This window comes from Porites lutea, chromosome 4 (genome assembly GCF_958299795.1).
Source record: "Porites lutea chromosome 4, jaPorLute2.1, whole genome shotgun sequence".
In the NCBI taxonomy this organism is placed as follows: Eukaryota; Metazoa; Cnidaria; class Anthozoa; order Scleractinia; family Poritidae; genus Porites; species Porites lutea.
Genome location: NC_133204.1, coordinates 49163864 through 49226715, shown reverse-complemented (window position 1 = coordinate 49226715; position 62852 = coordinate 49163864). Strand labels below are relative to the sequence as shown.

General features: G+C 37.3%; 6 protein-coding genes across 7 annotated transcripts; 2 read left to right on the top strand and 4 right to left on the bottom strand.

Moving 5' to 3' along the window:
* Positions 1-2173: 2173 nt before the first annotated feature.
* Positions 2174-3994, top strand: LOC140936029 (tachykinin-like peptides receptor 99D). Its single transcript, XM_073385608.1, has one exon. It carries the CDS (start codon positions 2283-2285, stop codon positions 3231-3233), a length of 951 nt encoding a protein of 316 aa, XP_073241709.1. The 5' UTR covers positions 2174-2282; the 3' UTR covers positions 3234-3994.
* A 52-nt stretch (positions 3995-4046) lies between these two features.
* On the bottom strand, positions 4047-14371 carry LOC140936030 (DNA polymerase nu-like). Its single transcript, XM_073385609.1, has 26 exons — positions 14121-14371; positions 13429-13467; positions 13122-13264; positions 12682-12791; positions 12338-12453; positions 11950-12030; positions 11807-11867; positions 11417-11481; positions 11264-11299; positions 10919-10966; positions 10680-10772; positions 9685-9741; positions 9295-9348; positions 9154-9173; positions 8974-9019; positions 8533-8596; positions 7994-8071; positions 7625-7739; positions 7073-7155; positions 6808-6879; positions 6451-6510; positions 6109-6219; positions 5718-5796; positions 5523-5590; positions 4369-4430; positions 4047-4244 (listed from the first exon to the last, which is right to left on the bottom strand). The coding sequence occupies exons 1-26, from the start codon at positions 14244-14246 to the stop codon at positions 4179-4181; spliced, it is 1953 nt and encodes a 650-aa protein (XP_073241710.1). The 5' UTR covers positions 14247-14371; the 3' UTR covers positions 4047-4178.
* Positions 14372-21933: 7562 nt separating this feature from the next.
* Positions 21934-25887, top strand: LOC140933936 (stabilizer of axonemal microtubules 1-like). The gene is made up of 2 exons (XM_073383609.1): positions 21934-22096; positions 22287-25887. Exons 1-2 carry the CDS (start codon positions 22056-22058, stop codon positions 23638-23640), a joined length of 1395 nt encoding a protein of 464 aa, XP_073239710.1. The 5' UTR covers positions 21934-22055; the 3' UTR covers positions 23641-25887.
* Positions 25888-26553: 666 nt separating this feature from the next.
* On the bottom strand, positions 26554-44861 carry LOC140933935 (transcription elongation regulator 1-like). Of its 2 annotated transcripts, none has more exons than XM_073383607.1 (18): positions 44746-44861; positions 42058-42321; positions 41436-41717; positions 39853-39983; positions 39026-39327; positions 38522-38725; positions 37617-37874; positions 36035-36101; positions 35412-35631; positions 34707-34915; positions 34164-34314; positions 31567-31731; positions 30923-31105; positions 30186-30365; positions 29582-29665; positions 29026-29126; positions 28463-28523; positions 26554-27860 (listed from the first exon to the last, which is right to left on the bottom strand). In XM_073383607.1, exons 2-18 carry the CDS (start codon positions 42295-42297, stop codon positions 27717-27719), a joined length of 2982 nt encoding a protein of 993 aa, XP_073239708.1. In that variant the 5' UTR covers positions 42298-42321; positions 44746-44861; the 3' UTR covers positions 26554-27716. The 2 variants fall into 2 exon arrangements, with proteins under 2 accessions (XP_073239708.1, XP_073239709.1); XM_073383608.1 differs by having other exon boundaries at positions 39853-39980.
* A 632-nt stretch (positions 44862-45493) lies between these two features.
* LOC140933934 (uncharacterized) lies at positions 45494-52341 on the bottom strand. The gene is made up of 2 exons (XM_073383606.1): positions 51911-52341; positions 45494-48985 (listed from the first exon to the last, which is right to left on the bottom strand). The coding sequence occupies exons 1-2, from the start codon at positions 52128-52130 to the stop codon at positions 48552-48554; spliced, it is 654 nt and encodes a 217-aa protein (XP_073239707.1). The 5' UTR covers positions 52131-52341; the 3' UTR covers positions 45494-48551.
* Positions 52342-61755: 9414 nt separating this feature from the next.
* LOC140934815 (uncharacterized skeletal organic matrix protein 8-like) lies at positions 61756-62286 on the bottom strand. The gene has a single exon (XM_073384378.1). The coding sequence runs from the start codon at positions 62284-62286 to the stop codon at positions 61756-61758; it is 531 nt and encodes a 176-aa protein (XP_073240479.1).
* Between the last annotated feature and the right edge of the window lie 566 nt (positions 62287-62852).

Below are 62852 nucleotides of genomic sequence, written 5' to 3'. Positions count from 1 at the left end.
ACTGACTCAGGATGGTACGAAAACAATGCTCGCGGCGCAGGCTAAGTACAAGGTTCTTTCTACCATTTGCTATGAAGTAAAATATTTCTCTGCACTTGTTTCATTCTGAATGCTTTATCACAGAAAACAAACTCTTTTTACAATAGAGAGATTACGATTCACGCTTACGCCAAACGGCAAAGGTGAATTTGTACCACGTGACCAAGTTTTTCTCTCTATTGTCGTTAACTTTTTATTACTTCAACTAAAAAATAAGTAGTTTCACGCCAGTTTTATACATAAGAATTGTTCTGGACTGTTTTTATCTGCTTATTTTCTATTCTGAGAAATTCTCAACTTGAATGTGACGTTTGCCGTTTGGCGTGAACGTGAATCTTAATCTCTCTAATGACATGAGGTGACTACACAAAATGCAATGTCAGATTTGGGCCGCAGGAACCTTAATAATGTTGGGTTCTGTTGAGATCTTCGAAATCACCATAAAATTTGATGAACAGGAACATTGACAGTGGAAAACAAATGAAACTCCAAAATCCTTACACCCTGGTTTTCTTTGTATCTGATTTTAAAACTTGGCAGAAATTGAACTCTTCACCTGAGGATCCATGCGGGAAAAAGAGAAACTATGAGGCGTATCTGACTTGAAACAATCTAAAAGCGCTAGACCGTAAAAACAAGCCAAGAGTATCGGCTATAGTTACCTTCGCTGTAAGATCAGCTGTTCTGAGATCAGCTGAAAGATTGTGCTCATATTACTTCTTATGTGTGTTCAGTGATCACTGCTTAAATACCTATTTGTTTCGCAAAGGTTAGGTCCATCGAATTTCTTGCAAGGTTTATCTCTGTTATCTTAGCTGTGTTAGCCAATAGCAGCGTGTTTACATCCATCACACCATTGAACGCTGAAAAGACCTCACTGGTTACCAAGTTTCGATATCGTGTTTATTTTAGTTAAATTGTTCATAATTTAAATTATATATTTTTGTATAGCTGAACCGCGAGGGCGCAAGTTGAAGAGAATCCTGTGCTCTGACTGATTGAATGAATACCCTAGCAGTAGCTGAGCGGGCAAGATGTGCCCAATCTTTCCCGCTCGGGATAATCCGGTTTATATGTCAGTTTGGTCCCTCAAGGAAAAAGCCTCCTCTTCTCTTCATGTATAGCTCTCAAGGAAAAAGCCTCCTCTTCTCTTCATGTATAGCTTGACAACTAAATATTTAATGGACTTACAGGTTAAATCTCTGTTCAAGAACTTAAGTTACTAACTAAAAGCATTCACAAAACTAGTTGTTGCCTACCCTAGGAGGTACAAACCTACTCTGCACACAACAGTGGCGATATTATATTAAACGTTTGGTCATCTTTGAAAACACATTTCCACGATACATTAGGCTACTTAAATTAGTCACTAGAACAGTTTCGAGTTAACCTAGACGGCTGGAAAACTGACTTTATGATAGGTTTTCGTACTCAGCGGTTCTTAAACTTGAAAGAGGATCCTCTTGTGTATACAGGCGCATGAAGTGTCACCCCTTTTCGGGGACCATGACAACTGACCAGAAAAAATTACCAAGTTAGATCGTTAGCTTAAGATCACTTGAGATCGTTACTTAAAACAATCGTTATATTTTGAGCTAAGGAATGGTAGGCAAACATTGTTAAGGCAGGAAGAGATTTTGTCTCCTCTGATAGGCTCATTTGCATTATAAACTTTAACAAATGAAAACGCTTAGGTCCATGCAAAGTAAGTTTGTAATAATCAACACAATATGTCCACCAAACGCAAAGATTATAAACAATCGACAGAGCTAATTATCATTAAATTTGGTTTATAATAGACAGATTCAGAATCATATTTCCATAAAACTTGTCCAGTGTCACATGGCCAAGGTTTCTCTTTACTTTTCGTTTACTTTTCATTCGGTCAACACAAAATTATAAATATACAGTAAATCTTTGATAGTTGTATGTCAGTTTTATCCGATAGAATTAAGATTTTGAACATTTTTTAATGTGCTAATTTCCTAATTTGAAAAGACTGTTAATCTGAAATTGACGCTTGCCGTTTTCTTTAAACACCAATCTTATCTCTCTATTGGTGGAATTGATCTCAATTTTATTTCTTAAATAAATTTCTGGGAAGGACAGTGTAAAGAAATCCTACAGCTGAAAACACACTGTTTCTAATAACTCTGCCATAGCATCGGCTTTATTCACAGGGACTCCGTCACAAAAGAGCTCGCTTGGAAAAGGACTTTTCCACTGTTTTTTCCTAGACAGGTATGGAAGCTTTAAATTCTGTAATAAACGCATTGCTTTACAGTATTCTCATTGTAGCAGCCTTCTTGGGAAACTTCCTTGTGCTATTGGTAGTAGTAAGGAATCGGTTTATGCACACCACTACAAATTTTCTACTGGCTAACCTCGCCGTTGCTGGTCTGTGGACTGCAACATGGAGCATTCCTTTCGTTGTGGCTACTTTACTCCCCCATCATCTGGGAAAGGTAGCAGATTTCATGTGCAAATTTATCTCCATGAACAACCTAAGCGGGGTATCCATTCTTGTTTCAGCGTCTACGATGGCAATTCTAGCTCTGGAAAGATACTTTGCTTTACTCAAACCAATGGATACACAGATGAGATTAACGAAAGGCGATGTAAAAAGAGTTGTCGCTGGTTTGTGGTTGTTTAGTATACTGTTAAATACGCCGACGATAATTTACGCGGAATATGACGGACAACAGTGCGTATACGTTTTGGATAAAAAAGCATATGGTCTGCTTGTAATTCTCTTCACTACGCTGGCTACTTGTATTATCACATTCTGTTATTTTAGAATCATCAAAGAGCTGTATTTCAGTAAAACCGTTTGTAGAGAAGACGTAGATCCGTTGAATGACCTTAAATCCAAACGCAGGATTGTCAAACTTCTTCTAATCCAAGTTACTGGTTTCTTTGTGTGTTACATACCATTTGTAATCGTTGAATTTGTCATTCCTCGTAAAATGCCCAAACTACTTTATATTTGTACTTATTTGTTGTACTGCAGTGCAGCGGTCAATCCGATTATCTATGCATTCCGAAGCTCCAATTATCGCAAAGCTTACAGGGAAATTGTATTGCACTTGAAGGAATGGATATGTGTTTGCTGTTTTAAAAAGGAGGAACTTCCAGATCATCTATCTTCAACTGATAAATGTAAAGTGGGACGTTTTGAAATTACCTACTGCTAAACTCTGCATGCCGTGAACATGTAGAACGCTAATTCAAAACTGAATCTGACCCGATTTTTAAGATTTTTTTCCGTTTGTGCAGAGAGAAAAAATATTTCAAGAAAAGCCATGAATCACTTCTGCAATCGCCGGTTGAGCTGTTTTGTGTTGCTCGAAGTTGGCCATGTTAGTATCTCAGTAATTTTATCAACAAAATTCTCTCATTTAACAGCGGACACTTACGTGGTAGTGGAAAACAAGCAAATGGAAATCTTTTACTTCCACTTAATGATTATTTGGAACATGCATTATAAACGACTATAAAATTATTTATCCAAAAATTTAGCACATTTAATTAGATGAGGATATTAAGTGAACAACGTCCAGCCTTCCAATAGAAAGTATTAATGCATTTTGTACAAAAAAATACTCGATGGGCGTAAAAATTGAATTTCAAACAAACTTAACTGTAATAATTGTTATGGCAAGATTGTTCTTGTTCTATGTAATCAGCAACTGTATCAAGTGGCAAATAAAATAACCTCAAATTAAATCATCCTTGTGTTACCATCGAAATCAATAGTGTTAACTTAAATAAGAAATAGAGCGACATTATAGGGCCTTAAAAAGACTACTTTTTAAAGCCTGATTACTCAAGAAAAACATATTGGAGATGTTACAGTAGTGCAGTGCCTTTAGTTATATCGTAAGGCATGCTTACGCTCGAAACGTGAGCTCGAAAATCCCCTCTTGTAATATAGCAGTCAATCCACCCGCCGCAAATTAACTCTGATTTGCTGCTGAAATAAAAAATGGCTTTTGCTGAAAAAGCAAACAAACAGGAACAAGAACAACTAGATTGAGAAGCATTTTCCGTTGTCCCCGGAAATGTTGAACATTATACTTTGGCACTGTTCATTAGGCAAGCCTGTTTGATCTCACTGTGTATGAGTGGAAAGATCAGTGTCAGCCAGAGAAGGAATCCATGTGGCCCCATGTTTTCCCAATACTGATCGATACTGGCAGTGGTACCTACGGGGATAATCAACCAACCAACAAGTAGTTTTAATAGATGTTGGCCATGCAAAATGATGATATTACATTATTATGAATTATTTTAGTAATACATTCGGTAAGATAAACTACGACGTGTTACCTTTAGCTTGACTTTTCCACCACATAATTTCTCAGTGGACTCCATGATTGATTTCACGCTTGCTAAAATCACAGAAACGAATGTCAAGTTTTAAAAAAGATCTAACCATCAGTTCACATGAGTAATTTGGTGAACGTTCGTTTCTAAATGCAAAGTCATTTGTACAGCCGATCTCAGCCAGGACGAAAAAAGTCATCGGAATTAATACAACTACGAAGAAAGTAAACTCCCGGAAAAAATTTATGTGTTTTTGGATAATCATTTGAACTTTGGCCGAATTCATTTTAGAAGACGGGAAACTCGTCACAGACGGAATTCCGAAGGAGAAAATACCGACTGATATGAACCTACTTTTGCAAGGCATGGTTTTACAGCTGATACAGCCGAAAGCGATCTAGACTGTCAGTATTACAAAGAACATCAGGGTAAATTAATTACAAAGGGCGGATCCAGAAAATTGAGAAAGGGCGGCGGGGACACTTGCCAGCTATGTAAATACTATTTATTTTATTATAATTCTTTAAAAATAATACAAATTTTTACAGAAAAAGAAGTGGCCGCGGTCTACCTGGCCGCCCCCTAAATCCGCCCATGAGCGCATGTGTTCGTTCCTCTTTTCATCCAGACTTTGATGTTTCTCTCGTCTGCTTCTTGTGACCTTCTCCTTGGGCGCCATTTTTTACCCAGAAACAGTTGCTGACTTCATTCCATGCTGATGAGCGCCAATAAGGACGAAACAGCTGTCCATGGCTGCCAGTGCCCGGGTGACATGGCTGTGCGCATGCGTGAGGTACTGGCCAGGCCATGGGTTGGTGTATTTGTGCCCCTTGCTTTAAGTTTGTGTTTCTAGTTCCAGTCTTTTCCTTGGGTGCAAGTGCAAAACCGTCGTCTTGACTTTCACGTCTAATTTGAATTTAAGACGATCTTCCGTCAAAGACGAATTTCCCCTCTTATGGTCCCGTCGGTTTAGAGGGAAATATAGACGGATAAATTTGAGACCGGAGGCTCGACTCGTCTTTAACCGGATTTTTTCGTCTATAGACGAATTTCCCGTCCAAGACGGTTTTCTGTCTTTAATATGAATTCGACCAATGAAATTAACACTATGTACAATCCTAGATCTCTTCGAGTTCTAAAAGCACCATTCACTGTACCTGTCACTGTGTTGATTTCATCTTCAGGAACCTCTAATAAGAGTTCATCGTGTATCTGTAGAAGCAGCCTGTCAGGAAATAAGAATATCGCTTACATTGTCACCTTGTCAAATCTGCTGCGCAATCAAAAATTTACTTGAAATGCAGCATAACTGGCCGTGTCACTCTCGATGTCACAAATTATTGAGACTTTACCTGGCGTGAACAGAGGCATCCGCGCTTATAGAGGATATGACCTGGATCATGGCTGCTTTACATATGTCTGCTGCCGACCCTTGGAATTTAAGGTTGATATTTTAGTGATATTTTAGGAAGGAAAGAAAAAAGGAAGGAATGAAGCAAAGAGGGAAGGAGGGAAGGAAGGAAGTGAAGGTACAATATTAGTTCTCTTGTTTATTCGTTCTGAATGAAACCGTTTTAAAATGAAAGGGTCTGGTAAACACCTTTTCTGCATATTGAATTTTTTCACCAGTATCTTCCGTAGAGTCACTTGAAAAATATTTTCGCTGGGAATAACTTTTAACAAGCTCCATCAATACTCGAGGTTTGACGAAACAAAAATTTGTTTCTGAAGTATTTTACCAACCCTGAACAATGAAGTTGACAGCCTGTCGTTCAGCCTGTGATCGCTGGGCAAAATCAACAGAGTTAATATGTGGCAGCCATCTTCTTCTGTTAAAAATAGTTGTGACGTATCCTGTAAAAAGAACACTTAAAGTTGATAAGCGTTCGGGAAAAGTATCATATCTCTCTCACGTACAAATGAAGAATGTGTGCACACATACTGGGCTTTCATTCGAGCACCAATAGATATAATTAGCGCGCTAGAAGTGAATTCCGTTTGCCACTATGGGGGTCACTAAGGCGGCTATTGACAGTTTCAGTGCTTTCAGTATTAAGATTCTATAATCAGGGGCTTTACACTCACCGTTCTTCCGGCAACCATCAATACTGCGACGTGTAAATTCTTTTATTCGGGGAAATCGCCCTGAAATGGATTGACGCATAATAATAGGTGATTGACGCATAATAATAAAAGGTACGAGTGAAGTACCCAGGGGCGGATCCAGTAAATTCAGAAGGGAATGGCAGGGACAATTGCCAGCTATGTAGATGTTATTTATTTTTAATGCAAATTCTTTGAAAATAATAGTAAATACAAAATTTCACTAAAAAGAGGGGTGGCCGCAGTCCACACTGCCAATTCCTTTATCTGCCCAGGGTACCTTATTAAGAATCTAACGAACTGAAGACTGTCATTCATTTATTTCGATTGTTGGTATACCTAAAAAACTGTCCATGAATCCCTTTGCTTCATCTGAAGTCACTTTAAGAGTTTGACCAAGTTTTTCACTTCCTGTTAATCAGACGAACATGCAAATGCTATTATGACGCACTTTGTTTTACTGATAATAAGATGTACTTTCCAACTAAAATCAAACAGCATATATAAAAGAAAAAACTCCAGCAGAAGCTAGCGGAAGTGCACGGAAAGCGCAGCTTCAGTAAACTATATAGATCTCAGTTGAAAACTGAATTATCTTCCTTACCGACACCGTAGATTACAGAATAAACAATTCGTTTGGTTCTTTCTCTTTCTTGAAACTGGACATCATCACAACTTTTTCCCAACCTAAAATGCACGAAAAAACTGCCAGATACATCTTAAAAGAGGACGATAATGTATTATGCTTGTAGACTCCGTGAAATAAATCGAGTGGAATAAATCTTATAAATGACCAAACTCTCGGAATGCCCTTTATGGAGTGCACGTAACCACTACTAGTGAAATCTCCTTCTAAGAGCTTTAGTCAAATGCTGCAATATATTTTGAAAGCGACTAACAGTAAATATAGCTTTCAAGAAGCTTTAAGAGAAACATTCCACATCTAATTAAAAGGTTAGGGGCTGAGCAGCTGAAAAAATCAGGGCTTCAACGGGATTCGAACCCGTTGAAAGCTCAGTTGGTAGAGCAACGCACCGGTAACGCGGAGGTCACGGGTTCGAATCCCGTTGAAGCCCTGATTTTTTCAGGCTTCTTCTTTCCAATTACTTAAATTGGAAAATTTACTGCGATGATCATTCTTCACTTTCACAATTACCATTGTGAAGTAAGGGTTGTAAATACATCTGCATTGTCCTTGTCGTTGAATATATGTAAAAGAGATGGATCTTCGGACACATGAGACAGCAAACGAAGCTCGATGGACTGAAAATCTATGGAGAGCAAAAAGAGTTAGAGCCGTATTTAAACGCATGCAAAGGCTTCCAATAAGTGTAGAGTAGTAAAGGAAAATCGATACTGCATTTGTTTTATGGGCCCGATTTCTGGCTAGGTGCTTCTCATTACGTCAGGCAAAGAAAACGAATCATATGTTCAGATGAACGGTTTTCATTGTTTCAGAGCTAGTTCTAGTTATGTAACTACAAGAAGCATAACCAGACAACTAAGATACATTCATAGGAAATACCTGCCGCAAGTAAAAACCAACCCAGACGACTCCTGTAAGCTGCTCGAGGATTAATGGTTATCACTTCTTCTGGTTTTCCTTGAATATAAAAACAATTTGGCATTGTGAACTCCTTTTCCGGCTCTTAGGCAGTACATACCGATTGCTAAACTTTAACCATTTCGATTCGTGGACGTAACATTAACCTGTACCCAAAAATCATATGGATGCTTATTGCAATATTATTTTTATAGTACATTTATATAATGGTCCCTTACGGCATGTCGTCGTTTGCCACCAAACGTTCACTTATGCTTATAACACTATTAATATTAACATTAACAAAAGTACGAGATTGCCAAATCAAAGCCTCAGTAAAGTAGTAAAAAAGATAGCATTTTCCTCGTTGTTAAGTTGTTCGATTAACACTTTTTACTTGTACTTCATACCTATTTATGGCGCCTTGTTTTTGTTATTGACCCGAAGTTTACTAGTTTATGTAACTTTTTCGCCCTACTCTTCTTAAATTAAGTGTATTTTTATTAAAATTTGTAACTTGCCTACAATGAGTTGTTTCTTTATTCCAGTAACTTCGATCACTTGTTTTGGTATAGCCTGGAGATTCTGTTTTTTATTTTCCGAAAAGAGAAAAAAATGATCACATCAAAATCCTCTTTATAGTATTGTAATCGAGAGTATTGTAATCGAAAGTGAATGGGTACGGTAAAAACTGTATTTGCGTCTGGAGAACTTTCAGTTCCTTCCGGCCTTTAATGGGGGCGGATTATATTCCTGCTAAATCAATGGCGAGTGAATATAATGGGATGGGAGGGGCTTATTTCAAGTCACTATGATTCAAAGACAGACACCGGGCTTTAATACACCTCTAAGCACTTGGACGAGATTTTCATTTTATATAGGGAGGTGAGGAGGGTCAAACTGGTCCAGGGCATAAAGCCCTAGGGACCGGGTTAAAGGGATAGCAATGAAGCACCACGTACCGGATTAGCTGAGGTAAGTCGTCCTGTGGCAGCAGCTGTTTGGTCCCTGCAATTAAAATTGTGTCATTTCAGAACAGACTTTGTTGCATTGTTTTGTTTGTTGCATGCCTGGAACCTTTTTTAAAAGCTGTACACTAGGTGGCAAGCAATAAATTGAAATTCACAAACGGCCTCACTTACCAGCTAGTAAAGAGAACGCTCTGAGATAAAAACAAACAATGATAAACATTTAGGAAACGATCACGAAAAAACAATGCAGTACCGGGGCACAGGTTCAGGTATTAAACTGATGTTAGCTAGTGAAGGTAGTTATATAGTTACCTTACTGACATGAGAAAGAATTCCGTCGAAATATGTTGACTTTAATTTCACCAACTGTTGATAAAACACAAAAATGCAAACAAAAAAAAAACATATAAATGACGATAAATGGTTAACAGTGCTTTGCCAAACACGTTCGAATGAACTGTAAAGTTTTCTTAAAAAAAGGCCAATTTGAGATCTTACACTGAGCGTTGTCGTAAGCTCGAGTATGAGACTCGTTAGTTGCCAGCATCATGCAAGATAGCCTGATCACAGACAAGCTTGGTGCAGATTTTTTTTTCGAATGGTCAATGATCGCTGACATATTCTCATAGGACTGGGAGTTTTTGAAATATATTTACGTATTGGTTAATTTAGTAAGGTCTAGTAAGAAGAACTCATACACACATGTCTGTATTGTAGGACAAGTCTTGGCAAAGGGTGAAGATCTTGTAAGTGAAGCAACTGTTAAGATTAGAAAAGAAATAGATAAAATGCTTAACGACTAAAAATGAGTTGGAAGGCGGTTTTACTTGCAAGATAAGATAAATTTAAGCAGCTTATAAAACTTGTGAATTCTTGGTACCGTAAAAATTCCCTTTTGATTAACCCGGATAAAATATATTTTGTAACGTTTTGTTAGTTTCACAAGAGTATGTATATTAGGTTGCATAATACTACTGAAGTATTTAAGGAGTGCTTGTATGGTGTCTCAAGGGGCTAGTACAATATTTAAGGTTTGTTAAGCTATGCAAGAGCCATTCGAGGCATCTCTTTCAACCCTAGTTTTTTTATTTTATTTACTGTTGTAATTTTCTCTGAGTTTGTAAAACTGTAATGCTGTTTTTTGTAACGCTTTACGCTCGCTTCATCAATAAACGAGATGCCCGCTCCTATTCTGTGTTTTACGACTATTTAGATTAGCTACAAAATATTTTATAATCGTTTCAGTGTGATTAGAATATAAACCAAAGTTCTGGCAGTTGAAGTGTCACAAGTCCCGCAGAGACTGCCATCATTCAGAACAACATTCCTTGACAAAGAAATATCAGTCGTGCCAGTTGTTAAAGACTTAGGCATTCAGCTCAATGGAAGCCTCTATCACAATGAGCATATCACGAAGACTGTTTCTGTCTATTTAAACCCAAACAAAAGAATCTTTCGGACAGGAAAATGCTCTTGTTACTAAAAGTATGTATGTGTGTGATGTTTGTATGTTATAGGTATGATTGATAGAGCGGCCAAACTTTATGTTTCCTTTATTTTTCTGTTCGACCAGGTGAGCTGAGTTGTATAGATCGACGTAGCGAAAGGTTGAAAGCAGAGTTAAACTGGTTGGTGTATTTAAGCTAAGAAGAACACATAGGAATTTTAGTGGAGTTTACTCAGTGTAATTTACATACTACAGCTTCTGAGGTAGACTTCTGATTCTTAATTGATGTCCTTGCCAACTTTTTCTTGCACTGTTGGTCAAGTTTCAACTCTTCAAACAGCACCTGAGTAACAACAAGAGAAAAATGCAAAGATTTAGTACATATTCTTTATAACTGACTGAAAATTAGATGAAGTTAAATAGGCGTTAAGTATATATAAATATACGAAATTCGTAATAATAATAAGAACGAATTCAGATTTGATTTACCTCTCTTAATTGCTGTGGACTGTTAATGAGAAAAGGATGTCCTGCAGCCTGCCAATAGAACATTTGAATTCATTTTCACTGACATCACATTCCCATTCTGAAACTATGATAGTTAAATTTATAAAAAAGATGACAGTAGTTTAGTTGAGATAATTTGTTGGCAGGCAGAAGCTCTTTCGACCTTCAACTTATTCTCTTTCATTCTATCCCGCTTTTTTACTCTCTCGGTTTAAAGAGATTTTCTTAGTGTAGAGGGAGTACCTATTTACAGCGTGGAGCACGCCATTTTACGATACGTTAGAAAATAAAACTTTGTTAGTTTAATTTACCACACTTTTACCTTACCTTATGGGCCTCTCCTTCGACCTTTTGTATTTTTATCTGAAAAAAAAAAGGAAAAAAAAAAAACTTTCGCGCGATCAACTTCAAAAGTTCTTAAAATAATTGAGATTCATAATAACGAATTGTTCTATTAAAGGTGGAAAAAAAGTCATTTACCTTAAGGGTGTTGCTCGCATCAATTAAGACTTGCGAATCGACGCTAATTCCTTGAATCTCCATAACTTGAATCATAGAGGAGTAAAATTCAGTTGAACGCATAAATACTAGTTGAGAAACCCTCTTGAGTAAGAGAGCTCTTGTTCAAGGAAAAAAACCCTCAGCCGTTGCAAGTATTATAAAGGAAATTAACTCGATTGACATTTCAAACGATCTCCAGTTAGACTGTTCCAGGCGTTAGTAGGCACGGCGCTTTTTTTCCTCCGCTCTCCATTTCATGCAACTCTCCGCTATCTTAAACAGGCTAATCTCCTCGAAGCCCCCAATGTCACTCTGATTGGCACAACAGAAGGCTGTACATGAACTGATAATTAACCAACCATTACGTACCTGCTAGCATCGAGCAAAGCGGACTCTCGACATTGATAAACAAGTCCCAAAGCGACAGCATCTACAAGAACAAATAAGTCGTGCTTAAAAAATTTCCGCTTGTTTGTATAATTTGCGCACGTAGTTTATTCCCTAATTTTTACCTTAAGCTTGTTAAATTGTTTCAACATAAGAGGACCAAGCATTGCAATGTCCTCGCAAATCATATTATCCTCATGTGCACCCTGTGAAAGAAAAAACGTATGAATGTTTATCGTCGCTTTTCATTAAACCTGTAACGTAGCTTTAGAAAATATGTATGGGTGTAATACAAGTAATTAGACCTGAAAAGAGGGAAAAATAGTGAAACCTGCACACTGATTTGGGTGGGAGAAAAACTTTATGAGAGTTCTAAATGATTACCATCCATGGAATGTTATAAGTGATTTTTCATATCCAGAGTTATGTTTTTCTAAAAGCTTTGCACCTTATCACAAGGTTTATTCAATGTTTTTATTAGCTTCTTGAATTGTGGCTTACATGAGCATGTACCTCTGGAGAATGGAGTTGAACAAATGTGAGTGCTTCAGCAAAGGACTGAGGAGGATGATCCGGATTGAGTAACCAAGCAGCCAGTTTTGTATCAAGAAGTCGCCAATGAAGACAAACTTAAAACAATGGGATTAAAGTTATCATTATATTGTTGACAGAAAAAAAGCTAATGTAGAAATGCAAGTTACATAGACAGCTATATATATGAACTGGCAGTAGCATTCGGTCCCCGAGCGATCTCGCCATAGTTTGAAGAGTTGATTTTAGCTTTTCTTCCTTTGGCTATGATAGTATGAGAAGTAAATGACTTAAGTAATCGTCAACTTCTTAGTTTGTCAAATCACCTTTTCTGACATCGTAATCTTGCGTCTCTATTAAATGTCGAGCTATCTTTTGCGCATCGTAGCAGATTTTTCGTGTTGTTGAAGATGCCATTAGATCATCCACTAGTTTCCTAAAATTGACAAGATCGAAAAAAGGGTTGCCTTAAATATGTGACCAAAGTGCAAGAAAAAGCTAACAATAAACTTACGATATTTATCACGACTGCCGATACACTGTATTTGGGAGAGAGACTAGTTACGAGTAAATACTGACTAAACATGGACAGCCCTGAGTAGTAGAGAACGATGTTATAAACTGCTCTGTAAATTGTGTCGGTAAGCAGAATATTAAAGCCCCGACATGCAAAGCCTATACAAACGTAACAATATCTTCGTATGGTTTAAATGGTAGCCTATATGTGGATATTAAACCTGTCATCATTCTGTTTCAAACTATCTACCTGCACCACTTTGCTAACGCTTCCTCATTTGAATCTAGTGGTATCTCCACGACCGTTAGACGACTTTTGCGGTGTTGCGCAGAATCAGTAGTTGTTGTGGCTGCTTTTAAAGACCATGGTAGTGCAATAACCAGCCCAGTAATCTGAGAAAAGAAACATGATCTATATCACTCATAATTACGTTTCTAAATCAGGTACGCAAACTTTACCACCACCCCATGGGATGCTTATTTAATTGTTTGTAAAAACTCCGAATGCTTTTATGTTATGTGCCACCTAATTTAAATGATTATCTCTGAAATTTTACCTTTTCCTGTGCAACAGCTCCTGATTGTTTCTTTGTTTTCTACAAGAGTTGATTAACATGAATTTTAGCAACGGGAGATGCTGAAGAGCCAGCTGAACAGCGTAAGGCGGAGAGGGGCTTACACAAACCAAGTGACTGTCCGAGGAAATGTATGGATATATTGAAGGGGTTTATATTATCATAATATAATGAGATGAATATTTACCCATCCCTGCATAAGATCAAAAGAAACCATTTTTTTGCCTGAAATGTCGTCAAGAGCCATAATGGCTCTTGATGTCGTGTATTATCATTCTTGTCACTGCGAACGGCGAATTTTGAGGGATATTGCCGGTTACGAAGGTTTCTAAACAGTCACGTCCAGCTCAAAACAAACACAAAATTGATCTGGCCTTCATTTTGGATCGCCCCATCTTTAGAGACCTTTACCCACCCATTGCCTCTGTCACACATCATCTTAACTTGGCTTTCGATCATTAATGACTGTAAGTGATCGCTGAATGGAATATGGCCTTAGCAGCAACACTGTTTGTTCTTGTCATCTTGATTACTCCAATTCATGATTGTTGAATTTATTTTACATCTAGACTATGTAGAATCTGCCGGTACTGGATAACCCTTAAGAGAAGGGAAAGTGTAATTACTCATGGTTTGTAAGACACCCGTGAGTAAGCACAGAGTTATTAGTATACCTGAGGTTTAGGTCTCAGCAGTGACCATCCACCCTCATAAACAAGGGTGCAAGCGATCTCATGAGCAGACTGTAGGTTGTGTTGAAATTCCTCTCTTTCACTTTGGTTCATGGTATAGAGTTTCATTGGGCAGGTTTCAACAGAGGACGATTTTTTCTGATGCTCTGTCTCAGTGTCACGATTTCCTTTTTCTAGTGCTAAGGAGACGATACCCGAAAACAGAACAATCTGTTACCACAAAGAATATTAGAGATACTGTCCATGTTTTCATTTTGGCTCCCCTTTCCCCGTGTACCTGCCTATTTTAAGTAAAACATTTGAAGACTGATACATAAAAGAATCAGTGAGTAGAAGAATCATGAATTGAATTACAAAAAAGAAACACACACATGCATACATGTTCAGGACGTTTACGTGGATCAAAGCGAATTATGTCTTTTTACCCCTAGTACAAACTAAGGCCCGGTTCAGACGCCGATCTTTCTATGAGCCGAACGTAATTCGAATTAAGGCCGACCCAAATTATTTAGACCGGCTGAATTGATTCAGACGCCGATCATAATTGCAGCTGAACTAAGTTCAAAAGGAGAAAGTTGTTCATTTCGGTCAAACGGCTTCCAAAAGACGTTATAACAATTTATGCATTAGGTTCTGTTCATGAAAAGTTCGGCATCTGAATCAAAGCCGTTCCAAAGGCGAAATTCTTGGCCAGGCTAGGCGAAAAGAACGGCTGAGTCGTTCCAGAAACAGGCGTTTCTAATTGATTCAGACGCCGAACGTTTCATCTACTATATTCAATGTGTTAGGTTCGGCTCATGAAAAGTTCGGCGTATGAACCGGACATAACAAAGGTAAAGGTAAAGATCCCTATTTTACGACGTGTGTCTTTTGTAAAAAATATACATGAGGCCAACGGTGCCTTCATCTTACCATCCTGAGTGCTCCTTTTACGGTGCAGATGTCATACCTGCAAATCGAAGTCGCAACTTTCCAATCCTTCCCGCACAAAAGACTCGCGATAACGGACCGTGCTAATCCCAAGGGCTCTGAGCCCTTTTGTATTTTTTCTTCAAAATCCTGGACACTGAATAAACATAAATTGAAGAATTTATATGACTTATATTAGTACTTATAATCGGTTTTACCTGCGTTTGGCGATTTCGCCTTCTTTGCTTCACTTGGGGTCTGAACAATTTTCCGTTCTTTGAAGTAGGTGGTGATTGGACTTTGTTGCGTTTTCCTCTTTGCTGGTGTTAGTTTTTTTCTGGTTGTTGATTCGGCAGTTTCCTTACCGGACTCATCTTCAAAACATCAAAAGATTTAACTATATAACCAGTAGATCCAAAAAAGACGAGCTAATATTTACCTGTTTTACTAAAGTAAATTGATTCTCCTTCGTTCGGGTCTGAAGGCAAATATCTAAATGGTAAAGAAAGAAAGTTGACCTTTAGTTTAAGAAAAAACAATTAAAAGTGAGCGGCTCAGTACATAAGTAGATTTAGCGCGAAACAGACCCAGCGTTAGGGAACTTTAAGAAGGCTCAGTACATTCTCCACTGAGCTATTGACTATTGAAAGGTTCAATATAAAGTGATCGTAAATTGAACAATACTGAGAGACTTCGACCATGCATTTGATCATGACAGAATAAGCCATTTGACACGGTGTATTAAAAAAGTTTTATACAGTATATTGTACGTCAGATGAATTGTCTTGGAGAGCGATACTGTTGTTGTTTAGGCTGCTTGAATATATATTTGATCATTAAACATATCACCTGTGAGTTAAATTTATTCTCAAAAATCCCAAACAAAATTCCTTGCAAGAACTGATGGCAACATATGTATACGTTCGCAATATGCTTACCGTGCTTTGCCAGCCTTATGGGCTTGTAATCTTTGCTTTATACCACAAAAGGGCGCAACATTTTGTGTCTCACAATCCCAAAGTTGACTTTCAGGCGTAGTCTGTGGTTCCTGGAGGTAGTATTCTGAGGCTAATTAAAACAATAACATCAATACAACATTTAGAGACAAAAACATTCATCAAATGGTATTGGTGGTTATAAGAAACAGGTCAAACAGAGTCAGAGAGTTGATGAAAGTTATTTCCTGCCTACAAGGTTTTTTAAGAGTCCAGTGTGATTGTATTTTACTTTTTCTGAGCAAGAAAGGCCCGGACTCGTTCTGTACCAAGCAATGATTTAAACCATCCCATGCTGCGACTTCGTTTTTTTTTTAGGTTTTGACTAGCTTTGCAAAGCTCCTTCCTCGTATAAGTGCAGGTGTTCTCCTTATCAATTTCTTGAATTCTTTGACATATCTTTGAATATGAAAACTGTGGTCGGAAAAAGGGAACGCCGACCAGGCGATAACGTGCACTCCGCTTCTCCTACTAAAATGCTTTAGGTTCGACAGTTTCTCCGCGAAAGATCTGGATGGTATAGCGGGAGGTCACGACTACTTCTGTTTCTCCTAATGGACACAGCAGACTCGAGAAATAGTTTCATTTTAATTATACTAGTCTTACTGTTATGCGATAGTGATGGCTTAGGGAGAAAATCAGTGCAAAAGTAAGTAAAAGCCAAATTTATACTGTGTGTCCTAAGAATTCCATTTCTCCTAGCCAATGATAACTGACATTTTTTTCATGAATATTATATTTAAGAAACAGTAGAGAATAAACGACATCACTACGTACGGCTACTGATCAGTACCTTGCGTTTGTGGGAATTTAATGCCTAGAGTTTTTCTTGGTCCACATAACTGCCTTATTGCCCCGACAACTTTTTGTCCAGATTCAGATAGCAAAACAGGATTCCTGCATTCTCTCGATTTTTCCAAGACGCCTCTCCAAGTTGATGGTTCATGTATTCGTCTAGTATGACAGCTTGGTATTAACCAAGCTGTTGTTTCGAATCCATTTTCATCTGGAATTCGTCCAATTGCAACTTGCTCGGAAAATTGATTAAAATCCATTTAAATCAGTCTGCAAAGAATCAAGATACGAAAATTAAGCCTTATCTCATGTTACTCTGATTGATGAGTTAACACTTTGTTAAAATTGAGCTCAAACTTAAAGATTAATAGTTACCGTTATTCTTTTAGGATTATTCTTAAAAGATCAGAGGATTCTACTAATAATGAAGTAGCCAGCAGCAGGTTTGAATAGAGGAACCGACTGTGTCAACAGTTGGTCGTTAGTCCCCTTTTTCTTGTAGGGCCCGGGTCGGGTATCTGGGGGCGTGTTCCCCCAGAAAAGTTTGACAGTTCAAAAGCCCTAAAATACATTTACCAGCGTTCTGGGGACTGAATTGAGTACAAAAGAGCGTGTTTTTTATTCAAGAAAATGGAGCTTCCATTCAAGATTTAATTCATCAGCTACGAAATCAACTCCTACGAGCAATGAGCAAATGACGATAATTAACTTACCCACTTTTGCACGTGAACATATAAAGTAAAGAAACATGTGAAAAATTTTTTAAACACAGAGTTCACATAACTGAAGCATAACATACCACCAGTGGTACGAAAAGACATCATTATCACCTTTTCATTCAGATTTTATGATATTAAAGAGGTTAGCATCACGTTTACGTCAGACGGCAAACGGGAATTTGTACCACGTGACCAAGTTTCTCCTTGCTTAGGGGCCGACCATTTAACTCTTGAGGGAGGGGGTGGGTGATTTCTGGTCATCAAGAATTTTTTTCTAGCAATCTGGTGGGCAGGATATTTTTTCCCCTTTTTTTTCCCATAAGCTTTCTATTACATTTGTGCTGCATGCAATTTTTTTCTTCCGACAAGCGCTTGCAGGAAATTTTTTTTCAAAATCACCCATCACCCCCCCCCCCCCCCCCCCCTCAAGAGTTAAATGGTCGGCCCCTTACTGTTCATTACTTCTACATATAAATTTATGTTTCACGCAATTTTTTGTCCAGATGAATTATTTTGAGCTGTTCTTATCTGCTCATTTTCTATTTTGAGAAATTCTCAACTTGAATCTGACGTTTGCCGTTTGCCGTATACGTGAAGCTTAATAGAGACCAGATTTTGCATGGAAAACCGCAAACCCCAAAACGTCAGGTGACCAGGGCCTTGCGATCGAGTTTGCAGTTTGCAGTTCACTTTTGAACAGCAGGAAGGGCTCTAAGCGGTGAGCGACTTACCCCAAGGTTTTCTGCCTCTAAAAGTTGTACAGCCTCGCGTTTAAACAGGGGCACCCTACGTCAGTCTACGGAAGTCGATTTGAGACCTAGAATTTTCGGAACATTTGTTGTAAAATTTCTTACTTGCCTGCCTCTCCTAGGATTTTCGAACGTCTAACGGATTTTTACCCTAGAAAGGTCACCTAGAATTTTCGGGAGCCTTTTCAGTGGCTGAAATTTTCGAAAAGGTAAGTTTTGATCCCTGTAATTTTCGGATCACTAGACTTTCAGCTACGAAATCCGAACAGATGAAAAATTTTTAGGGGATAAAAATATGCCATGCCTATATCTACGGTTTGAATACTAAAATACGTTTAACAATGCTATGTTTAGGTTTTGAACTATATTCTCTTTGGATGCCCCTGGTTTGAAGGCACCAAGTATCTTTTTATATCCGTCTGCGGTGTGTTTTTTGGATCACTCGAATCGAAGAATTATTCCTGTTTTTGGGCGATCAAAGTGATGCACTTCGACTTGATGAAAAACAGCATGGCGGCACTAAACAATGAACGCCTTGCTAAAATTTGAAATCCCGGCAATGTGAAAATGCAAACGCATAACTGCAAACTGCAGTTTGCGGTTTTCCATGAAAACTCCGATGCTAAAGTTTTACGAAATCTAGTTGCCTCTTCTTTCGGGGAAAAAGTAGCCGATTTACCTTTAGCTAAAGCGAGTCTAAAGCGTTTCGATCGGTGCTCATTGAAACCCCCTACATCAAAAACCTAGCTTTAGTTATTTCCTTACCTGTCTTGGTATCGTCTCGATATCGTCAGTTGTCGACTCTACGGTTGTCGACAAGAGTTGTCTTCAGTTCTGTGACTTTATGCATTCGCCAGTCGACCAATAGCAGAACAGCGTAGAAAAAACTAAGAATTTTTTCAGGAAACTGGGCTTTTAATAGGTGAGAGATTAGCGATTTCGCGATTTGGTTCAAATAAAACTTCTGGGTTGTCGCGGGCGGCAATCGACTTTCCCGCCAAAAACCAGCGAGGGCCGCTTCGCTCGGACCACGTGACACAAAACACATTGGCCGCGCGATAATGAGGCCTAGGGGCCATTATAGAGGGAATAAGCGAAGCGGACAGCGAAGCGGGATTTTAGAACTTTATAAAATAACTAAGATAGTACGTGCGTTCTTATTGGTTAAAAACCTATGGTTTATTGTGCTGGTAAACTCGTAGATAGACTGCCGGTAGACTCCATTTTACGTAAAGTTATTTTATAAAGGCACTAGACCACACTTTCTATGGGTTTACCGGCGTGATAACCCAATTGGGATGTTGGGAGAACACTCGAAAAGCTTGTAAATCAATTGCCTTTGGCTCGTGATTTACAAGCATTTCTCGTGTTCTCCCAACATCCTGCGTGGGTTATCACGCTGGCAAACCCATAGAAAGTTTGGTCTATTGCTTAAAGATTTGATAACTTGTTCCCGCCACAACGACATTCTCGCTAAAATTCGTGGAAGAATGACGACGGCTGTCACGTTTTCCCGCCAAAATGACGCTGGTTCTCGCGTGAGCAATACTCGGTACTCGTACTCGTAGTCGTCCTCGTCTCAGAATTTAAAGCTCTGGGTGGGGAGTGCAGGTTGTAGCCTGGAACAGTTACGCTTAAGGAAGATTTTAGCTAATTACCCTTGGGTATATACGAATTAAAACTTCCAAGTTCCTTTTTTATAACATATTGTTTTAACGTCTAAAATGAAGTTACGTGGAAATGTGGAAGGCAAAATCATTGAAGGGCAAGTGCCCGGGGGCAAGTGTAGAAACGGAAATCTCTGCTACGGACTGTCAAATTAATTTGGTGACGTAGGAATAAGGATCTATAAGACGAACTGACAAACAAAGCAGCGAGGCTGACACGTACAAAAAGTACCCGTGCAAAAAGACATGACAATCTGAAATAATCGAAAAGAAAGAAAAAGAGAAACGAACTGTTGACTTAGATGCTGACGGGAAAAAACGAATTTTATATACCTTGGGCGTTTTATGAGCAACGAAGTATGAAAGAAATGCCACGAAGATGATATTGTCTTGTTGATAAACGTAGCCTGGTAACTATTAAAACAGTTTGTAACTAATGTCTGTAAACAACTTTTTATTTGATTGTCTCGAGGAAGGCATGATACTATCAGTTTGCCGCAGCAGGGTTTGTTTGCTTGGTATTCAATTCAGCTCAGCTTTCCAGTTAACCACACTGGTCCTTTAGGGAAAATCTCAGTATGGGTAATAGCATGATTTGTAGTAGCCTGAATTTCATCCGATTACTTCGAGTCGTTATTACTCCCTCTTGTTGAGAGGAGAAAACGACTCGAAGCAATCGGATGAATTTCAGGCTAGATTTGTAGTGATATTTGGCATAAATACCGCGAGTGATATTTCAAAATTGTTATACGTAATTTCAAGAGCCATTAGGCGAGTGAAATATGAGACAATTTTGAAATATCACAAGTGGTATTTATGCCAAATATCACGTACAAATCATGCCATTATAAGTTTAAACTACTACCCGCAAAAGGTTTGTAATTTTCACATGTAGGTATTTCAAATTAAGCTGAAATACCACTGCTCTAAGCCAATCAAATTGCAGAAATTTCTCATGTAGTAATATAGAGGTTGAAATCAGGGCAGTAGCCAATCAGATTTGAGAATTTTGTTATAGTTTAGCCTGAATTTCATCCGATTACTCCGAGTCGTTATTACTCCCTCAGGAACGACTCGTAGTAGTCGGATGAAATTCAGGCTAGTTATAGTTATGATTAAGCTGAAATCTATAGTCGCCAAAATTATTCTGAACATGCTTGCCGAAACGTTTTTAAACAGTTCCCCATTCAGTTCATGTGCACATTATATATGCTGAAACTTGTCCGTGTACAATTCAAACAACTTTACCGCGACAACAGCCGTTCATCATATGACTACTAAAAGTGAAGCAGTTGGAGAAAATAGCCGATAATTCAGGATAATTCGGGATCATTGAGTGAAAAACTATTTTTTTTCCTCTGTCGGACGCCTGCACTCACTGTTTATTCGAAGTCATTTTAATTTTTGGAGTCTCGATTCTTCTAACACCCCAGGAAATAAAAAAATGAAATTGTCCTTCTGTTGTTGCTAGGTGAACCGAAAAGACACTTGAAAGACTTTTTTTTTAGAGTGCGTTATGTTGTTAATGAGAAAAACAAAATGATATCAAATGTATTGGCTTTTATGCAGTTCGCGACAGACGATCATTAAAAACAAAAAACGAAGCGTCAGGCTTCTTGTAATTTCAAGCCATATGTTTTTCAGAGCGAAAGATAAAAGAATAAAAATCAAAATTGTTGACTAGGTTAAAGTCGTTAAATTTACATGAAAATAAAGATTGAAAGGACGCCTGAAAGTCCGGATACATTAGTTTTTTTGCTAACCGAAGAAAGGAAATATGGTTGATTTCACGAAAAAGAAAACTTGGGAAACCGGTAAAAACTAACAAAATTTTGACCTCGTCAAATTAGCGCTATTTTAAGAGATTGGGGACGTCAGTAATTGAAATTCAATTACCCAATTACATTCCGTCCCTCACAATGGCCATTGTTTGTTAACCACGTTCACTTGCGCGCGTGGCAACAACGAACGCAATGGCAACGCCGATAAACAACCGAACATTCGCTGAAAGTTGCAGCTGTCGTCGTGTACTTCGGTTTAATTGCTGATATCTCATGTGGCCTAAAGAGTAGAGATTTCCAAAATGGTCAGGGCTCTCTGCATTTGCCAGATTTGTACTTGCGGGTAAGAGTTTTTAAAATTACGTTAGCTTGGCGACGCGATATCCTTTTGCTTTTCCGCGCTTCGGGGACCCTTCGTGTAACGTGATCAATGACTTGTGGTGTTTTGAGCAGATCGAAAAATCTTCCATCCCTTAGAGAATTAGCGACTAAGCATTACACATTACACTTTCTTTTTTTTTTTTGTTCCTTAGGAGGCATCGATGTGCTCACAAACCAGAAGCTCGCGTTCCGATCCATCCATGTCGCTTCACCGAGTATCAAGATCGATACAAGAAACATCCCGTCGACCGTCGCCTGCCTTTTAAGCCAGAATACACTGTGAAAGGTTCAAACCAGCCGATGGAAGAAAATACAAACTATAGAACTGATTATATTCCACATACCTACGCTCCACCAAGGAAACGCGACAAGGCGTTGTATGTTAAACCTCAAGGACAAATGGCTGGCCAGAGCTCCTACAAACACGACTACCCAGGGACTGTAGTTCCACCCGCCACCTCTGCGAAACCTGTGGTGTCGTTTCACGCTCATGAAACGCCTTTTGACAGCAGCACAGTGCACCAGGATACTTACAGGCCGTGGGACTTGAGGCTGTGCAAAACTGACAGCATGAAACCAGATGCAACGCCCGCAGCTAGAAATGGAAAAATGGATGGCAGGACTATCTTTCAAACCGACTATCCTGGTTATTATGTTGGTCGGAGACCACAGATAAGGCCGCCAGATACAGAAATTCGTGTGAATAAAGGTCCCATGGAAAAAGACACCACAACAAGGCTTGATTACACCAGGAAGGAAGTAAAACCCGCGGAATCTGCCAAACCAATTGAAAAGCGCCCGAGCACTCAACAACCCTTCAGAGGAAATACCACTTTTATGGATGATTTTGCCTACAGAGGTGGCAGACCTGCTCCTAGTTTTAAGCCCGTACAGGACATTGTGCAGTCAAATAAGCCTTTTGAAGGGGATACCACCACTGGTGTGACTTACAGGCGCTGGGATATTCCTAAACGCGAAGTACGTCTAAAGGAGGCTTACAGACCACCTTCAGCCAGGTTTGCTACTAATACCACTTTCCAGCATGACTACCCTAGATGGGATGTGCCTCCTGCTGAAAGTGCTAAGCCTCCAGTGGCATCATTTGCTTCAGGCAAACCATTTAATGACAGCACCACCCATAAGGATGCATTTAAGGCATGGGAGCCACATCCAGCACAGAAGAGTGGCCGGCCTGATGAATATAGACCACCCTCTGGAAAATTCCAGGGTGAATCTACCATGCGAAGTCATTACAGAGGACAGTATGTACCTCCAGCAAAGCCAGCCCGTCATGATGTCCATCGGCCTTTAAGCGGAGACATGCTAATGAATACGACATACAAGGAAACATACACTGGTGAGCGACCCCTTAGTTGTCCAGCACAAGGAATTCAACAGTGGCAACCAGGGCCACAGAAAGGGTACTTTTACAGTTATGATAACCGGGGTCATAGTTACTACCTACCAGTTTCTGAAACCGTTCAACCTCTATCTCTGTCGGCTTAGTTTTAACCCCAAACCTTTAATTAATAATAGTCTGTTGCACCAAGTCTTTGCCCAGTTATACTTATTTCAAAAATTTGCTTACAGTCTTAAAAAATAAAAACATTTTAGGAGGGTTTTGAGTTATTAATTCAAATAATTTTAAGGGCAAAACATTGGGTATAACATTTAAATCACAAAAAAGCTCTCCTGAGGAGATTGCTTATATTTACATGCATTGCACCATTTTGGTTTCGTTTCAAATATAAAAATATTAATGGGTGTAATTTAATGTTGTAAAGTTTTACATATATTTAATCATAGAATATTGCATCATATGATTTATTCCTTAAGCATGTCAAGGCTAAAAGTTTATGTCTTTCTTGACCAAAAAGTAATGTATATATAGTTACACAATGTTGTTGTCACGGGTATATAGTCTCTGATACTATGTACAGCTGTTGCTTTGCTTGATTACAGCTGTCAAAGGTGTGTTTCATTTTATTTATTAAAAACAATCTTTTAGGCTAGAAAATAAATTTTCCCATTTTTGGAAGAAGCAAATTCACCTGAAATGTGTCTGCATCTGTAGTTCATAAAAATTGCAAAATTTGAATGCGGTTTCTTAAAAAGTAGTAGTTTATTAAAAAATAACATACTTACTGCACTTTATGGTTTTTAATTACTGTGGAAACAGGACATCCTGGTTTCTTTGCTGCTAGTTTCTTGAACAAGAACATGAAATAAGGGGCACAATGAGATTTGAATAAATTTACAGATCTTTATTTCTTACAAGTTAGTCCAGTGTTCACCATTAAACAAGAGTGAAACCCTTTCATTTTTTGATCAAAGATAGGTTTAAGTGTTAAAAGACTTAGTTTGTTGTCACTAATTTTGTCATCCGCTTCTACTGGTAATAATCAAACCTTGGTTCATTCTTAGCCATATTTCAAGAATGCCATGTTTGGTGACATATTCCTATATTTTGTTATATTAAGAAAATCAACAAACTTCAGATCTGACAAACAGCAATGCCCTGGTTTTATAATAGAAAGTTTCTTGGATGACAGTTTTGAAGCCTAATGGTCACTTTACTATTTACATGTAATGCACAGTAGTTAGTGAAAAGGAAAATTGAAATTGGGTGAATAGCAGATGCAAACAATATTGCTGTCAGATCTGAAACTTGCACCAATGTTGGCACACACACAGCACAGCTGCTGTCAATAAATGTACCTTTAGCCCTGGTATTCCTTCTTGATTATTATCTTGATTCTCCACTATACTGAAGTTCTATTCCCAAGTCAAGTTTTACTAGACAAATTGTGAAGAGAAATTTGATAGTGATCACTGAACACAGGAAAAGGCTGAACTGCTTTCATCTCTAATAGAGTCAGTAATTAAATCATACTGCAGTGTTTGTACTGTCATTAGTAGTTAGAACTTGCAGCCTTTTCTGTAGGTGATTGTTTAAGAGGTGTTGCCAGTGTATTGACATTTCATCAGAATTGAGGAGAATCTAGATAACATCAAAAGGGAAGACTGAGCACCCAGAAAATATCATACAATAATTATTGTTCCATGCAGGAAGATACTATGCAGAATTTATGGCAGGAAGGTCAGAAGGATTTTGGTACAAATTTTGTGTCATTTCTTTATTGCCATTCGTGAGTTGATCTGAGTGGATATCATTATTTTCATACCACCCAGCTTCCTCCCACTAAAATTTTTAGACTAGAGTATGCCTGTTGATCAAAGAAAGTAAGTGTACGTCTGCTATGGTCTAAAGTAGCTAATTGTAAGTTAAAGGGGCACCATGAAAATTTAGTTGTAAATAACAATGTAAATAGTTGCACTTTTGTCTTATTGTCAGTTAACCAAAGATGCTGCTTAGAGTTGGAATAGGTTCATTTGGGAGACAGCTAGCAGTCAAACAACGACTGATTTTGATTGGTTATTCTGTTATGGTACCATGTCGCATGTACGAATCTAGAGCCAGTTACAAAGTTATCATGGAACACACTACTTAAATAAAGCCTTAAAAGACAATTCAAAGTTCATTGGTGCCAAAGGCATGCCAGAACTTTCACAGGACAGTATTATATTAGTTCAAAATGTTATTGATAATCAGTACCAGTCTGCTAAACAAACTGTGGTATTATCTGCATTCGTAATCAAATTCAGGTCCCTCCTTTGGTTTATGAAGTAAAGAATGTGAAAGAATAGTTAGTGAGGAATTTTCTTCAGAATAAAGAGATGGACATGGTCTTATACAGTTGTGCTGAAGTCATTGCATTATTTAATAGTCAGCTCTCTTTTGTGAAAGCAAACTTTCCTAACGCAAACTAGTATATAACCAAAGCAAACTTAGCTTACGGGCAGGCCCATTTGTGTGAGTTTGGGGAAATTATGGTACAAGCTAGCAAAGTCAGTAAGAAGAACTAGGCAGAACAATTTTTTTACACCATTGTTCTCACTGGCTTTGCCAGTTCTTGTGCCTTTCCTTGAACTCGCACAAGTGAGCTTGCTTGCAGGCTAAAGCAAACTCTTCTTTGAAATAGTGAGGAGTGGAAGGCTTGTGTGTTAACAATGAATGTTAAAAGTCGCAAAACAAACAACCTTTGTTGAGTCCTTTAGACCTCGCTAACACGTTCAATTTTTATATCTTAAAAGGAGATTATTCTCCAAGTGAAGAGCTTGCTCACAGGCTATATCAAAGTCAGGCAGCCTCACTTGGAAGTTGCACTATAATTTATGGAGATTTGAATCATAAACAGTGTCTTCCTTTCAGCCCCCCAAAAAACAAATTGGAGACTGCAGTCTGGGGAGTTCCGGAAGGTTTGCCTTCCATGCATAAGGAGGAGAAACATCACGTTTTTCAGAATAGGTTAAGTCTATACGTTACAATTTCAGTAATAAAAAAACCTAGAAAATAAACAAGATTGTTCAAGTTTATTGGCAGCCCAAAACTACATTAATGTGTTGAAAAGAAGAATTTAAAGTAATCCTGCCAGTAGATTGGAATTTGGCAAAGATAGATCACTAATTTTACACAATTTCTATTTTAAAAAGCTACAGAATGGCATCCATTGAAACAACCCACATGAAGTTGTCACATCCTCCATTAAGTGGACATGAGAATAAGTTACAATTAAGATCTCTTTAAACTCTTTTTCCTACATTTTCTTTAAAACAAAGAGACTAGTGGGTTTCCTTATAATACAGGTTTCACTGACTGAACAGGTACTTCGACTGTACAATAGGACGGCACCAATCAATAACAAATTAAAATAATATCAATCTTTTTATTTGTCTGTGAACGTGCAACTAAAAGTTAGAGATTGGATTGAGGTGACTGTTCACTTTGTATGCAGCTCCACACTTTAAAGATTGGTGGCTTCCATTTTCATTTTATTACAAAAAGTAAGGTCATTTTTCTATTATTTTATCATGGAGAAAAAAAAACACCAGGGTGTGTGATCAAGTGACTCTTTTTACTTTGTATTCTGAGGTAAATCTACGAGATTGTCAGTAGTAGAGAGACACAGAATCATGTGTTTAACGCAAATGGCAAAACTCAGGTCCAGGTTGACTATATTTTTTCTTATCACTAGGAAATGAGCAGGTAAAGACTGTCTAAACTAATGAAATATTATTGATGAACCTCAAGCCAAACTACTTTTTTTGGAGTAGACAGTCAACAAAAAAAGACATCTAAAGGGAAAACCTAGTCATATACAAATTCGAAATTATGATTCTAGATCTCTCTAATAACGTCCTAAGCTGGGTGTTAATGCTGTTAAGACTGACAAAAGGTGTGACTTCAGAAAACAATGTGAGATAATGTACTTATTAAAAAGTAAGCCATTTCATCCGCAATCTAATTTTGGACATGGAATGGGTATCAATGCACACAACGTTCCACTCATAGCTGAGTACAGATAACAGCTGCAGCTTAACCCTATGTCTGTCTGATAAGAAGCTTCAATATTCAATATATTGGACTGCAACTTTTTATTTCTCTGAACGATACAATGTGCAAAACAGTGTGACTGGGTTTGGATGAGAAAGTAAACAGACGCGAAGTAAGATTAAGTTGATCAGTGCATCTTGGATCTGTTGGAAGGAGCTGAGGCTGTGGGAGGAGGAGGTGGTCCACTTCTGAACAGTTCCTCTATGTAATTATCAAGCAATCTATTCCGCTCCTCTGGAACACATTCCAGTATCAAATACCTCTTGTCTTTCTGTAAGGTAAACAAATTATGTTGTCGATCTTCTCATTAATTTTATTCGCTGCTGATGGATGACATCAAAATAATACTGTACAAAAATATAATTACTGTATTATATCCCATGAATAGTAGGGATGAAAGTTCAAATGTTCATGCATTAAAACACAAAATGAACAATAAGAGGGGATATGAGTTGTTACTTAGTTTAACTGAACAAATTAAATTATTTCGTTACCTCATCTTTGCAACAAATTGTTCATAAAATTCAAGGATATTACTGTGACACTCTGAAAACGGTGAACTCCACTTGGCAGACATAATTCTGAAACGTTGTTGTGTTGTAAGGAGAAAGCCAATCAGGCATAATTATAAACTAAACCACCAGCAACAAAAGTTAATAATTTATTAGTTTTGTAGTTTTGTGGCTTGCTCATGTGTCTTGATTTTTGCTGTGATTGGTAATAACACATTAACATTCCTGAAATAGATGTTTTGTTTCAATCAGGAGTTCACAGTTTTCATAGTTGGGCAAAGAAAATTTTTGTTGTAAAATTTTCGTTGTAAACATTATTATTACATTGTACAATGTACTGCAATTATTTCCTAAGGCTTACCTTTAATGTATCTTCAATATCCTTAAGATGTTTAGTAGAGTCTTCTATAAGTTTCTTTGATCTTATGTGATGCATTAAAGGACAGAAAAGAAAACAGCCAATTAGTATAATATTTTAATAAATCTTTTTCTACATACATTAGACTGAAATAAATAGACAAATAAGTCAAGAAAATAACAACGTTGGATGTAGTTGATTATTATTAATTATATGAATGATTCAATACGGATGAATATCTCTAATAAACCCCGTCTCTAATAAACCCCTCACCTAGGAGTTAATTTTTGTAATAACCCCGTATCTAATAACCCCCACCCTCTTTTAAAATAATTATATAAAAATTTGTAATAAGTTTCTCTGCTATAATTATCATGAAATCCACTTTATTCATCCACAAGGTTCATTTTCAAACAGATGTACACAAATAATATTATATGATACAAATGCAATGCATTTTTTGCCAGATCAAAATCACAGTTGAGTCTCTCAATCGTGAGGCTAATGTAACTGTGCATCTTGGGTATCATGGATCTACTCTTTCTACTGCCCCAAATGTTGCTCACTTGTAAGTAATTGAGTGTGTTTCTTTCAGTAACTGTCGGAAGTCCCCCTTTGCATCAGCCAACTTGTCACGAAGATATTGATTAAATTCCTCTTCACGTTTCTGCAACAAATTACAAAAAAGTTAAAGGAACATTAAACCTTTAATACAATAAATACAGATCATATTAAATATGATGAATGCCACTCCATGCAGGGGTCAATTATTTTAATAAACCTGTTACAAGTGTAATTTACAAATTATTGCAGCTATTGTTGTTAGGCACTTAAACAATGGGCACACTTGTGAATCACACTTGTAAAAGTTTTATTAAATTGGCCCTGGGTAACAGTGCAAAAATGTACACATGCCAAAGCTACAACTGTTTCTGGGGAATGTAAGTTCTAATAAATTATCATGAGGCACAGAAACCGCTGAAGATTTTTTTTTCAAAGTGGATAAATTAATTAAAAAATACATTTTCACTTTATTTTTTTACTTTATGAAAAAAAAAAAAACAGCAACAACAACCTAGCACTCAGAGATAAAAGTTTCAGCTGACAGATAACATTACTTACACTGTCATGGCTAGAAAACTTGGAATATCTAGGATCTTCTTTGATTATTTTCCGAATACTTCTCCAAGACGATGTAAGGGTTAACTGGAAACATAAACAACTGTGTTATTAAAACAATATTAAAAGCCAGTGACATGTAAAAATAAATTATACAGGGAGCTACACCATCCAGCACATCTGATAACAACTTGAGAGACTAAGTAAAGTGATGGTCCTTGTAAAATAGATCAGATCCACATTGTCCTAGATATCCGCCTCAAACCAAGAGACACAGTACTGTTTTTTTCTGTCAACTAAACAAAAACTAATCCACTAAAGGAAAGTTTTTAGCTGATTTAATTCATTTTTACACTTAAGGAACAAGGACTGGCAAGGATTCTGTGCAAGAGGTTTTGACTTTGATTCTCAGGTGTGACCTCAAACTTTTGTTTTGACGTCTTTCCTTTCCAAATACTTTTAAGTGGCTTTTATACCTGCGAAACGGAGCACTGATGGATTTGGGGGGGGGGGGGGAGGGGAGGGTAAAATGAGCCCAGACTGTTAAAGTTAACCACATAAAAAAGAATCTTCACCTTCACCAATACCTTAGTTCAATAGTACCCACCTCATGGGTCTCATCCAATAGCTTCCTAAACTGTTCCTTCTTTCTCCTGTTCAAATTTTCTATGTGTTCTTTAAATAATGTTTCTTTGTCACTTTTACTCAGAGCATCTGCCATTCCCCAGCGATGATCTTTACGCAAACTCTTTTTGGTTTCCTTCCAACCAACGTCTGCATTGCGAACCTGAGAAGAGTTATTACATTCAATGTAAATGTGATGAAGCACAATACAGTGAATGGTGCATACTGTAGCATCTATCGCGTAAAGCACAGACTATGTGTCTTCACCAAAAAGAGATGAAATAAATCTGGTCACAATTGATTTAATACTGATATTACAAGAATAATACAAGACTTGTATGCACATCAAGTCACAACACTGATCAACTAAAATTACTTGAATATAATTTGCATTTGCCATAATCAACATGTTTTATTAGGAACGCATAAAGTTGGCTTTAATTGAAAGGTCTAGTGGATTGGGTGGACATAAGTGCAAGTGATTATAGGCATTGTTACTCAAGTGATAGGCTAGAAAACTAGACAGGGAGAATATTTTGTATTGGTGGGGCTGAACAAGCACCAAAGGCGTGAGTATATCTAAAGGGGCCCGAGGGTAGGGTCCCCATGGAAATAGTTCTACTGACTTGTAGAAAACCAGCTATGAAACACTACAAACAACCATACATTACAAATTATTATCTCTATTACAGTGTATTATTTTTTAGATCTCTTGCCCACCATATCTGCAAGTAAGGCATGAAAATGCTGTTCTGCTTTGTCTCTTAGATGTTGTTCCTTCTCTTTTTCTCTGGCTTTAGCAAGTTCAGCTTGGCTTGCACGAACTTCACGTTCTCGTTCACGAAGACTGGCTTCTATTCGTTCTTGTTTTTCCTTTTCTTTCTCTTTATCAGCATTCTCTTTCTAGAAAAAAAAACAACAACAACAATAACAACACAACGGGGATCAGTTGTATTCAGTATTATTTTTTCTTTTCCTTGGCTGCAAAACGTTAAAACAAAGAGAACAAAGGAATTATTATTATCACCACCTTAACTCCACCAAAATTATCCATAATTATTTATAAAGAGATTTAATCACAATCACTAACTTGAAAAGGGTAAGTGTGGTTTACAAATGAATTGTAATGGTTAGAACTACAATGATGCAAAAAATAATGATAATAAATACACTACGTTTTTTTTACTTCTAGATTCACTGCCTGCGTAGCTGGCAGTTTTCCTAGGGGCAAAACAGGAGCAGGAGTTTTTTGCAAAAAAAAAAATGGGAAAAAGGCAATTCTCTGCTCAATCACATTCATAACTCACCAACAAAATCCCTTGCTATGCAGGCTACTAGATGCCCAACAACTAAGTAACTGTTACCTTGTAAAGTTGCTCAATGTGTTCTTTGAACCATTCTTCTCTCTGCATTGTATTCTCCACAGCTTTGTAACGAGGGTCCTTCTCAATCTTACTACGAACCTTTCGCCACTGTGCCTTGCTGTCAAGCTTTTGTTCAGCCAACAATGCAGCAAAATCATTTTTAACCTGCACCATTTCAAATAACCAAGAAGAATAAGGATTAATTTCTGAAATGTCCATGACTGTCACATACTTACAGCTTATAAGCAAATTATTAACTACTGTATGGAAATTTGCTGCATGCCTTACATCATCATTGCAGCAAAATTTTATCATCAGAAAATTTATGATTTTTCTCAACTAGTCAGGTGGAATAACGCCTTTTGCAAATGAGACATAACGATAATCGACCATTATAATACAGTTCTAATTTTTTTTCACATGGCATAGCTAATAAAAATATTGTCTACAGTCAACTCTCCCTAAGATGGACACCTTTGGGACCGACACTTATAGAGAGTCAAATAAAAGGAGTAAAGAAAGGCAGGGACCAACTCTAAGTGTCCGTTTTACAGAGGTGTCCGTCTTATAGAGGTGTCCGTTAAGAGAGAGTTGACTGTATGTATGTTTTCTCAGCACCCTTCTTCTTTAATAAATTAATTTATTATAATTATCTACTGGCTAAGCCACATAATTGATAGACATGACAACACTGAAAAGGCATCCTTTCCTTTATCATTAGCAGTGATGTACATTGAATCAGTTAATTACTGAGCATGCACTCCACACACAAAATTATAATCCTCTTCTGTTACAAACAGCAACACTGTAAAAGTTTTCTTTAGAACTACTGGGTTGTTTGTCTAAATGGTATAATATAAGTAAAGACTCACTCAGAGCAGTTCTGAACAACAAGTTTGAGGAAAAGGGCAGAATATTAGCATGGATTGGCTGTTCATTACAGTTGAACAGGCAGTCAAGCACTGCAGTTGCAAATCTGGCACAACTTTTTGTTAATTTTAATATTTTTTGCCATTGTTTTTACTGTCAGATAGTTTCCCCCTCTGGCCAATCATTTTGCAAGATAACAATATTACCATTGAAAGCAAACACAAAGTAGTCAATCACTGTAGCTGCTGGCCATAGTTCGAAAAAGTACTTGTAACATGGACTATACATCAGCAAAATGAATGTCCCCATAAGAGCCCTGCTAATTTTCTATTTTGGTACTTTCACTTAGGTAAACACGACAGGGTATGATTTCTAGTGCTTCCAGGTTTTGAAACTCTTGTGTAAAACAACAATCAAACCATTTTCCCTAACAAATTACAAGAATGTTAATTGGCTTAAAGAGACAATGGTGTATTTTGAAGCACAGTTTATCACCCAAAAAGAAGCCTGCCACCAGTAATGGAACCAAGATTACTCTAGTCTCAAGCAAACCAGGGGACACAAAAAGACCTAAATTAAATGAATCACTGTTCTATCACCCTGGCTAATATTATTAACTTGTCTGAATGAAAGAACTCTTCACCCTCTGGAATGGTATCCTGTTAAAAACGGACCATAACTTGATGGAAATCATGAATAAGCCTTCAGTGCCCATCTACCATCAGCAATCACAACAAACTTGAGCAGTGATCACTGAGGTATATGTGCCCATCTCTAAACCACTGACTAAATGCTAAGAAAAACTCAGTTACCTTGTAGGGCAGGCAAAACACTGAAAAAAGCGAGAACATAATTCACAGGCCAAGGCTAGCTTGTCAACTGTATGCTGTGTTGTATTGGACGGACGACAAAAGGTTAAATACTGATAAGCACAATATTGAATTTTATAATGAAAAGGGGTGGATAGGAATGCAACCTAGGCCATAATGTTCTAGCATTTAGAATTAAAAAGATAAACTGTTATTAGGGGATAGCCTTTGCTAGAGCAGGTGAAAAAATTGTCAAGAAGCTGGATAATAGTACCGGTAACTTAGCTTTAGTCAAGTAACAGAATTGGAGGATACTGTTTCAATTGTAACATACAGATATGGGTAATAACATACAAGTACATTGCACAAAATAATGGACACATTTAAAACAAAAACAAATGGGAATTTAACAATGTCATGTATTAGATAGTAACAACGATTCACAATAAACAAAATAAAATTGCATATTATTTTATTTTGTTTCTAATCTTGTTTTCAGGTCAGACTCCTTTCCTGGTAAAAAAAATCTTGCTTGATTTCATTCACAGCACACAGTTATGTGGCCGCACCTATTTTAGATGGCATTTCTGACCAATTCTGATTATATACCTGGGTTCACACGTAATTGTAATAGTAAGGAGTTTGAGTCGGTTTAATTATGGCACGACTTGCATTCTTGGGAAAATAGTGTGACAGAGTGATCATAATGTAGAAGGGATTTCTTTTGACTAAAATATTTTATTATTTTGTATTGATGTTTTATAGGTAATGAACTGCCATTATTAAAGGATGTACATTAACTGTGAAACAGTCAGAAACACCATCCAAGTCTAGGCACATGACAGACAGTGGGAACTTCATTAATGAGGTGTTCCCTCTGCTATCCATCCTGATTCCCCAAGGAAACAAAAAACCAACCTTATCCTGCTTCATTTTGGAGTTTTCTTTCTCTTTCTTTTTTAGCTCTGCCATAAATTCCACAAACAAATTCTCCCTGTCCTTCATTTTCTCAATCCCTTTGAATCGATCATCCTTCCCATACTTCATGGCAAACTCACTGAAAGTTGTTCTGTAAGGGAAAAGTTGAATGTTTTCAAAGGTATTTCGATATACAGTCCACATGTAAGTATTCATTCAACAATCTCTAGCTTTCTTCTTATTGTATGGTACCGAACAGTAATGTAGTAAGTAATTCACAGTAAGTAGTTTAAATAGTAATTCATCATCAATTTAAATACAACATGATCCAGGATTCAAAGCTGTTTCTTGGTACATGTATATTTTGTATTTTATATTTTTTCTTGATAGCAAAAGTATTATTTTTAGTACTCTTGACTTTTACATTATAGGCTATGTACTTTAATTAGTATGTTTTTAATTAATGTACAGCATAAGCTGTATTGGCTTAAATTTTTAAATGTTGCTGTTGTTGACAGATTTGGCAGAAATCAACAAACTTACTTTCCAGCAGTTCGAGCTTCTTCCACCAGTGCTTTAAATTCATCTTTCTTTGCTTTCAGTTTGTTCTTTCTCTCCTGCCTCTCCTCGTCAGCCCGAGTGCGTACAAACTTTTCAAAGCACTGCTTTCGCTCTTTTTGGGTCAGCAATAAAAATCGTGGGTCAAACACTATTTTTGGTAGCTCTTTCTCCCAAGTTGAAAATGCCGAAACCTGAAAAATAAGCCAAATTAAAACCATTAACAAGGAAAAAGGAAATTTTTTTGTTATCATTCAAGGGAGGATTTTGTTACTTTCTAATTAACAACATGCTAAAGTTTTGAATATATGAAAATCATCCTTCATTTAAAAACATGCTCTTAGGAACTCCTACAATTTAAGGAGGAAGTGTGTGACTAGCCAAAGGAACTTTTTCTTTTCAGGGTAATGAACTTTTTCAATTCTGCCAATAGAAGATGGAGTCACATCAATATTTTTCTTAAAGTTCATACAACTTATTTTTGGTGACTTGTTAACTCACTCACTTTTTTCTTTAAGAGGACAGCTTTATGCATAAAGAGCCTTCACTAACTAAACTGTAGGTGGGGTGGGTTATTGACGACACTGCCCAACCCCACAGGTGTTAGACTGATGTTTTGTCAGATCTCCAGAACAGTCAAGTAAAGTCTAGCAACATTACATCTTTCTGATCCACAACTCGTGCACTTACTGATCTTTCAAGCAGCATATCTCTGAACTCTTTCATTCTCTCCTCCAGTGACATCATCTTTTTGTCTTTTGGAGTAGTAGCTCTTGTTACTTGGGATACAGGAGCAGGCTGTTCAACTGGTTTCTGCGGCTCAACAATTTCAGGCTGAACAGGAGAAGCTTCCACAACTTCTACAGTCTTCATCTCAACATCTTCTAATTTCTCACCTTGACTTTCAGTCCTGTACAAAAGAATCATAGTGAATGAATAATTAAATGAAATTGTCAGGGTTTATGTACACTGTTTTTTGCCCAATTCATCTAAGAGCATAGAGCTCATTGACGACACTGCAATATTGTATCCAGCAACAAAAACAATTCCTTTTTTCAGTTGTTATTGTGATTAATAAAATATTATCCTTCGTCCAATTTTTACTTCATTTGTTTCTAGCTCATTATTGCATAATATCATTAAAGGAGATTGTTGAATTTGCATCATAAACACCCAAGAAAATCGTTATTTATCATTGTTGCCTTGAAGGCTTACAAAAAGGGAAAGAAGGTGTCCTCTGAATACCCTTGATTTGTTTGAAATTTTTTGTTCTCCTGTTAATATTGGATTGAGAAAGATTTAGTCTCACATACCTCTGTTTCTTTGCAGGAGGAGCATCATCAATAGTGTCATCTGACATAGAAGACCTGTGTTCTTTTTCTGCAGTATGAAAAAGATAATAACACTAAAGGACTGAGTAATACCAGAAACTCATAAGGGGTTGAAATGTGTAACTCTCATATGTTTGCTTTGTCCGATGCTCGTGATTATGCATTTTCGAAAGTACCATATTTGGAACGAGAAGAAGAGATAACTGACCAATCAAACTTCGTAAACAACGTGACGTAATTTTCCTTCAGGTTCCCGCGCCCGCTTAAAAAAATGGCCGACAAACGGGGGAAAAACTCCCGAAAGCCGAGAAAGCTTTCAAAGGTTGAAAAGCTTAAATAAATGAGATGTTGTAGTCATGACCGTGTTTTGAGCAAATTTTATGAATGAACAAACTCAAAACAATAGACAGAGAAGCCGTTTCTTGAAAATTTTTATTCAAAGTCCAAAAAGTTAATCCTTTAGAGCAATTCAGAAAACACTATCTGGATTGTGGATCCGTTCACGCAAGTAACATCGGGTAAGCACATGGCAAAATTCAACACAAAATCCATCTCAAATCAGGGCACATTTTGTAATTTTTCTTTAGCGCCGAAGAGAAAAATTTTTAAAACGTCTATGAAACATTTAAAAATACATAAATTCCCTTTCAAAGACGTAATTGTCTTGGCCTTAGAGTGCAAAATGTACCTGAAAATTCAGCAAAAACTTCGCTGACTTGGTTGCATTTCAAGACAGACCATGGGCTCCGCCGTGAAGAAAACAAGGTTGAATTCCTCGAAGGACAATTTCTTGATGAAAAGCTTCCCTTTCTCCACAAAAAGAAAGCTGAGCATTCTTTTGAACTTTCTCTTTCCATTTTTTGTCTTTTAACGGCGTATTTTTAACCTTGAAATGCAGAACTCTTGTCTTAAAACATCTGCATGGTGATCGCGCAGGAGCCATTTTGTTGAAAATGGATATCCATCACTAAGATTTCCAAATATGGTCAAAATGAATATTCACAAGCATTGAACGTGAGTTGCACGTTTCAACCCCTTATGGGTTTCTGGTAATACCAATACATGTATTTAATTAAGGAGAAATATATTGACTTTGTTCTTGGAGAAGAGTAAGCATTTCACATCAATTCTCAAGAATAAAACCAAAAAGGGAAAGAGGGTGTCCTGGGGAATTTAAGAACCTGATTGGAAAAGTTAGATCCAAACCCCAATATGTAATTTAATAATTATTACATATTGGGGTTTGGATTACTCAGCTACAAATATCGTGTAAAAATGAAATAACTGAACTTGGCTTTTTCTACCTATCTGTTTATACTACAGTGTACCCTATACTGAAAATGCATCAATTTTGTGTAGATGAAATAAAAATAATTATAAACCATGGTAAGAAATACATTATCCATTCCATTTCAGAGGGGAAGGTTATTATCTTAACATTAATCACACAATGACCAAAGAGCTGTACTTCATTGAAATGAGTTACAGTGTATGTGACAGAAACCTGCTTTTAAGTCCAGCACCTTAAAAATTTATTTTAATCCAAACTAGTAAATGTACATACTTTTCACTTCATCAGGCTGCTTTTTAGGTGGGCCCTTGCTAACAAGCTCATCAACTTTATCATTATCTTCAAGTTCATCAGGTCGTTCCCATATTGAGAGCCTTGAGGTAGGATTAAAGAAGAACATCTTTTCATCTCCAGTCCAAACAACACACCAGCTTGTTCCTGGGATAAGTTGACTAGCAACAGGTTTACTCTTGTCCTCATCTTCAGCATGTATCTCATCTTTAATTTCTTCCAATTTTTCCTTCTCATCCTCTGTTTGAAATGATCAACAACCAAAATATTAATTTGGTTAAAACATTTTGGTTGAACTCTCTAAAATGAACTTAGAATCACTCTAGTGATGGATTCTCTTTCACATCATTTTTATCCTTATTCAGGTCATGTAGAGAATTTTTTCATATGCCATTGCTGCTGTTGCTGTTGTTTTTCAACGCTACATCTATCAAAAAGAGGACTTCTTTCTAAATTTATCTATTTATTTAGCTATCTATATTTGTTGTTGATAATTCCCCTCTCTGTTACACATTCTTCAATGCCCCCTTTTTGATCCACATCAGTATTACAAACACAGAGAAAAAAGAATTCAGATTGCCACTACTGTGGACTGACTTCACAACCTACTGATTCTTAGTCTTGATGTCCACAAGACAAAAAAGACAAGTTTCACATTTCATGATTTTTCTTTTACTAACACCAGCCTTTGAGTCTCATCCTTACCATAGTTACCCTGGCCCTGGTGCCTATACTAGTTTTAACTTCACTTTCTCATGTTACCTTGTCAAATTAAAGCTAAAACCAAAATTACCTGATTGACAAAAACACACACAGACATCACCACAAACTACACACAAATAATTTATAGCAAACAGATATTTTGGACTGCACCGGTCTGAACATACCCTTTTCTGCAGTGTTGTCTTCAGTACTTGATTCTTCCTTCTTCTCACTTTTATTATTTTCTTTGTCTTTATCTCCAGCATCAGCCTGAGAGGATGGATTTTGCACCATTCCAGGATTGTTGACTGGCGGTGGTTGTTGTTGTATTCCTGGTCGAACCATTCCAGGTAAGAGACCAGGGGGTATCATTCCAGGAGGCAGCATCCCTGAAGGACATCAACAAGAACACAACATCAGAGACTTTTTTTAATTGATCTTTTATCACAATAACTACAATACTCATCAAATTTCATAGAAACACTGGACAGAAACTGAGGATTGTTCATGTCGTTCTTCTCAACCAGCTTATTATTTTAACTTTTCCCGAGTGTACATGTACTTCTTCTCTCCTTTCTCAATGTTGAACAATGTTAAATCTTTACATATGGGTGATACATGATCCATGGCTATGAAAACAAACAAGCAAAAACCAAATCTTGTAACATATACATGCAAACTCAACCAACCTGGTGGTGGCATGCCTTGCATTGGCATTGGAACTTGATCCATCTCCTTTGGACGCTCCCAGGTTGACTGCAAGGTTCTTGAATTGTAATAGTACACTCGACCATCTGTTGTACGGTGCTCAGACCACTCACTTTTGGGAACAGGAGGGGGCATACCCATTGGAGGCATCCCCAGACCAGGGGGTGGCATACCAGGTGGGGGGATATGTGGAGGCATCATACCAGGTATCATCCCAGGCAGTGGAAGCCGTGGAGGGGGCATGCCAGCCATAAATCCACCAGGTGGAGGCATGCCAATATTGCTTCAAAGAATAATAATAAGTTAACACAGAGTCAGTGCTAACGTAATGTTATTTTATGCTTTTAGATGAGATAAGAAGCAAATTTTGTACAGTACAGGAACAAGGAAGACACGTATTTCAGGGGGCAGGAAATTGGGTCATAAAAAAAACCCCGCACATTCACATGAATAACAAGTAGATCTCAGAGAACTTAAAAACGTAAAGTGGCGGTCTTTCATTTTTACATAAATAAATAAGGATTTAGAGGCAACACATCCACTAAGTGGTTCTTCAGCTACTTGATTGCTGGTTGAACTGGAATTCGGAAATGTTGGTTTTTGAGGAGAGAAAAGTGCTCTCACCACTGCTCCCCCAAAAATAGAACGTAAATAGGTTTTTGGTGAAGACGAAAAGTAACACAGAGTTTCTTACAATTATTGCACAGGCACAAAAGAAAATACACGATGAAAAAGGGGATTACAAGAAGCTTCTACATCATGTACATATAGTCGACTCTGTATACCCTCAAAAACAAACTGTGCGTACCTTTGTTGTGGAGGCTTGCTATTTCCTCCAGTTTGCTGCTGACTCTGTTGTTGACTGGTTCCATGTGTTTTATCTTGCTCTGCAGATGTTTGTTGCTGTTGTTGTCCTTCAGTAGGGATATTTTGTCCCTGCTAATTCACAATATTTAATTTCAAATCAAGCTTTTTTAGACAACAACACAATCTGTACGTAAAGTATTACATATTCAGACAACTGTAACAGTAGTTGAGAGTCTGAAAATGTTCAACACATAATTGATTTTATTATATACAAGTCAGTGGTATACCGTGTGGTAGCAAATCATTAAATGAGCTATCCCGTCAGTGATGATATCATTTGTATCCACACATGTGTGATATCACTTTTGACCAATCACCTCACAGTATTTTCATGTGTTGTCAAGCACTTGTGGTTTTCCTATTTGGTGTTTTCAGAGTTTGCGTTGGTCATTTCGCCTATTGAAGTTAAGTTTTAAGTTTTTTTCTAAAATGGAGACAAGCAGGTTTGTCCAGATCCCAGATAAGGAACTTATCAAATTCATAGAAAAAAAAAAAGGAAAATCTGAATACATAGAGGAAGACTGTGTGCGAAGGCAAGTCATTCAGAAAAACTTACTTTTTTTCATTCAGACCAACAAACTCGGAGTTACGTTGGCTTTCACTTGAATCAAGTTAACAAGTCCACCATCTTTTGAAATTCATCTTTAATTGGCATTAGAAAAAAAGATGGCTCCGACTAAGAACCCACAAGTTTGAGGGGATTACTTTCATGCATCCAGAGATATCTGAACAAACAGAACTTTGGTTTCACATTTTGTACTAAAGTTGTGTGTTTAAAAGTACAATGGCTACTCTCAAAGCAAAATGAAAAGAACCAAAGGCCAAGGGACTGGGAAACAAGCCTAGGACATCAGATAGCCTAAAAGACAAGGAAATTGAAAGACTGTACACTTCCAAATGCCAAGGGTTTGAAAGCACTCAAGGCATTATAACACTTTGTAGCTAAATTCAACCTTTCATTTCTGCCTTTGCAGCAGAAAACTGACAGAGAGAGTGACTCTGGGGAGATGTCAAACCCAAGCAAACGCCCGACGGAAAAGAGTATTTGTTGTATTGGAAGGATTTTATATAATAAAAAGAAAATTACATGGTCGCTTAGAGATAAGAAATTTTTCTTCTTGTGTTGAAAATATTTCACTCGTTTGCTGCACTCTCTTGTATAATATTTTTCAACACTCAAAGAGAAATTTCGTATCTCTGGCCACCTTGTAATATCCTCTATCTCTACACTGTTTATACACCGGTTTGCATGGTACTCAAGGAGAGAATGACTATTTTCAGAACACCGCCCAACATAACAACAGCTTGCAGAAACAAATCAAGTCCAAGTTTAGAGGTGTACGAGTTACTAAAATCCACATGGTATTACATGCACTTGAACTTCAACCTCTGAGCCTTTGTACATTATTAATAATATTATTATCCTACAAATGACAAAAAGATTACATTTAACTTGCACTAAAATTGAATTTTTCAAACCTTAACCTTGCGATACAATACATCATGGTATAGTTAGTATATTACCTGTGTTTGTTGAGCAAGTTGTTGTCCTTGCTGGGTTTGTGGCTGATCTTGAGAAGGAGGGGTGACGAGATTCTTTGGTTTTTCCCATGAAGATTCTCTTGTCCGTGCATTGTAATAGTAGACTTTTCCTTCAGGTGTCTTGTGTTCAAGCCACACGTCTCCATTGCTATCAATCATGGGAGGATCTTTGTTCTGCTGTTGCTGAGGCATGGCCATGTTCTGCGGCATTTGCTGATTTGGCATCATTTGCAAAGGCATTTGATTTGGCATCATTGGCCTAGACTATTAAAACATGTTTAAAACCGCATATTAAAGTTAATTCCCATTACCGAGCTAAAATACTAATTCATGGAACTCGATTTAATGCATCAACATTTCATACTGTTAAAAGAGTCACACACAAATATATGTAAGCTGCAGTAGTTTTTCATTTAGCCTGTTGCTTAAAAACTAAGTAATTTTTAATAAATAAATGATAAAATAAATAAACCCCACCCTGTACCAGCACAAAAATAATGATACTTTGGAAAAATTTGGATTATTTGCCAGTTTCATTTAAAGCACCCTTTCCTACCACAAATACTTCAATTTTACCTTGAAGAACAAAATTTGCTTTTTATACCTGTAGATTTGGCATCATAGGAGCATTCCCTGGAGGTCCTCCAAAAGGCGGTCTCATATTGTTCATCATGCTCCTTGGATCATAAGGCCCTCTCATAAACTGACCTGGAGGGGCACCTGGAGGTTGACCTAACAGAGATCCTCTTGGTCCTTGTCCCCCCGGGCCCCTTGGTGGAGGTCCTCTTACATTCGGTGGGAGAGTCCTTTGGGACATAAGGGGTGGTGGCATACTACTCCGCATAGCTTTTCAAGTCTGAAAATTAAACTGACAAAAATTTTTCAGAATTATTACAGGATCAAATGTTCACAATTTCTACTGGCCACAATACTTTCTACCAAGACATTAACCTTTGCAGATAAGGCTCAGTGCCAACAGCAAGCAACCTTTGCCACACTGAGAACTTCAACACATAAGGCTAATCTGTTTACACTATAAATGCATTATTTGTCTTCAAATAAAATTTTATGTGACAATTTAGCCTTACGTAGTTTATGAATACAGTAATGTGGAAAGAGGCTAGGAACATGGAATCGAGGGTACTGATTTGAATTTTGAATTCAAGATGGCGTCTTTAGGTAATGTCGTATTTATTGATCGTCGTATAATGGATGTCGCGTTCTTGATCTCGTTGACACACAAAATTTTTCCTCAGTGTCAGAACAGGTGAGTTTTCTCTCTCTTTATTGTGTTAATTTAGTTGTTCATTTTGTCTGGTTCATAGTTTATTCGCATCGATGGCCGTAACTTGCAACTCATTTTCACCTTCCAATTGGCTTTTAATGACTTTTAACCATTTTCAACAACATTTCTGGCTGGTTCAGCATCGTTTCGGTTTTTTGTACATACGAGCGATCTGACCTTTCAATTAATTATTTCTTTCAGTCCAAAATGGCTTTGTGTGTCCCGAAAGTAATGATACTTGGTCATTCTTTCGTTCGACGCCTCAGTGGTGACTTGGAGAATCATTTTGACAATCGTGCCAAAAGCAACTTCGACCTCAAAGGTGTTAAGGTCCGTTTATTTGGTATTGGCGGAAGGACGGTTAAGAAAATTAAGCAATTTGACGTCGCGAATGTCTCCCGCTTTGCACCAGATGTTGTAATATTAGAAATAGGTACCAATGACCTTTGTAATGAACCACCAGAAACGGTTGGTTCTCAGATTGACGAATTAGTCGAGTTGTTGTTGAACCATTTTTCTGTTAGGGTAGTTGGAGTTTGTCTGGTGATTAAGCGAGCTGAGCCAATGTTTAATACGAAGGTAGAAGTGTTAAATCGTTATTTAAGTGTTGTCGTCGACCGCCCCAGAGTGTTTGTATGGCGACACAAGATTTTGGACTCTCCAAGCCATGATTTCCTGTTGGAGGACAGAGTTCACTTAAATCCTCGTGGCCAGTATTTACTTTATAGAAGTTACCGAGGTGCAATTCTAAAGACTGTGAACATTTTGAATAAGTTTGAGTGAATAATGCTCGGGGCAAATACATTGTGTTGCCAATCATCCGCTTCATTTTGTAGGGTTTATGTTGTTGGCAATATCGATATTATCTAAATCGATATAAAAGCAATTATTAATTTTAGCTGAAAACCCAAATCGAATGTGAGCTTATGGTCATTTCGATGTGAATAAAACTATGATTGTATTTTCAGTCATAAATTACAAACTGACATATGTTGTTACAAAAAAAAAATCCATTCTTGTTAGGTGTATGTTCATGTTGTTATGTCCTGTTTTGTCATTTAATTATGTGTTTGAGCCATGCTGTGCATGGATTTTTGACCAATCAACGTTGTTGGTCTTTTCACTTCTGTCCAACCAGAGGTTGTTGGAATGTTCTTGTTTAATTATGTTTTTGTGACATGTTTCGGCATGGATTTGTGACCAACGTATGGTTTTGGTCTTTCTGTTTTTGTCCAACCAGAGGTTGTTGGAAGGTTTTTGTGGCATTATAGGGACAGGCATTTTTATGTGTTTCGGCAACATGTGTAGTCTGCCAAGCCATCCCTGCCATAGTTTATGTAATATTGAGATATTGAAATAACATGTCAAAGACTAATTATAATAAACTTATGATCCCCTATTTACATAATGAAACAAACTGGAGCAAGGTAATTATAATTGGAAGACACTGTCTGAAATAACATCAACATTTCTTTCACATCCTTTCTGTGTTCCATGTTAAGAGCTATCCCTTATATAACTTCTGTTCCTTTAATTTACCTTGTTTTATGCTTTTGTTTTGCTTTGTTTTTGTTTTTCTTTAAACGTATTTTCAGGCACGCACGTGCTTCTGGTATAGAAGCTGCTGCGCCCTAGAGTATTTTGCGGGTAATGACAAAAAACGATAGCGATGACCTTTTCTTTGAAGGAAATGAAACTGTATTAAGATTTAGTGATTACACCTTGGTCGGAATTATACGGTGTTTGTCAGTGCACGCAAATCATAAAATCATGTATCAACTCTTAAACTTCAAGTGGTGAAAAGCATGGGTAATTTGCTCAACATGTTCCAAGAACGAAAGTTCAAAAAAGCTTATGAAAGTGATCATATGCATGAAATGAACTCATATAAACTCGGTAAGCTATAAACTCCAGAGACGAGATGGAACGAAGGTTTGGGTAAAAATATTACGGATTCCTCGTAAAGCACTCAATCAAAATGCACGTCAGAGTAACTGCTCATCTTACCTTTCTTATTGCCCGCTGTTATAGATTGACTTTGAGGTAAAAATGTTGCTTCTGGAATCAATTCCCTTTCAAGAACATGATGGACAGCCACCAAAAGCCGCCATTTTCATTTCCCATGAAGCTTTCTGGTAATAATTCAAATTCCCGGATTGAAATAAAATTGAAAGGAGAGGTCGCATGGCGATTGCCGGGCACACGTGTCCTGGTGTTTTTCTTTCCATGTTATTCTTGAATGATTTTCATTTCATCAGCAAGCACTTGGTTTGGGGGTATATATCGCATCCGTAGAGACCTCTATTTTTTTGCTTATTATTATTTTTTTCGCAGTATACCAGGACACAAACGACCAGTCCCTGGTGCTGGGATTGAAGAGATGTTTTGCCTGAGTGCAGACGTCTCCTTATTTTCCTTTGTTGCACGCGGGTACGAGTTTCTGTATTATGAGATCATCAACACCTGCATGATTTGGCATGATCAGTAAGAGCACATCAATCATTACTAAAGAAACAAGATTCAGCCATTCAAAAACTTGAAAATTTACAAAGAAATGAATATGGGTTACTAAGTCCATAAATTTTGGAGTCTATCTTGTTCCAATATTAGCACCAATGGTGTGCCCTTTGCCATTAATGATTATGTAGGCCTTGTAGTGTTCATAATTGCATCATTAATCGCATAATGGGAATTGAAACACATACTCTTGTACCCAGTTCCCATGATATGAAAGGTAGCAATGTAGAGAGCTAACTATTAAAATAATTTATCTTTATTGTATTTGTGTGGCAGGTGTGGTTAAACTTTAAGAGTGGTACAGTCAGCCACAATTCAGGACACTGATCAAATTATTATTGACCATCACAACTCAAAAAGTTGTACCATCAGCTCAGCACAGAAAGAAACATAAACTTAATGGCCTCCTCACCAAGTTTTTTGAAGGCTAATTGTTCGTGGAAATGCCAGGTTTGGTTACCACAAAAACGAGAAGTCCAAAGACTACTGCATCGCTGTCAATAGAGATCCAACATTGATAACCAGCAGGATCTTCGTTCACGGTTTTTACAGTTAATTTCATTTAATTCCTTTACTTGGTTACCACGTCAACCAGGCACCCTTAACGTTGAGAAGGCATTTTCCATGCCAGGCTAATGTCACCTATTTTACAGACCAGTTTATTTTTAGACACACTTTAGAGCAGTTATTCCCACAAAAATGGAAGCTTCACTTGATCTGTCTATGAACGCATTGGAAGAATAAGATTTTAAAAAAACTATGGTCATTAAAAATAATGGTTAAATTACCATTTATTTTTTAGATCTGTAGGCTTTGCTGGCTGGTGTGTGGGACTTAAATGGTCTTCTTTTATAAATTTGCACCAAAATCGTTCTCAAAATAAAGTGGTCTGTGATAATGACATGACTCAAGTTAAGGATCATGGAAGCTAGTCGCTCAAAGTGTTATGTCCTATAACTTGAACCCCATCAAAATGTATATTAATTTTTAATATTACCTGGTTTCTGTTATAACTTCTTGTTTTAGATGCTAGGAGTATTGTTTCTTGAAACAGGCCAATCTAAGCCTATGTACAAACTAACATTTCTTTTGACACTCAGTTATAAAACACTGAATGAGCTGAGCTTGTTTATTAAAACGGGCAAATTTCACTGGTCCAACATGACCAGAAAAAAGCTGAGTTCTTTCTATGTTTGGTGGTCTACACAAAAAGGTAGTGAATGGGCTTCAAATAACATTACAGGCTAGCAAAATTTTAGAAAATTTCTCCGAGTCTATCATCTTGTATAGCATTATATTATTTCAAATAGTTCACTTCATCTAAGACTCTTCTAAACCCATATTTTATAGTCTTGCAGCATAATAATTTTTAAAGTACCATAGTAGGATTGCAGACAAAACTGCTGCCTTATATTTAGAGTCACCCAAAGTTTTGAAATATTCACCATTCATGACCTTTTGTTTTAGAGGATACAATAAAAGAAAATATTATAATTATTTATCATAAATTTTCTATGGTTAAAGGTGACTAGGTCACTGCAATTACTAGGTAACAGTGCTAGCTAGACTTGCTGTTAAGTCTCACCTCCCGAGTTCTTTTTTTCCTTTTTTACTTTAGGTTTAAAATAGTTTATTACCTAAGTTGCCTTTGTTCTTTTACTCCATCAGGGATGTCACTAAGATTTCAAGTTGCCGGGTAAATACAACACATAGGTGGGGAATCAAACAGCTAGGGGTTTCTTTTGGTTCTATTTTTCTTCTATTTTCCTTTGAAAGTAACCGGGGGGCACATTCACAGTAGCCCGGAAAAAACCCCAGCCCCTGCCTCTTAATGACAGCCCTGGACTCTATACATTTAAGACAAATGACCTTTCATAATATAATTAATAATAAAAAGTACAAATATGTTACTCACACTATATGTTATGTACTACAAAGTGATAACTTCAGTGGCTGCATACATAATGCATGCCAACAACCTGATTGCTGTAGTTATTTCATGTAGTACACTAAGCTGGCACTTTAGCCTTCACAATTAATTGATGATTTTTATTTCTAAGAAGCCAGAATCCTCAATATTAGCTACCGATCTCATCCACTTTTACTAGCTGAAAATTATCAAAAGCTCATCACCCCGGAACCTGAATCACTCCATCTATAAGAATTTTAAGCTATATACTGATACAGATTCATATTTCGTGTGAGAGAAACTCTAAGCCAATCAGGGCAGCAGAGTAGCCCTTCTAGAAAAACAAACGGCAACGGTTGAAGGCAAAGTGTCAGTCGGAGAGAGTTTTAATTTTTAAACCCATAATCACTCTTCTTCTTCTTCCAATAGTGAAGAACTCAGCAGATTTTTGCAGGAAGAGAAATCCAACTAGACAGAGAAGTGGAATGAGCTAGTGTGATAAATATTTCATAGTTGGCAGCAGATGGAGGTCTGAGCTGATGGGCTCCTTACATGATTTAGTTGCCTGCAAACTTTGTATTTATTTATAGTAACATCATGAAAGTACCTTAAGCATTCACATGGTGTCACATAATCAAGAAAGGCATTAGAAAACATCACTAAGAACTATGCAGATTGCACCTGGAGACAAAACTTATAGGTGCAGCAAAATAATGTTTTTTTTTTATGTTATGTTATGAAATAATATTATATACAATTATACAATAATGACATTATGTCGGGTAAAAATAATTATAATGTTAACTTACCAGTAATGGTAATTTATTGTACACTCTACTGAAATGAACATTTTATACCTTGAACTTTTCTTATAATAATTTGTTCTCCTTTTAAATAAATCACGTAACAATAATAATAATTATTGAATAGTTTTAACCTGTTAACTATAAGTAAAAGCCTTCTTCCTTAGATACAGTTGAACCTCTCCTAGACATGACAGTACAAACACTTCTGTGTAAAGGAAAACTATTATCATTAAATGCTTCCAAATTAAGATAATCATAACGGACACAGTCCATGGACACCTATGTATTTTTATGGACACTTGCCTATGTCCCTTCTGTAATGCAGACACTTGGATCTGTCCCTTTGATGTCTATATTAAGGAGGTTTGATTGTTAATTTATGGACACTGGACACCAAGATAAAATATTTATGTTCACTTGGCACTTAATTAACGGCTCTGTGCCTTTGGTGACCAAATTTATGAGGTTAAAATCTGTAAATTTTTTATCATACAAATTTTATCTCCAAGAATAAAACAATTTTAGGAAAAGGGGCTATAATAACTAATTTCTGCTCTTGAAGACTATTAATCTAACTGATATTAGTTACTACAACCACATTTTTCTTTTTCACTTCCCTCGGTCTTAATTAATCCATAATCCATGCTGTCTCCAAGCACAAACGCTCTTTGCTGAGCATGGTTATCTTTAACATGTTTATTTACCAGCTCTGCTAGCATTGTAAATGCTTCTGTCACATTTGTAGCATTCTTTGCACTAGTCTCTATAAATGGCATGTCATTGAGTGCCGCCCATTCAGCTCCACTTTCAGTGGAGACTTGACGTTCTGAATCAAGATCCGTCTTGTTTCCTACCAGTATCATCAATACCCCCTCATTAGCATAAGTTTCTACCTCATTAAGCCATTTGTTGAGGTTGTTAAAAGTTTCTTTTTTTGCTATATCATAGACTATCATGACACCATGAGCTCCCCTGTAGTATGAAGATGTAATTGTTCTGAATCTCTCTTGACCAGCTTGAATAAAAGAAACAGAAAAGATGTTAACTGAGATTTGCCTCTAACATGTTTAATGTTGGAAGTAGTCCTTAGTCTGAAATATTGACTGGTTTCCAATATGACTATACAGGACTGTTAACTCTCCCGGATAATCCAGGAGACTCCAGATTTTGTACCGTTTCTCCTGGTCTCTAGATTAGAGTCTGAAATCTCCCGGATAATAGCCGAAGTTTTGCCATTTCTTGTAGATTTGACTTTCTAAAAATGAAATGTCAAATATTTTGTCTCATTTGAGCTATTTTACTGCTAACATCAACCGTTTCCTCACAAACTCCATTATGCCGTTGTATTAAAATTAATATACGCAATGATGTGATTGGTGGGAAGTAAACCAATTATGTCAATATTATTGTTACAATTCTAAAAACATCTTTTTCGCACATTTTTTTTCACAAATGGCTTCATCTATTATCCCTTCCCCATCAATTCTCAATTTGAAGATGGGGGGGGGAGGGAACAGGCTTGCTACAGATATAGTTGCCACAAGAAACTTCCAAGGGGTTCTGCTCAGGTACAAAATGAAGCAGAGGTGCAAATGAAGCAGAAGTGTTGTAGGTGTAAAAACTCCTATGAGGCCAAAATCAGCCCTAAAAAGTAGACCAATGCCCCAGAACTTGAACCAACAATAGTACACTTATGAATTAACTGCTTCTCGATCTAAAAGCATGAAGTCTCTTAGTCATGTACACATGGCTTTCATCTAAAAATGAAACTGAAAAAAATAGGATCTCTGGGTTATGCTTTTTGTCAACGCTAAAGAAGTCTGCACCAAAGTCTTTTACCCAAGGAAAGACATTGTATGACACTAAATCTGCAAAGACGTCGTAGGAGAGCAATAAGAATCATGTTTACGGCAAAAGTCAAATTCTAGTGGACAATTTCTCAAATATAGAAAAGAAATTTTTTTAAAAGATATAAGTAAATGACAGGTGAAGAAAAAACTAACGTTGGTTTGGTGGTACAAATTGATACAGTGAAACCTGTATTAAGCGGACACCCTCAGGGAATGCTCTAGTGTCCGCTTAATACATGGTGTCTGCCTAATACAGGTTTCGATATATAACGTCATATGAGGTGTCAAATGCCATTCAAATGAACAGTGGAAGCGTTTATAATACTCCCAGAGACTATGACGATAGACGTGTGCATTAATTTCTTTATCAAAGTGAACCAATTGATCATAGTACCATAAACATAGATTGCAACTCACATTTGAAGAAATCAGATGAGTGAAGCAAGCTCTATACAAACAAAACGAAATAGAAAACAATCCTGTACTGTGAAGCTAATCAAATAAGTTCATCAAGTCACGTTTTTTGATGTAAAAATCGAAAAAATTTGTGGGTGGCAATTCGGGGCAATCCTTCTCATTTCCGGGGTCTGGCATGTTGGGTGGTGGAATTTAATTACAAGTGTCCGTTTAATACAGGTTAGCAACAATAAAAATGGCCCTTTTTAGGTTTTTTTAGGTGTCCGCGTCTGCTTAATAGAGGTGTCCGCTTAATAAAGGTTTCATTAAAAGTAAATAAGGGAAATAAATTTGGGGACTTTGGCTACTGTCCGCTTAATAGAGGGTGTCTGCTTAATACGGTGTCTGCTTAATACAGGTTTCACTGTTATTGGTTTTTGCCATAAATGTGACGTCAAACCAGGGAACAGAGGCTTCACACATTCCCATCATCACTATCATACCATACATTTTGAGTCATCCTCTCCCAACACCACTCCTCCCAGGAATCAGCCAATATCAAAGATATGATCTGTGATTAAGCATTCTTAAATTCCCAAAATAAACCATGAGGACTGATCAAAGATTATAACTGCTTACTCAAGGTGCATGCCAATTGTCACTGGTTCATTCAATGCATTATAATATGCCATAACCACCCTTTGTTTATTTGTAATAAAAAAAGAATTGATTTGCGTGCGAATGTTGAATTTTTCGCCCAATATAATTTTTAACTAAGAAGAGTACAAATAAATTAATGTCTTTGATACACGATTCAGGGGAATATTTGCATGGTTAAAAGATCGAGATGCCTCTGCGGAATTTAAACAAAAATTTTATCTCAGTAATCCCTTCGATCGCCTACCTTGGAATAAAAATATTAAATGTTGTCGCTAATTGGAGCAAGTCTAGTTAAATAGATTCGAGCTTAGCATGAAATTACATGTTGACTAAAGCTGCAGCAGCAGCAGTATACTACACAAACACCGTGAACATTTTGTTTACACTTTTACGATGGAAATTTACTGTTTATAACGAAGTCGGCACTTTGAAAAGTGACGTTTCCTAGTACTTTTATCATCTAAAACAATCGCTAGATGCTTAATGCATGCGAAATTGAATATTTCTACAGAAAAGTAGCGATTAGCATTTTTCGTATCCCCACGCTTTCTCTCAGTGGCGTTTGCGTATAATTTATTTCTGCGACAAAGACATAGCAATAAGGTATACTGAAACACTGCTTTTGAAAACTAATCTTTTTCCCCACCGAGGGGAGCCTTGGGGTTCCAATTACAAATGCAAACAGTTTGTTCGCGGGATTTCACGAAAATTATGGTCTAATAATTTTGATTCTGTTTACGAATAGCTGGCAGATTTTCCCAACAAAAATTTGCGATAAAAAGCCCTCGTCTGGTACCTACCAATCGCCATTGCATCGTCATTTTAAATAATGCCGAAAAAAGATTTGTCCATTTCGAATTCGTCTTGAACAACTAGGAAACCATTAATTTTTGAAGAGATCAAACAACGCGAAGAAACAAAAGCGTGGTTTAAGACATGGCCTTGGGGCAACTTGTGTTTCTCACTTGAAGAGGAATTAATGGCTCGCTCGCAATTTTTCCTATTGCGCTCTTACTTATGTCAAATAAACTGACCTGTATCCCAGACTTGTAGACGAATCCTTTTGCCGTTAAGCTTGATAGTTTTAACTTTAAAATCTACGCCAATAGTGTTAAGATAGGCCTCTCTGTGGGCGAAGTCCACGTAACGTAGAAGAAGACATGATTTTCCCACGCCAGAATCCCCGATCATAAGGACTTTGAACAAATAGTCGTACTGCTGTTGCAAGTCGACCTTTAGATCGTCCGAGTCCATGGTGTTGCCTTTAAATTTCAAACGGTCTACAACGTGAAAATCACGAGTACCGTTGTCAGACTAATATTAACAGTTTATCATCTGCGGAACATATCATTCGATCGAACTGCCCAGTTGGACGCGAACAGCACAAACACAAACGTTATTTTCGGTTGTGAATTGTTGCGAATAATTGTAATCGAATCAATCAGCTGTATGATCAAATGTTGTTATTTCTGACCGCTGGGAGACTGGCCCGAAGGAATCAGTAGATAGGGGGTGGATAGGATGACAGAGCACTGGATTCTGAATCGGAAAAGCGTGTGAACAGGCTCTCTGTTTGGGGAAAGGGTGACAAAATCTCCACAAACAGAGAGCCTGTTCACAGGCTGAATAGGAAACAAAAGATAGCTCAAGCAGCTACTTTCGCAGTCCACAAGCTTTTTACAGGTTGGAGGCTCGAGTCCCTAACTTAGTCTTGCGATCGGAACACTATAAACACAGGCGATTCCTTCCATTTTTTAGAAAGCAGGTCTGAATGTGAACTTCAAAGAAACAATATCAGGTTAATCCAGAGATCAGTGATCATTACCTTATATATGGCCTAATAAATGAGAAAGTTACTCATTACAAGCCAAAAACAATCTTGTGTAGAAATCTAAAAACCATCGACCTCGAGCTATTGACAGATGACCTTTCAAACGCTCACTGGCATATGGGTGATATATTTACTGAACTCGACGATAGAATCCATTACTGGAACGGACTGATGAATTACATAATTAATTATCATGCACCAACTAGGAGAAAACGAATGCGAGAAAACGATATCCCGTACATGACATCAGTCTGGAAAAAAGCCATTAGAAAGAAGAGACTGTTTGCGAAGTTATACGCAAAAAATAAAACTGGAGAGATCTTCGAGCTTAAGAATAAATAAGTACAGAAATCTGGCGACGAAACAGCAAAGGAAAGCAATTAAACAATTCTGGAAAATGAAATCGGAAAAGATCAGGGAAAAGCCAAGAGACTTGTTCAACACTTTTCAGCCTTTCATGAGCAAAATATCTGCTAAGAATAATCCCATCACTCTGAACATAGATGGAAATGATACGGAGAATGATACGGTGTGCTGTTGCTAATTATTTTGCGGATTACTTCGCTATAAATGTAGCGCTAGATATCGGAGGGCAACGTGTACATGATTTGCTTGAGGAGGATCACCAATATCACACTAGCATCGAGAAATAGAAAACATCACGATGCAGCCCTAGATTTCAACTTTCGAGCAATTACCGAAACAGATGTGTAGGATGTTATTGAAAATATTAATCCTAGGAAATCGTCTGGTTGGGACTCTCCAACTGTACCCATCCTCCTTAAGAAAACTGCTTCAGCTATTGCACCATCATCCATCCACTGTATTGCTGAGAGCTTCTGGCCCACTAAGTGGAAAATGGGGGATTGGATATCTGTATTAAAAAAGGGAGACAAACAAGCCAAACAAAATTATCGCCCGATTACATACTCCAATTACTTGGCAAAGTGTTTAGAATCTACTGTGTACATCACTTGCCAAAATTTTCGGGCAATAAAATTTCGGACGTTAATTTTCGGACACTTTTTATCTCATTTCGGACATATATCGGACCAAAATTTCGGACACTTTGCTGAAACACGGCGTTAGTAGATTTACGCCTATAAAACCGTATAAAGACTGAACAACATCTGTGAAATTGATAATTTTACTGCACCCTTAAGGTTTTACAGATACACCGTCCGCCGAGAAAATAACACAAATTCTATCAAGTCATAATCTCAAGCAGTGTTTCAACTAGACTTCGCTTCAAAAAGGAAACTAAGGGCTTTGGAGCTTAAAGTGGCTCAATGATCTGCAACAAGATCTTCAAAAGGACCCTTTGGTTCTAGTTCCTTTAAGTGACAGCTTCCACTATTCCTGCCATCTCAAAACCCTTCCTTATCACTTCGGGTTTGTTGGCCATGTTCCACATTAGTAATATCAAGTTTTGTGTACTTTTTCCATCACGGGGTAGCATCTATGCAGTAGTTGAGGATGAAAAGTATAGGCCTTCTCCAATTGCAAAGGGAGGACTTGAGATAGTCCTTCGAGCCACGTTTAAAATTAACGACAGCAAGCGGTCTCTTCTTCATCGTCTGAAAGAACTTACTGAAAAGAACTACGAGCTTCTTTACGAATCAGTTACAGATGAAGAAGAACCACTTGCTAGTGACAATGAAGAGGATCTGTCAATTGTGTTCATGATTGATAATAAAGCAGAAGAGGACTAGCACTGACAATGCCACTGGGCTTGGCTCAAAATATTTAACTTTTTATGTATGCAAAAAGAAATTTATTTGTAAATTGTTTATTTTTTTTTTGTAAGAGCAACAAAAATTTTCCTTTCCAGTCATATAAAGAACGACTAAAGCCTAATCCGAGTTTTAGCTATGTATATCATATATTGGCCTTGAACATGTGTCTCTTGCCTTGAATACATGAGATGGCATCGCCCAAGAAATTACTTCAAGTTTTATACTGTACTGTAAAAATTTCGGGCGGTTTTATTTTCGGACACTTTTTTTGTCCGAAATTAAAATCGTCCGAAATTCTTTGTAAGTAATGTGCTACGATCGTTTCCTCTATTCAAGAATGACAGCCTATAGAAAACATTACATAGCTGCGAGTGAACGTTAATGGGCCTCGTTGAAGACTGGAGGAAAGCCCTTAACAGAAAGGAGAAGGTGTACTTGTTAGCGTTGGACATGAGTAAAGCTTTTGACTCCCTTCACCACTCTTTAACCTTGGCCAACTCAATGCGTATGGTTTCGGCGACAGTTCTCTGGATTTCAGTAATGCGATCCTTCTTTTACGGTCGACTGAAAAGGGTCAAAGTCAGTACAGCCAAAAGTAATTGGAAAGAAATGAAACGAGGCTACCCACAGGGATCATGACTCGGTCCTTTGCTGTGGAATCTCTATCAGAACGACCTATCCTGTCAGGTCAGTAACACCAAGTTAAACAAGTATGCCGACGACCATCTTCTTTATACTATGGGGAGTAATGCCTATAGCATGAAGGCTCGCTTTGAGTCGGAAGCCGCTAATTCCTTGACCTGCAGTTATAACGATAAGTCCTATAAGAGGGTCTCAATGGGGTGGTGGCTTTTACGGTTATCGGCTAAAACTTTGGCTCTTTTACGGCTATTGGTTTATTTTTTTCAGTTACGGTTAACGAAAAAGTTAAAAATCAACTTCTTTTGTTTCAAAAAGTTAAATATTAATTAACCTGTGCGTTTTTGTATCTTTAAATCAAAATAAAGGTCTCCGGATCATCTCCTGATGAAAAAAGCTTTTCTTTTGAAAAATTTTAACATTTGATAGATCATACTTTTCATAAAGTATTCCACTTCTAATATTATTTTACACATAGAAATGTCAATAGTCAATTAAAAAATAATCTTTGTGAAAAAGCAAAAGCAGACACGCGAACGCCCAACTCAAGGCCGGGGCGCGATATTCATTATAACAGAAATGGCCGTTCGAAGACTAGAAAAGGATTATTCGTGTGAGACGGGTTATCCCATTCGATGATTCGCGTCAGATAGGTAATACGTCTTAATTTGGCAATGGAATAGTTTTAATTTTGAATGAACAATCCACCTGACTTTTGACGACAGGATTATCCGTTCCAGATAGCCTGTGTACAGCCGCCCCCTCCCCTCAGAAAAAAAGCGGAGGTAGGGGTGTCTGTGGGGAGGGCGCGACTGTACACAGGCTAGTCTCAGACGGATGATCCATTTCTAGCTCTAGTTAGTGTGAAAACGGCCAATAACAAAATTCCCGTGTCCAGTGTTTTTAATGATAGCGAAGACTGTAAGGAACGACTGTCTGCCGTTGCCTTGTCCGTAGGCCGCATTATTCCGCACGGCTGATGAGTTTCGGGTCACGTGGTCCGCGTTCGCCACCGAAATGCCTTGACCGAGATTGCGTGGGAAGACGCCGTACAGGGACTAGGCATGGCAATACGTTGGCAATGTCTACCGTAGCGTCAGAGAAAAACAGGAAAATGTTGTTTATCAGCAACGTGTTTTACAAACAGTGACATCTCTGCGCGTTGTTTCACTAGTGTTTCGAGGGCACGACGTCCTGAAAATTGCAAATATTAATCCCCAGCAAGAAGCCACACTTTCGCTATGGAAAACGTTAGTTCCCCGAGAAAGCACCGGAAATGGAGCCTAGGTCTTGGTTAGCACCTAAACTAAAGGCGCTTCCGGCCTATAACGTGCATACGGAGTCACAGTAGCCGAGAAAGAGTTTTAGTACCTTCCTTAAAAGTAGCAAATCTAGGAAACACTTTCTTTTACGGTTAACTCTTTTTTACCCTATTTACGGCTAACGGTTAAAATTTTTCAATTTTTACGGCTATCGGCTAAATTTTTGGCCGTTTTACGCCTATCAGTTAACCCCATTGAGACCCTCCTATAACTATCTTACGGTCAGCCCCGATAAATTCCAGTTCCTGATGATGAGGATCAAGCTTCATTAACAATCAATGCGCATGTCATTGAAAGTACTGCGGACATTAGCCTTCTCGGAGTTAACATCGAAGAACATGCACCTTGTATTTAGCAAACACATTAGTGAACTGTGTACAAAAGCTAGCCAGAGAGTGGGCGTCCTCTCAAGATTAAGAAATCTGATCCCTACGGAAACAAAATTGCTTTTATATAAAACCTCGATATTGCCACATTTAACATATTGTCATCTTATATGGCATTTCTGTAAAGCCTCCGACGCCAGAAAAGTTTAAAGAGTGCAAGAGCGGGTCCTTAGGATCGTGTATAACAGACATTCAGTAGAGTACTCTAATCTTCTTAACCGTGCCAATCTACCTAGCCTATAAAATCGGCGTTTACAAGATCTTGCTACCTTAATGTATACGGTTAAATATGGTTTGGTTCCTAGTAATGTCGTTGACATTTTTAGTGTTAAGTCATCTAAATATCACTTAAGAAATATGGATTTTCATTTACCCAGATTTAATAGTGTACGTTACGGGAAACATGCAATAAGGTACTTTGGTTCATACATATGGTCTAGATTGGACAGCAAAATCAAGGATAAACCTACTTTACAATCCTTCAAGTCCAGCATACGGCGTATTAACCTTGTGGATCTTATAAGTGAAAATTGTGGCTCCTGTCTTATTTGTAGTACTTGAGAATTTTAAAAATATTTTAAGCATTTTTCTGTATATTTTAGTGGGGATAACTCCATAATCTTTTAATTATTAAAATTTTTACCTTTTATAAATTTTACTAGATTTTAGAGAATTATAAATTCACCTTATGATGCCTTGTATAAACTAATTTTATATTTTTCCCCATTGTTTTAGTGTCCCCAATTAGCTTTTATAAACTAAAGACATCGAGACTTAAATAAAGTTGTTATGTTATGTTATGTTATCACTTTTTTCGACGTAATCGTTCTACAATTACGAGGCACTTTGAATAAAGAACAAGTATGAACATTATTACTGCAGGGACTTGATTTAGCAAACTTAAAGTGTTTGTAGCAGTGGCGGATCTAGGGTAGGGGGTCCGGGTCCCTACTCGATTGTTAGGCCAAACTGCAGAGGTGGTTTATTTATTTATTTATTTATTTATAAACTTCGCCAAAGTGCCTGAATCACTCACAGAGCAAGCTCCACTACGAGGTCCAGAGAAAAAAGAAAAAGAAAATTAGTAATACAACTAACAAGAATGACAATACTTTACAAACGACAAAAAAGAAAGGGAAATGCAAAAACAGAATAGGGGAGGACATCTATAAAAAATTGACAAGACATACGATCGAGCAAGCTGTTCAATGGCGGACTAGTGTGGCACTTAATACACACACTCTTAAAGGTCTGGGGGGTGTCGACATCATAAACAGACTTAGTGAGATAAAGTAGTAATTATATAAAAAGATTATTCTTGAAGTGCGCTAGTGAACAGTCAGTGTTCCGGAGGTGGGCTGATAAAGTATTCCAGATTCTTGGGGCTCTACAGTAGAAACTGTTCTCAAAGGTGACGGTGTTGGCCCTAATCGTATTCAACAGCGTACCCTTGGAGAAGACAGTGCGCCTGGGTCTAGCGGAATTCATGACTGAAATAAAAGGATCTAGAAAAATCTTAACATTTGAATACCTACACCAAATCTAAAAATTTGTGCCAATGACATAATGGTAGTAACCCAATGTTCAAAAGTCTCTGCTTATAATTAACGTGAGACCGATACAGCATAGACAGAATGAATTTGTTGTGCACCGCTGTATTCTTTCGATGTCAAGGATAAGATTAACAGCTTGAGGAGCCCACACATGCGAGTACTATGCGAGGTTGATACGGTCGGGGTGATACAATCAGGGTACCCACCAACCCCATGCCCCTCTCTCCACTCCGCACCGTTACCGCCTCCACCCATTTGTTGGTTATTTGCGTGTGTCTACGGTGGGACATTTGCCAACAAAGGTGTCTGATCGGGGATGGGGGATTTGTCATTGTTGAGTATCATTTTTTCCACTTAAACAAGACAAATCTGACAATTTATTTCAAATTCATTGCAAAAATTCCATGGGCTTCCATGACATGGCTGAGCCCCCACAAGAACTGTCAAGCTATCTGAAGAAATTGTCTTGATGTTAAAAATTTGCTTTCTGTTGCTTAGTTTTTAGACCAATCTAAGGTTAGTCTTCTTATTCCATAACAATCGAGCTGTTCCAGTAATAGTATTTCATAATTAACCCTGTCAAACGCTTTCTCAATATCCCAAAAAACCCTATAGTGAATTTTTTGCTATCTGTGGTTTGTAAAATATGAGTTACAAGCTCCAATGTTGCTAAAATTGCCCAGTCGAATGCTTCTAAAGCTATATAATTCATTGACTATGGAAGACTACAGTATTTGCTTGGTGCCTATCAAGGTACTTCACTAATTTCTTCTACATAGGCTTCTCTAATGTTTTATTAACGCATGGAAGGACTAAAATTCAGTAGACAATTATTTGTTCCTTATTATTTGCTTTAAATGTTGAAGTAATTAGTGCTGGTATTGAACCATTAAGAAACGATTGATTGAAAATATAAGTTAAAGGCTTAACTATGTGATAGGATATTTTCCGTAAGATTTTTGGTGATATTCCATCATGCCCACAGGATATATTTTCTTCTAATGTACTTATTGCATTTTCAACCTCATTTTCTGGCGGAACTGCCCCCCCCCCCCCCCCACTTTTCTAGAGAAAAAATGTTTTTGTTTAAGTATAGTTTAATTATAAGGTACATGCTGTAAGCACTAGAAGTACCTGTCATTTTACACTTTATCCAGGTTGAGTTTTTCCAGAGAAACATTGATCTCATTGAGAATGTTGAAAGTACCATTTCCGAGCCTCTAGATTTCAAAATGTCCTGGCGGGAGGATGCCCTCAAACCTCCACCCAACAAACTCTTGTCTCCAGGGCGAGTGTTCAAGCCACACCACCCCCCCCCCCCCCCCAGTTGAAATTGCGCCCCGCCGTCCCTGATCTTGTTCTTGGCTTACTTTTGTTAGTTATGCTGTTTTGTCATTTGGAACACTGGTAAGTGATTAGAAAGATCCAGAGGCTGAGTATAGTTTACATAATATTATCTATGAGAGTTGCACTTGATTTTGATATTCTAGTAGTTGGCCGTGTGATATTAATGCGAAAAAAGAAGATGAGAACATTTGATTTATGATTAACAGATGAATTTTTAGATATTAGATTTTAGAATTTTTTTAACTTCAAATATTAGATTTTAGAATTTTTAATTTTTCTTACTTGGATGCAACTGTACTTTGCACTTGCTACTACTTAACATTTCTATGGAACATCTGGAATGTCTTTTTATCCGATAAATAAAGACTTATTATCATCATGATCATCATGATCATTATTATTATTATTATCATTATTATTATTATTATTATTATTATTATTATTATTATTATTATTCATTGCCACTGTTATTAAAGAAAAATATCTGAACTTGGTCAACGAAATGAGTAGAAATTATAGATGTGTGAGATTTGTAAATCTCTTGGCGTTTTCTCCGATGAATGCTCCACGTTCTTAGACATGATGAATGACATTGGCATTAACAAAAAGCAGCAATGTTATATAATCAAGAAAATGATAAATATAGCCATTAGAGCAACATATTACATCTTTTGCTGTAGAAATAGGAACTGGGATAGCCCAGACTTAATGCATTTTTGATATATATATATATATATATATATATATTTGGCTTTTGTTTTGTTTTGCTTGTTTGTTTTTGTTTGTTTGTTTTTTTTCTTGTTAATAATCCAATCTCAAGCAGCATTTGTAAATTGCCTATACGTAGCGAGATTTACAATTGTACATTCAAAAACACAAATAAAGTTTCCATTATTATTATTATTATTAACATTTTGGTTTTCTTCGGATTTATGAAGATCAATGATAAAGATCCCCCATGAAGAAACACTTTTTGTTTTGTGAATCCACTTTATTTAATAATTCATTATCATCCAATGGATGTTAACTATTACTCAGTGCAGTGATTACTTAATAGAATACAAGCTGGATTTATACGTTGCATTTTCCTCCGTCTTTCAGTGTTTAACCAGGAAGGAAAAACTTTACATTTCCTGGCATTCAGATTGGTGATAAATTAGCCAAACCACCATTCTTTGTCGCTAATTCTCTGCCTTGACATCGAAACTATATTTTAGAGTTTTTGCAATTCCGTGTCAAATCCTATGTTTCTGGCTACAAATAGCGGTATTTTTCTAAAATGACTAGAAATATAATAGTCAATAAATAAATAAATATGAAGTTAACAAATAAACAAGTAAATATTAGATAAATAGGTCAAATAAATATTAAACAGCATAAATTATAGATCATTAGTATATTTGACATATGCTATGTCAAATATATATTTTCTGGCCATCGCTTTATAAGGCACCAGCAGAGGTAATGTCTCGTTACGGCTTGGAACGTACCTAGATATCATTGAGAACGCTTTGAGTGGAGGAGGAGGAACAGGAGATTTGAAGGAGTTAAATATAGACTTTTAAAATGGTACGAGAATTATCAATCGCCACATTAATGTTCTCATTAATCGCTGTAACTTATACATAAAACTACTGAAAATGGTGCCATTTGTTAGCAAGTATTCAATTCGGTTGTGCTTTGTCTGTCATAAAACAACTGTTGGAATATCAGTGAATATTTGCAACTTTGACTTAATCTTTCCTTCTTGGAAAATTTTAATCACAAAAGTTTCAGTACTACATCCTCCCTCACACCTTCTTTGTCTCTAAAAGGAGTCCTAACTGGACCTGGATGGGGCGCGGCACCTTTTTATCAAACTAGATCAGTGCAACCTCCACGTGTATCAATCTTAAATGTTATCCAAAGAATAGTTACAGTTAGTTCAGTTACCGGCCAAATGGAATCTATAATTAGTTCTTATTTTAAATTGTCTCGATATAAATTCAATATATAATTCAATGCTTTATGACAGTAAATAACATAGATAAATTAGATTTACATTATTTCTGTTCGTTTGTTTGTTTCATGTCACTGTCTTGAGAAACGCGCGACAAGTACAAGAGGATCGGACCTTCTGACTCACTAGATCCCATTTCTCTTTACCATCAGCACCGCATTGCCCGGTCTTCTTCAACACTTTGACATCAAAACTCTCCTGAACGCATTCACCTTGGTTACCGTTAAGACAAAGGTTGTCCGTCTTATCGCAAATAACTTCGTTCAGATGACGCGGGAAATAATCTGCAGACAGTGTGGTAACCGCTGACCGCTCAGTGCACAGGTAGTACAGGTTGTTGTCTCGGTCGAGCGAGCCTCGCTTTACCGTTCTTGTGTAATTTGTTTGTGGATAAGTGCTGGTTTTTCTCTTGTTGCGGAAGAGCTGGCTGCCGATCTTGTCATTTGTCGTAGACACGGTAGACTTTTGATGAACTAGTAGCGGGAAGTTTTCAGCTTCTTGCACTGTGATCGCTTGGTATCGCTTCTGATAGCCACCAAACTTTTCCAGTTTTGTTAGAAGATCTCTTCTTGTCCTAGGTTGACATACAATGTACATAGCGTCTAGCAAATTTAGGAATGTTGCGGTTAACATCACAACAGAAACAAGCTGCCGGCAAATCATTTTCTGTAGAAAAAAGTAGTGACATTAAATTGTGTAATTAGCGAGTTTTCCTACCGAAGACTTATCTTTAAATAAACTTGTTATTATTTTATTGACTGATTGATCCCTGGTTTCATGTATAATAAGTATTTATTTCGTGCTAATTATCCAGTCTTCCGAGTCCTTACTGGATCGCAGTTTGAATATGAGGCCCAGAACCTTTTTACATTTTTCTGTTATTTTATGGAGTGGATGCACACGAAAATACAAAAAAAATTACCGCCCGAACGAGATGGTTTTTAAATCCATGAGGTTTTAAAGTAAGAAAATAATTCTTGACTTTTTATGAAGAAAGAACTTGAAAGTAATGGGACAGTTGTGGTTTGATATAAGACAAGATGGGCGACCAAAACGTAGCTTGCTGGTCAGTTATCTTGCCATAGGCTTTAACTTTTGTTCCAGTTATCCGGTTTAATTCGTTGTTTTCTGAAAAATTTTGGAATTCAAGCAAGTTAATCTGC

Bases quoted from the DNA above. Each gene is read 5' to 3' on its own strand.
- LOC140933935 (XM_073383607.1), bottom strand. From the start codon at position 42,297: ATGCGGAGTAGTATGCCACCACCCCTTATGTCCCAAAGGACTCTCCCA. The intron at 39,328-39,852 runs GTACGCACAGTT...TATTCTTTGAAG, and splicing joins AGCAAGCCTCCACAACAAAG to CAATATTGGCATGCCTCCAC. The intron at 31,732-34,163 runs GTTGGTTTTTTG...GAAATGGTGCAG, and splicing joins CCAAAATGAAGCAGGATAAG to GTTAAAAATGATTTTGCTGC.
- LOC140934815 (XM_073384378.1), bottom strand. From the start codon at position 62,286: ATGTACATTGTATGTCAACCTAGGACAAGAAGAGATCTTCTAACAAAA.
- LOC140933936 (XM_073383609.1), top strand. From the start codon at position 22,056: ATGGTCAGGGCTCTCTGCATTTGCCAGATTTGTACTTGCGG. The intron at 22,097-22,286 runs GTAAGAGTTTTT...TTTGTTCCTTAG, and splicing joins TGCCAGATTTGTACTTGCGG to GAGGCATCGATGTGCTCACA.
- LOC140936030 (XM_073385609.1), bottom strand. From the start codon at position 14,246: ATGAAACTCTATACCATGAACCAAAGTGAAAGAGAGGAATTTCAACAC. The intron at 9,349-9,684 runs GTGTGTATGAGT...TTTTATCAACAG, and splicing joins TTGTCCTACAATACAGACAT to TTGGTGAAATTAAAGTCAAC. The intron at 5,797-6,108 runs GTTGGTAAAATA...TTAAATTCCAAG, and splicing joins TGTCAACTTCATTGTTCAGG to GGTCGGCAGCAGACATATGT.
- LOC140936029 (XM_073385608.1), top strand. From the start codon at position 2,283: ATGGAAGCTTTAAATTCTGTAATAAACGCATTGCTTTACAGTATTCTC.
- LOC140933934 (XM_073383606.1), bottom strand. From the start codon at position 52,130: ATGGACTCGGACGATCTAAAGGTCGACTTGCAACAGCAGTACGACTAT. The intron at 48,986-51,910 runs GTCAGTTTATTT...CTTTTATTCAAG, and splicing joins TCTACAAGTCTGGGATACAG to CTGGTCAAGAGAGATTCAGA.